The following is a 70,576-nucleotide window of genomic DNA, read 5'->3' on the forward strand; positions in this document are numbered from 1 at the left end:
TGACTTTCACACAGCATAGTTTTAGCTGTTTATTTAAGAGTCTTTTTTTTCTTTCTACCATCCCATTTTGTTGAGGTATTCTAGGTACAGAAAAATTATACTCAATGCCATTTTCATTATAAAATTTTTCAAAATTTTGATTTACAAATTCGGTTCTATGGTCACTTCTGATTTTAAGAACTTGCAAATCTTTTTCATTTGAAATTTTTTGTATAGTTTTGAAAATGCAGGAAATGCTTCATCTTTATGTGCTAGAAATAAAACCTATATAATTCTAGAAAATCATCAATGACAATAAATCCAAAAAGTTTGCTACCTAGACTTGTGGTTCTAGTTGGCCCAAACAAATCAATATGCAGAAGTTCTAATAGCCTGAAAGTTGAAATCATATTCTTTGCTTTGAAAGAAACTCTAGTCTATTTTTCTAATTGGCATACATCACAAACTTTATCTTTTTCAAAATTCAATTTAGGTAAACCTACAACTAGATCTTTTCTACCTAATTTTGAAATAAGATACATGCTTGCATAAGCTAACCTACGATGTCATAGACAACTAGTTTCACTAATTTTGGCATTCATTGCAACCAAGCATTGCATGTTTTTCATAGATAAATTTTATGCCTATGCCCTATAAATTTTATGCCATTCTAATTGGGACTTGAAACATTGCACATAGAGGATTCAAACACTACTTTAAAACCTTTAACACATAGTTGACTAAAGCTAAGTAAATTATGCTTAAGATCATTAACTAATAATACATTTTCAAGAAAGGTAGAAGGAGTGATACGAATGTTACCAATTCCAATGATCTTCTCTTTGTCATTGTCGCCAAAAGTGACCACCCTTCCATCCTTTCTCTTAAAGAAAATGAATTGTAATTCATCCCCTATCATGTATCTAGAACACTCGCTATCTAAGTGCCACCTTCTATTTGATCTATGGGCTGCTAGACACACCTGCATCACTGAAAATCAAATTTTTGACTTAAGTACCCAAGCTCTCTTAGATCCTTAATTTCTACTTTACTTATTTTGCTACCTACTCTATAACTGCAAGTAAAAAATTTGAGGCTAGTTTTTCCACATTTAAAACATGTTGTATTATGTAAGTGATAACTTGATGATTTAACAAATATATTTTTTAATGATTTCTATTTTCGTAAAGGATTATAGCCAAGTCATGTCTTGTCATAAACAACTCGTTGGCTATCTAAGATCATATTTGGCTTTTCAGAACTCAAAGTAAATTTATCTGTAATTGGTTGTAGTTTTTCTACTTCTTTTCTCATGTTCTAGTTTTCTTCAACTAAAGATAGTTTTTCTTTTGAGATTTCTTCTGTTTCATTTAAAAAAAATTAAGTTTTCAGTTTCAGGTCTTTATTTTTCAGACACAACTTTTTAAATTTATCTAGTAACTTAATAAAAGCTTTTTGAAGCTCATCAAAAATGAAATCACCAATGTGTTCAGAGTTTACCTCAGCCTCATGAGCCATGAGGCATAGATTTTCTGTTTCTCGGGTCTCCTCCCTTGAACTTGACTCGTCGCTATCACTCCAAGTCACGACCATGGCTTTCTTCCTTGGCTTCTTGAGGGCCTTCTTATGAAGTGGGAAGTCTGCTCCTAGCAGCTCTTCTAGAGAAAGGTTGTTGAGGTCTTTTGCTTCTTGAATAACAGTCACTTTGGGGGTGGTTCTATATACACCCCCCCTATTGCTCAGGACACCCCCCAAAAATTAAAAAAAAATTAAATACTCTCTACACCCCCCCATTTGCTAAGGACACCCCTAAAAAATTAAAAATTCCTAAATTACCCCCCACCCTCCCCACCCCCTCACCTAAATTGCTCTCTACACCCCCCAAACCCCCCCCCCACCCCGCTCTTCCCCTCCAAAACACCTCGCCAACGCCCAAAACCCCCCCGTTCCCCCTTCTCCCTCTCGTCGCCGGCATTCTCCCGATCTCCGACCACCTCGCCGGCTTCTCCCGGAACCACCTCGCCGGCTTCTCCCGAAATTTTTTTTTTTCACGGTTCGTGCTCCGTTCGGCACTGGATCGCCGAACAAAAGGCTTCTGTTCGGCTGAACAGTGCCGGACAGAAGCCTTCTATTCGGCACTGTGCAGCCGAACAGATCTGTTCGGTTGAGGGTTGCCGAACAGAAGGCTTCTGTTCGGCACTGTTCACCCGAACAGAAGGCTTCTGTTCGGCACTGTTCACCCGAACAGAAGCCTTTTGTTCGGCGATCCAGTGCCGAACAGAGCACGAACCGTGAAAAAAAAAAAATTTCGAAACAAGGTGGAACACGTACCTTTGCGGCCGATTCTTCATCCCAAATCACTAGTTGCTTGTCCATGCTTCGAATGGGGCTTAAATCTCCTTCAAAGATCGCCTAAACGATGTAAATGGATCGAGGGGTTTAAGGGGGGTTTGAGGGGTGTTTTTTTTTTTCTTTTCAAAACGAAACGGAGGAGGAGGAAGGGGGGGTGTATGAGAAAATTTCAAGGGCAATATGGTAATTACACTAAAGGTTAGTTTGGGTATTTTCTTTTTGGTTTTTGGGGGGTGTCCTTAGCAATAGGGGGGGTGTATATAGAACCACCCTCACTTTGGCCTCCCAAGCTCTTGGTAGTGACTTAAGAATCTTTCTCACCAAATCATTGTTAGTATAAGATTCCTAAGACTTTTAAGACCAATTATAATATCAATAAAATGAGTAAACATTTCAGCAATAGACTCATTTGATTTCATTTTAAATAGTTCATATTTATGTACAAGCATATTAATTTTAGATTTTTTGACTTGATTAGTGCCTTCATGAGTTTCTTCCAGTCTATCCCAAATCTCTTTAATTGAATTATAAGTTGAAATATGATTAAATTCAGTAGCATCTAGAGAATAATATAAAACATTCATAGCCTTAGTGTTTAGCTATGCCTTTTTCTTATCATCCTCATTCCATTCTTCTTCGATACACCATAATGACTTTAGTGGGTATGTGAGGACCATTAATTATGACACTCTACATGTCATAATCTAGTGCTTAAACAAAGATGCATATGCATGCTTTCCAATTTGTGTAATTTGTGCCATTGAAAAGAGATGGTATATTTGTGGACTATCCCTTGGCAAGAGAGGTTCTAGTTGGGGTTGTCATAGATCTTTAACTCTTGACTGTTAGGTCAACGGGAGACTAGAGTACCAATGCTTTGATACCACTTGTTGCCCAACTCTACAGCCTAAGAGGGGGGTGAATTGAGCTTTTGAAATACTTTAATTTAAAATATAGTGGAATAAAACTTGATGAGTCTGTGTGATTTGCAATTAATAATGAACAGTAAGTAAATATGCAGGGGTTCCAAGCACATAGATCCAACACCACAAATACAATAAATTTATGGTAATTCGATGCCAACTCTATACATATGTCTACTCTTCAAAACATCCTTCTTGCGAATTCTCACTATAATCTCTCCAAGATTATAGTCCGATTATTTTAACTAGGCTCACAATCAATCCAGTTGATTTTCATTAGAAATCAACCAAAACTGCCATCGAGTCTATCTCCAGGCTCAATACAATCCAATTCAAAGTTTGGATAGACCTTTTTCCATATTTCATTCCTTGAAACTTATCAAAACAGTGTATAGAGAATAATATGTAACACAATAAAATGCAACTCCTTAAAGACGAATACAAAAAATAAATGGGGCTTTGAATCAGTTGGTTGGCCTTGAATGATCTTGAATGCTCTTCACCAACTCTCTCAATAGTAAAGGATGTGATCTTTTAGCTCTCAATGAATGTACTTAAATGTTCTTCTTTTTGAACCCCTTTTCTTCTTTCTCTTGGATCTTCAATTACTTTTCTTATCCTCAATCACTTCTTGTTGCCCAAGGTGACAAGCCAAGAGGGAGGGGGGGGTGAATTGATTTCTTTAAATTTTTACTATCTTAATTTAGTCAATTGATGAGTGAGTGAAGTTTAAAAATAATACACAATGCAAACACACAAGAAGTATCATGGTTCGGTGCTCTCCTAAGCACCTACATCCACTCCCCAATAGGGGTGCAAATGGGTCGGATCGGGTCGGGTCCTAGGTGACTCCGATCCGACCCGGTTTTTTGTTCGGATCCCAATTTTGGACCCGGACCCGACCCGGTTGAAGATCGGGTTGGGTCGGGTCGGGTCCGAGTCGGGTTCGGGTCGGGTCCGAGTCGGGTTCGGGTCGGGTCCGGGTCCGATCGGGTCCAATTTTTTTGTGCTTTTGGGAAAAAAATTGGACAAATCTAATTTGGTCATACCATAATTATGAGGTGCTGGGTGACCCATGACTTGAAAGACTTTGCAATTGAGCTCCAGTCAGAACAGATGACCCATGACTCACTAACTAAGTCGGTCTACAAGCCAAATTTCATATCACACTATTTTTTATCTATATGACTGATTGGACGGAACTCGGTGTCTCCCAGCTCCCCTCTCACGAGGACAAAAAAAAATCCCAAACCTTCTTCCAAAATCCAATTCCATTACAGAAAACTGGCACATGACCCATATTCAGTTGCAGTGTTCCCTCACTTTCTCCCTTCAAAAGTTAAAAGAAACAAAAACCAAAAAACAGAAGGAAAAAAAAAAAGGCAGCTACACACCAGAGGTCTCAACAGTGTAATAGATCGAGAGAGAATCCTGACGGGCCGACGTTCCTTTGGATTCTGTGAACCTACGCTTGTTGCTAACTTGCTATCCTCCCACACTGACCAACAGTACCACAACCCACGCCAAAAAAAAAAAGAAAAAGAAAAAGAAAAAGAAAAGACTTTCTTTTGCTTTTCCTCTCTCTCTTTTCGGGTCCATTCGGGTCGGGTCGGGTCCGTTTGGTAAACCCAGACCCGATCCAGAAAATGATTCGGGTCCAATTTTAGGATCCGACCCGGACCCGCGGGTCCTAAAATTCGGGTCGGGTCGGGTCTACGCGGGTCGGGTCGGGTCGGGTCACGGGTCGACCCGACCCATTTGCAGCCTTACTCCCCAAGCGACCCCTTGGAAATTCACTATAATCCCGCGGATTACAGTTGGATTATTTTTCGGGCTCACAATCCAAAAATCTTTACACTTTGGTTTTCCGGGATCACCAAGAACCTATGTTGGTTTTACGGGCTCACCAACGAACCTTCACAATTGGTTTTACGGGCTCACCAACAAACCTACACCGTTGGTTTTACGGGCTCACCAACAAACCTTTACAAGGTGATTAAAGAGAAGAAGAAAGTTGAAACTCCTAGATGAGCAAGTATAACAATTATAAGCTACAAAGAAGAGTTTAGAATATAGTTATCGCTTGATGAGACTTCTCTCTTCTTTGTCAAGAATGCTTCACTCTTCAGGGGTGGTGGAGCTCTTAATGTCTCTTGGAATCTGCTCAACCACTTCCTTTTGACTCTTTGAATGAAGCACTTGGATGAAGAAAGTTAGGGCTCTTGTCTTTCTTGTGTAAGCTTTGATATTTTTCAAAAGTTTCTTTCCTCTGATGAATAGTGTTCCTTTAAATAGTTTTCCTCATCCATTGGACACCCTCCATTGGTTAGATTTCAAAAACTAGCCGTTACTTGCTATTGGGAGGACAAAAAGTACATCTGCAGAACTAGCCGTTATGCTTCTGTTCATGCTTGGGTCGACCCAAACTTTCCTGGGGTCGACTCAAACCACTGTTCATCAAACTTGGGGTCGACTCAACTTTCACTGGGGTCGACTCATGCTACATTGGGGTCGGCCCTCTCAAGAAACACAGAACCTTACATTTCAGCCGTCTATCACTTGGGTCGACTCAACTCTTTTTGGGTCGACTCAAGGTTTAGGTGGGTCGACTCAATTTCCATTGGGGTCGACCCTCTCAGAGATTCCAGAGAATCAGTTTTTTATGAGGCTTGAAGATGGGGTCGACTCAACTTCCACTTGGGTCGATCCACGTACTGTTCATCCGTGCCATTTTTGCAGAAGTGTGCCGAATGGTTCCTTGATGTGCCGGGGTCGACTCCACCAATCTTGGGGTCGACTCATTCCACATTTTGCTGCAACTTAAGGTTAGATTCATCCATATAGTCAATGAAATATACTTCAAGCAATTTTGAATATATGTCATGGTGGTGCTACATACTCTAAATAATGAAAATTACTACCGTCCACTTAAGAGTACATTTTACTTAAAACTTTGCCGAATTAGAATTTAGAATTCACTATCCCTTTTCTATCGCAAATTTTATCTCATTGGTAATCATTGAAGTACATCTTGGTCTCATTCTTCTAATGTACCGTGGGTGACGAACTTAGTCATGATGTATCATATTACCTTATAATATCTAATTAGATATTCCCTTAATGGTTGTGTTAATCATCAAAATACCACTATCATTCTCAATCTCCCCCTTTTTGATGATTACAAAATATTAAGTATGAGCAGATTGTTACTTAACTTAAAATCAGTTTTAGAAAAACTCAAGTTGCTGAATTTCAGCTTTTTAAATTTGAGAGTGAATTCTCCCCCTTTTTTATCCAAATATTGCCAAATTGAACTTTTTGATTTACTCCCCCTTTCTTTTATATTTGGTTAAAGATGAAACTTCAAAAATTTGAGATAAAGCAAGAGTTTCAGATTATGTATCGAGGTGTAAAAGGTATGTGCCAAATTCTGAAATGTGATTAAAAGTTTAGACTTTAACATTTTCATTGTTACATATCGCTCCCCCTTAAGTGTATATCATCCCCTTTTATTAATTTTCAACCTTGTTTGATAACCTATTGCAACTTCTTTCTTTCCTTACTTCTCCCTCTTTTTATTATCATCAAATAGGTGCATGGCAATAGATAAGTAGATGCAGTAAATAATAAACATTCAGATTTTACTGATCAAACATGGAACATTATAGTACATTAACACCAAAAATACAATGTTCTTCAATCAAAGTGCAAAGTACATGATCAACACAAAATACATATGAGAACTAGATAAATCCTAGGCACTAATCATAGTGCTAACATCAGCCTAGGGGGTATCTAATGGCTGTGATCTAGTCCTCATCCTCCTAGCATAAGTGGCGAGGGGAGGTCGAGCCGATAGGACTGAGTCTGGCGTGGACCTCGCTGAGCTGGATGACTCTGTGCCGATACCTCTGACTCAGCTGCTCGGGGCACAGATGGACCATGAGCCTCTCTCTCTCTCCGTAAGGCTCCTACCTGCTCTCTGAGATCGCTAATCTCAGCAGTCATGCTATCCATCCTGCTCCACATCCCATCAGAGAGAGTCCTCACCTGAGCTGATACAAGCTCAATCATCCTACTCCAAAACTCCTCTGTACATCCCGTAGGTGTGGATGACGAAGGTCCAGCCTCTGAAGGTGCTGTAGGATGATCCGTAGGTACCTCATCCTTTGGTGCATCACCCTTTGGTGCATCACCCTCTGGTGCATGTATCCCTGCTCCTGCACGCACCCACTGCTCGTTCACCTTTTCATAACCCATGCGAATTAGGGATCGTGCAGTGTAAGTGTCAGTAAATAATAAATGCCTGGAGATCTCTCCCTCTACTAATATGTCATGCTGTCGGAAGATCAGGGTGAGTATCATACCATAGGGCAAGAAGACTCTCGAATTGCATATGGCCTTTCTCATCTGTCTGATCATCATAGCTGGGAGGTTCAGGGGAATGCCCTGAATAACGTGCTCCATAACAACCAGATCTTGCTCAGATATGAGATCAAATCTTCCACTCTTCGGAAACAGTATCCGACCTATGAAGTTATGCAATAGCCTCATCTCAACTGATAGAGAGCTAGCTACTAAATTTTCTGAATAATCAAAATCCTCTCTCTCAAAAATCAGCTGTAGAGCTCTCAACTTACTTTCTGGTTTTTCCGGTGTAGCTCCTTCACAGGGAAGATGAAGCAACTCACTCAAACTTTCTTCTGAAACCCTAACCCTTACTCCTCGGATTTCAGATATAAGCCCTCCCATTCCAACTTCAGAAAGGCATAGAACTCACGAACCAACCCTGGATAGATTACCACATCTAGGGAGCAAAGATACTCTCATCCTTGCCTTCGGATCCAATCACCTAACCGGAACCCTTCTTGATCCAAGAATTCGGAGTGGATCCTTCTCCCTGTGGTCACCGGTCTCCCCGCATATTTTGCAAGTTGTACGGAGGGGGAGGGAGGAGGAGGAGGCTCTACACGTGTCTCACCTTGTGGAGGCACTGTAAAAGACTCTCCAGCATGTCTATCAACACGGGTTGTCTGCGAAACTCTCCCAGATCTCTTAGCAACGGCTCGCTTGGGTCCCATTCCTTCCAAGATCTTGATCTAACGGCTTAGGGAAGCTTCCATCTACTATTTGGAGATGATTGGAAGAGATTGGAGAGTTGGAAATAGGTTTTTAGGAAGAGGAAAAGATGAAATAGTGCCCTAATGTCGCTCACGGGTCCCTCTTTAAAAAGCAGGGTCCCGCCGTTGGGTCGACCCCAGATTTTTCTTGGGTCGACTCAACGTTGGGTCGACCCCAATCTAACTTGGGTCGACCCTAGTTCAGAAAATTTTCTTTCTCTTCCTTTTCAAAAAAAAATTCCTTTCCTCCAATCCTTACAAATTCTTTATGGAACAATGATACATGAGCAAGGAATCTATAGATAACTAGTTTGACTAATGTTTCATGGGTTTTTCGAAATGGGAGGAGAGTATCATGAGACAACTTGTTCCTTCTTATATCTCCTCAATCAAAAGGATCACATATACCTAATTCCCTCCTAAGCATGCAAAATCTGTCTTCACTTAAAGATTTTGTGAATATGTCAGCTAATTGTTTCTCGGTACACACATGCTCAATATATATATTTCCATTTTGAACATGATCTCTAATAAAATGATACCTTATTTCAATATGTTTGGCTTTAGAGTGCTGAACTGGATTCTTGGTAAGGTTAATGGCACTAGTGTTATCACACTTTATAGGAATGTTATCTAGTTTAATTCCATAGTCCTCTAGTTGTTGCTTGAGCAAAGTACTTGAGCACAGCAACTGCCGGCAGCTATATATTCGGCTTCAGCCGTTGATAATGCTACTGAATTCTACTTTTTGCTAAACCAACATATTAAGTTATTTCCTAAAAATTGATATATTCCACTAGTGTTCTTCCTATCTAATTTGCAACCAGCAAAATCTGCATCAGAGTATGCAAGCAAATCTAGACAGGAGTCTCTCGAGTACCATAATCCTATGTTTGTAGTTCCTCTCAAATATCTAAGAATTCTTTTAACGGCACTTAGATGTGACTCCTTAGGATCTGATTGGTATCTAGCACATATTTCTACACTGAATACTATGTCTGGCCTACTAACAGTAAGGTAAAGCAAGGATCCAATTAAGCCTCTATAAAGCTTCATATCTATACTTTTTCCTTTTTCATCTTTGTCTAGCTTATTAGTGGGATTCATTGGGGTGCATGTTCCCTTATGATTTTCATTCCCAAACTTCTTTAATATTTCCTTTGTGTATTTAGTTTGATGAATGAAGATACCTTCCTTAGTTTGCTTGATTTGTAATCCGAGAAAGAAGTTTAGTTCTCCCATCATACTCATCTCGAATTCTCCTTGCATTAATTTAGCAAACTCTTTGCAAAGATCATCATTAGTGGCACCAAAAATTATGTCATCTACATATATTTGAACCACTAGCAGATTTTTGTCTTTTCTTTTGAGAAAAAGTGTTTTATCTACATTTCTCCTACTGAATTCATTATTCAGTAGAAATTTGCTTAGTCGATCATACCAAGCCCTAGGTGCTTGTTTCAATCCATATAATGCCTTATGTAATCTAAACACATGATTTGGCAATTCATGATTCTCAAAACCAGAAGGTTGCTCTACATATACTTCTTCCTCTATAAAACCGTTTAAGAAGGCACTTTTTACATCCATTTGATACAATTTGAAATCCATGAAACATGCAAAAGCTAGAAGTAATCTAATAGCTTCTAATCTAGCCACGGGAGCAAATGTTTTCTCAAAATCTATTCCTTCTTCTTGATTGTATTCCTTAGCTACAAGTCTAGCTTTATTTCTTATGACTACCCCATTTTCATCTAGTTTATTTCTAAAGATCCATTTTGTTCCTATTACAGAGTATGCTTTGGTCTCTCAGTTAATGTCCATACATTACTTCTTTTAAATTGATTTAATTCTTCTTGCATAGCATTTATCCAATTTGTGTCTTTTTCAGCTTCTTCATAAGTCTTAGGTTCTAATTGTGAAACAAAAGCAAGATAATCATTTAAATTTCTAAGAGAGGATCGAGTTTTTACCCCTTGAGATGGATCACCAATGATTAAGTCTTTAGGGTGTCCATGTGCATACCTCCATTCCTTTGGCAAGTGTTGAGATTGTGGTGGCACGAGATCATTTTTCATTTCTTGATTTGGCACGTCATCAAGATTCAATTTTTCAAAGTCAATAATTACTGCATCATCATCAAGAATATTTTCTCTCCTAGGAAACTCACTATCAGACTCATCAAAAATGACATTAACTGACTTTTCAACTACAAGAGTTCTTTTGTTGAATACTCTGTATGCCCTGCTGGATGTAGAGTATCCTAAGAAGATACCTTCATCTGACTTGGCATCAAATTTACTTAGATCCTCCATGCCATTGTTTAAAATGAAACATCTACATCCAAATACTTTAAGATATTTAGCAGTTGGTTTCTTATTCTTCCAAAGTTCATAAGGAGTTTTCTTGGTTATAGGTCGTATTAGAACACGATTTAGAATATGGCAAGCAGTACTTATAGCTTCAGCTCAAAAATACTTTGGAAGATTTGACTCGCACAACATTGTGCGTGCCATTTCTGCCAAGGTCCTATTTTTTCTTTCAACAACCCCATTTTGTTGAGGCGTTCTAGGTGCTGAAAATTGATGTGAGATACCATTTTCATTACAAAATTCTTCAAAGTGTTGATTTTCAAATTCAGTTCCATGATCACTTCGAATTGCTATTAAGGTAAACTTCTTTTCAGTTATTATATTTTTATAATATTTCACGAATGCTGAAAATGCTTCATTCTTTTGTGCAAGAAATGAAACCCATGTATATCTTGAGAAATCATCTACTATAACTAATCCATACTTCTTCCCTCCTAGACTTGCGGTTCTAGTGGGTCCAAATAGATCCATGTGTATGAGTTCAAATGGCCTAGTGGTTGATACTATATTCTTTGATTTGAAGGATGATTTTGTTTGCTTTCCTAATGAGCATGGACCACTGATTTTGTCCTTTTTAAAGATCAATTTTGGCACATCTTTTATCAAATCCTTCTTGACTAGTTTTGATATTAAGTCCATACTAGCATGTCCTAGTCTACGATGCCAAAGCCAACTTGTTTCACTTTTTCTTTCTTCATTAGTAATTAAACATAATCCATTTTTCTTGCCTAATTCATGAAGATCTACCATGTAAATATTTCTTTGCCTTTGTCCTACAAGTACAATGCTATTATCTTTAGGATTTGTGATTATGCACACTGAGGCTTCAAATGTGACTTTAAAACCTTTATCACAAAATTGACTTATGCTAAGTAGGTTATGTTTCAGACCATTAACTAATAAGACATTTTCTATAAAGGTAGATGGAGTAATAAAAATTTTATCCTTTCCAATGATAAATCCTTTTCCATTGTCTCTATAGGTTACTACTCCACCCTTCTTAGATTCCAAGGTGACGAATTGTTCTACGTCACCTGTCATGTGTCTTGAACAGCCGCTATCTAGATACCATCGTTTATCCACCTTATTAGCTGCAAGACACTCCTACAATCAAGATCAAGAATAAGCTTTAGGTACCCAAACTATGTTGGGTCCTTTAGGGTTAGTGATTGATGTTCCTTTTGGAACCCAAACTTTCTTGGATTTTAGATTATGATTATTACTCAATTTGTTGTAGCTAGACTTTCTATAGTTACACACATATGCTTTATGTCCTAATTCATTGCAGCTATGACAAGTTATATTTTCATTTTTGGCTTTCACAAATATGTTCTTTAAATATTTTTATTTTCTATTTGTTTTATATCCTAATCCAGCTTTATCATATATAGCTTTTTGACTATCAAGAATCATATTTAATTTAGTTGAGCTAAGTGTAAACTTGTCTACTAAGGATTTGTATTTTTCAGCATCTTTCTTTAACTTGACATTTTCAGCAATTTGAATTTTGGTTTGATTGGTAAATCTCCTACTTAATGTTTCATAGTCATTAGATAGTTTTTGCTTTTCTTTGATAAGAGATTGATTTTCATCTATTAGAACTTTATTTTTATTGATTAATTTCTTGTGTTCTTCCATGAGTTCTAAAAATGCATCATGTAACTCTTCTACTGTAAAATCACATTCAAGTTCAAAATCTACCTCATCGTCATTGGCCATATGACAGATTTGGGCCGTCTCTTGTTGATCTTCCTCTTCCGAACTTGACTCCTCACTTTCACTCCATTCAGCCATGAAGTTCTTCTTCTTAAGTTTTCTTGCCATCCACTTCAATTCCGGACAATCTATCTTGAAATGCCCGGGCTTGTTACACTCATAGCAAATTGGCGTTTCCTTTTTCTTTTCTTTGTCCTTACCCTTTTCTTTGCTTGAGCTACCTTTGAAGAAGAGCTTCCTTTTATGAAATTTCTTCTTTCCTCTCATAAATTTTCTGAATTTTTTTCCAAGCATAGCCATTCCTTCTTCATCATATTCCTCCTCATCATCAGATTCTTCTGATTTAGTTTCCTGTTTTGGAGTAGTAGACTTCAAGGCAATGGTCTTTCTTTTCTTGACCTCATCTTCTGAATTTTGCCTCATGGTCAACTCATGGGTCATGAGTGATCCTAGAAGTTCTTCCAATTGCAATATATTGAGATCCTTTGCTTCTTGAATTGCTGTTACTTTGGCCTCCCAAACTCTTGGTAGAGACCTAAGAATTTTTCATACTAAATCAGAGTTAGTATAAGACTTTCCTAAACTTTTTAGCTCATTTATGATTTCTGTGAATCGAGTAACATTTCAGTTATGGATTCAGTGGACTCCATTTTAAACAGCTCATACTTATGAACTAATATATTTATTTTTGACTCCTTGACCTGATTAGTTCCTTCACGTGTGACCTCTAGTTTATCCCAAATTTCTTTCGCGAAGATGCATGTAAATATTCTATTGAATTTACTTACATCTAGTGAACAGTAAAGTACATTTATTGCTTTTGCATTTAGTTGTGCTAGTCTTCTATTACTCTCATTTCAATCCATTTCTGGTTTGAGAATGATTGTTCCCTCTATACTAATTGTGGGTGTGTGTGGTCCTCTAGTTACGATATTCCATAATTCATAGTCTAGAGCTTGAATGAATATCCTTATCCTAGCTTTTCAGTATGTGTAATTTGAGCCATTAAATAGAGGAGGTCTATTCGTGGATTGCCCCTTACTTATAGAACATCCTACTTGGGTTGTCATGATCTTTGTCTCTTGATTGTGAAATCAACAAATACTATGTGATCTGATACCACTTGTTGCCCAAGGTGACAAGCCAAGAGGGGGGGGTGAATTGGTTTCTTTAAATTTTTACTATCTTAATTTAGTCAATCGATGAGTGAGTGAAGTTTAAAAACAATACACAATACAAACACACAAGAAGTATAGTGGTTCGGTGCTCTCCTAAGCACCTACGTCCACTCCCCAAGCGACCCCTTGGAAATTTACTATAATCCCGCGGATTACAGTTGGATTGTTTTTCGGGCTCACAATCCAAAAATCTTTACACTTTGGTTTTCCGGGATCACCAAGAACCTATGTTGGTTTTACGGGCTCACCAACGAACCTTCACAATTGGTTTTACGGGCTCACCAACAACCTACACCGTTGGTTTTAGGGGCTCACCAACAAACCTTTACAAGGTGATTAAAGAGAAGAAGAAAGTTGAAACTCCTAGATGAGCAAGTATAACAATTACAAGCTTCAAAGAAGAGTTTAGAATATAGTTATCGCTTGATGAGACTTCTCTCTTCTTTGTCAAGAATGCTTCACTCTTCAGGGGTGGATGAAGCTCTTAATGTCTCTTGGAATCTGCTCAACCACTTCCTTTTGACTCTTTGAATGAAGCACTTGGATGAAGAAAGTTAGGGCTCTTGTCTTTCTTGTGTAAGCTTTCATATTTTTCAAAAGTTTCTTTCCTCTAATGAATAGTGTCCCTTTAAATAGTTTTTCTCATCCATTGGACACCCCCCATTGGTTAGATTTCAAAAACTAGCCGTTACTTGCTGTTGGGAGAACAAAAAGTACTTCTGCAGAACTAACCGTTATGCTTCTGCCCGTGCTTGGGTCGACCCAAACTTTTCTGGGGTCAACTTAAACCACTGTTCATCAAACTTAGGGTCAACTCAACTTTCACTGGGGTCGACTCATGCTACATTGGGGTCGGCCCTCTCAGAAAACATAGAACCTTACATTTCAGCCGTCTATCACTTGGGTCGACTCAACTCTTTTTGGGTCGACTCAAGGTTCAGGTGGGTCGACTCAATTTCCATTGAGGTCGACCCTCTCAGGGATTCCAGAGAACCAATTTTCATGAGGCTTGAAGATGGGATCGACTCAACTTCCACTTGGGTCGACCCACGTACTGTTCATCCGTGCCATTTTTGCAAAAGTGTGCCGGATGGTTTCTTGATATGCCGGGGTCGACTCCACCAATCTTGGGGTCGACTCATTCCACATTTTGCTGCAACTTAAGGTTAGATTCATCCATATAGTCAATGAAATATACTTCAAGCAATTTTGAATATATGTCATGGTGGTGCTACATACTCTAAATAATGAAAATTACTACCGTCCACTTAAGAGTACGTTTTACTTAAAACTTTGCCGAATTGGAATTTAGAATTCACTATCCCTTTTCTATCGCAAATTTTATCTCATTGGTAATCATTGAAGTACATCTTGATCTCATTCTTCTAATGTACCGTGGGTGACGAACTTAATAATGATGTATCATATTACCTTATAATATCTAATTAGATATTCCCTTAATGGTTGTGTTAATCATCAAAATACCACTATCATTCTCACTTCTCTTCTTTTTCCTTTAGGCATTCCCACGCATTTATACCACAAAGTGGTTGGAAAACACTTGTAGCCATTAGATAGACAGAAAGAGCTGTTGTGAAACAAAAACAGTCGCTCTAATTTATAGAAATAATAGTCGACTCATTAATAAGCTATTTTGACTGCTCTCTGTCTTTTGTCTATGACTATTTATGGGTCGACTCGTTTGCTTCCGAGGTCGACTATTGTTCAACTGGAGTCGGCTCGTGAACTTCATGGGTCGACTCACAAACTTATTGAATTTTGCTTTTCCTTATCAACTATCTGTGACCATTCATGGGTTGACTTCTTTCCTTCTAGGGCCGACTCTTGTGTAGTAGGGGTCGACTCGTGATCTTCATGGGTCGGCTCGCCAATATGCTGAGTTTTTTTGGCTCTCTGTCTTTCTTCTAAGACTGTTCTAGGGTCGACTCCTTTACTTCCAAGTTCGACTTGTGAAGACATATCAACTACATCAATGTGCCAAGGTCGACTTGTTATATTCTAGAGGTCGACTCTTGAGATAACCTAAGTTGAGTTTACTGTCATTGCATGTGAACCTTCAAGGGTCACTTCAAGGTGTTCTTGAAGTCAAATATTTTTGTACAGAGCTTTGAATAGCGAAGTTTCATTTCTCCATATTTGAGAGTTACAGAAAGATACCTTCTTAGCTTCCTGCAAGCATTCTAGTATACTCCAAAGAATTGATTAATGAATATATTACTCAATTGTTTTGTATCATCAAAATCAAATCTTTTGGATCAACAAATATTAGACTATTTGAGCTTCACCCTACAATCTTAAATTTTGTAGCCAAATATTCAAAGATTATAAGGCTACCTTATTGGAGAGCACTAGTCTCGTTCTCCAAAAATTGAAGCTGAGCCTCGTTAGTCTTTGAGTGAAGAGCAACAAAAATATCCAAACCTTCTTTGCTTCTCTATATCTTTAATATTCTAATGGTTATCTTCATCTACATTCGTTATGAGAATATGAATAGCCTTCCCAGCTTTGGTCTTCAACACATTCCTCACTTCTACATTATCAAGAGTTTTCAATGGCATCATCATATATGTTCCATTCACGATCTCCCATAAATCTTTCACAATCATAGAAGACTTGAAGCAAGCCTTCTAATATGTATAATTGGTGTTGTTCATTTTTTGATCTCAATGTTAGAAATGATAGTAGCTTCAATCGTGATGATTTACCTCTTGGATTACTAAATAAAAGTCCACACACTTGCACTGCTGCACACCGAATTACTGGAAGCTCTAATATCACGCCAAACTATGAATACACGAACAACTAACTCTAAGCCTATGACTCTGATACTATGTAGAATAGCATGCTATGCAGAATAGATGGACCATGCCAGCCCAAAATCCAGAGCAAACACCAAAAAAAGTACTAGGGAAGAGAAGCTAGAAGAAAAAATTTAGGAGAGTGGAAAAAAAATTTTTGAGAGAGACAAAAATTTTAATAAAACAATGGTAGCCCCAAGCTTATATAAGGACTGAGGACATCATGTACTATGATGTTGCCTCCCAAACTCTCTCTCTCTCTCTTCCCATGCCACAAAAAGTGTTAGATGTATGCCCTAGAAGCCAATTTGGCTGACACATTGTTGATTCTAGGGACATAATTTTATACTTGACTGTTTATTATTGAATAAATAAAAGGCATCTTTTCATTCATATTATTTATGTGTCTATGAATCGTCCAAGGAATTAATAAGATGATGATACATATTCTCAAGAGTTGAGAATTTGAGCCATGTATCATTGGTGATTAATTTCTAAATGCTCCTGATCAATGGATCATCACGAGGACGGTGATCGATCCGATCAGTGCACAGATCACTTTCCTTCTGGATGGACGAGACTTGAGTCCACAGTGTAGGGACACTGAAGTGATAGTGCAGGTGCTTGTTAGAGAACAAGGGTACTGAGCGTGACTAAGACAAGAAGTCACTTGGATGTCTATCCACTCGTCAGTGACTTGCTTGATGTTGCAGTAGTGTGACTGGTCCTTTGACCTGCGGTGCTTCGGCTACTCACAGTGAGGTTATTGTAGTTTGACTGCACACATACATGGTCTCTAGCCATATGGGTCCATGCAGTGTAGATTGGCTGCAGTAAGTTCACTGTAGGAGTAGGGTATGCACCTATAAGGAATCTATCGACCTTGATAGAAGAGGAGTGATCCTATGTGATTTGTTAGACTGAGTTCTAAGACCTTGGCCAGGGCAGTAATATAAAGTGGAGAAAGAGTTTTCCACTATCGAACTCGAGTCGAATAAATCTTGACATATGACAGACGATGGGGTTTGACGAGTTGTCCATGACCTCCGTCCTGTAGGGATCCACGATAGTAGGACTGTATCACACGTTAACTGCACCTAGAGGTTCATCATTCCATTCTGCTGGGTAGCCACTACATGCTGCTAGGTGTCACTGGTGGATGGTGGGACTCATAGGGATTATCTTGATGATCGATAAACCCTAATGAGTTGAGTTGGAATCGTTCCAACCCATTGAAAGGAGTTTTCAATGATATAGTGATAGAGATCACAATATATCTCACTACCAGTCAGAATAGAACCTATGGGGTCACACACACTAGAAGTATTGACCGATCCGATGGTTGAAATCGTGATTAGGAATCACAAGAAATCAATTTGATTGATAAGAAGTTGAAGAGGAACAAAGGGAATTAATTAATTGGACTTAAACACAAATCCTACTTCGGATAGGATTCCTAGAGTCTTAATTGGATTAGGACTGGGAATCCTAGTTGGAGTAGGACTGGGATTCCTATTTGGAATAGGATTCCTACAATCCTAATGAGATTAGGAATTTTGAATTGGATTCCTACTTGGAGTAGGATTCCTAGAAATCCTAATTGGATTAGGACTTCGGATTCAAATGGAGTCCTAATTGGATTAGGACTAAAATTAAACAAATCCTAATTGGATTAGGATTTCTTAAGTCTAAATTAATTAATAATCTAATGAATCAACATGACTCCTAATTGGATTAGGATTGAAGAGTTCAATTGAGTCATGGTTCATTCAAGTCCTAATTGGATTAGGACTAGCGTAGATTGAACCCAATATGGTCAATCCTAATTAGATTAGGACTTAACCATAAGAGAGGCACCCAATCCTCTTTGGAAGAGGATTAGGGCAACACAAGAAGGAGGGATCACGCCCCTCCTCCTCTCCTTGTGTGCGGCATGAAGAGAGGGGCCGGCGCCCCCCTTCCCTTTTTGGAAAATCATCTAGGGCTCCTACTTTGGAGGAGCCCTTGATGGCTATAAGAGAGGCACTAGGGCCGGCGCCCTAAAGGACCTCTCTCTCCTCCTCCTCCAAGCCGTGGCCATCCTCATCCTCCCTTGTTTCAGCCGCAAGCAAGAGAGAAGCCAAAGAAAGGGTGGCGGCCTCCTTCCCTTCTCTTCCTCCATCCAACGCAGGGAGATAGAAAGAAGGCTGCAGGGGCTTGGATCTTCTTTCTCTTCTTCATCCTTCTTCTTCCTCCTTCTAAGCACAATCAAGAGTTGATTGAGAGGGAGGACATCAGCCATCAAAGCTATCTCTGCAAGGGAGCTAGCACCCCGGTGAGATAGAGAGCTTGGATCGGATCCTACTTCGTGTGGATACCCGTAGAGGCCGGACGTTTGAACGGCTTCAAGCGAACCCTCTTCCTAAAACCACGAATTCAGATTCGCGGTGATCATCTACCCGCGCAAGGTGAAGATTTGATCTTCCTATTAGTTTTTAAAAGTTTTAATTCTTACCTAATTACGAAAGGTCTCGAAACAACGTTCATGTGATGAACGTCGAACTCGCGCATGCCGATTCCGCTGCCATCTGAAAAATTTTTGAAATATCAGCGGCATGGGCGGGTTCCCAACAGTGGTATCAGAGCCTAGGCTTCGTAGATTAAGGTAAGAATTAAATATCTAAAGGCATATTAGATCTGAAAATTAAATGATCATGCATGCTGAAAAATTCTGCATGCAGATTTTTCAGGGGTGCTGATTTTTACATGCTGTTTTTATGTGATAAAAAGATGATTCTAATTGCATTGTTAATGGGATTACAAAGTTTAGAATCATGATTAGCATGATCAGCGACCTATGTCATGATATAATCAGTTAAGTTTCAGATCTGAAAATTATAATTGTTGCATACGGTGATGATCATAGGATTCAACCCCTTTTGGTATCAAATGTAATGACCTGCGATGTGATCTGCGATGTCATGTAATTTTTCAGATGCTTGCATGCATCTTATTTGATGTTTTGAGAGGCCTGCGTGCCTCCTAAAAGGAGATGTAAATTATTTTTATTTTTATTTTACATCTGGTTGTATTTCTGTGATGTGATGTACATCAACGATCAAGTTGAAGCAAAGGCATGAGATGAAAGGTGATCCAAGCGGTTGATGGCGATGGGATCAAGGGTTGATCAAGGATCGAATCAAGGAGGCTTGGAACCAATTCAAGAGTTGAAGACCACTTGATCAATTGATGTGCATGTGCTTGTAATACGACCTAATTAGAATCCATGATCATCACCTAGTTAAAGTTTAGCTTTAATTATTGCCGCGATTATAACTGCCTGCAATGCGCCGTTTGCATGTGATGTGAATGAGAGTCGGGTAGATAGGTCTACATGTGATGTAGCAAACCCAATTGAGACCTAAATCAAAACCTCCTCAATCAAGTCGAGAGTGAACCGACATGAGCAAGTCATATTAGATTAATTGATCTAATTGGTGTCTAGGAAAGCATGAAAGGTGGTTACTTAATTAGGACCTTACTCTCTGAGTAAGGGGAGCCTCCCACCTGCTTACCTGGCCAATTGTTCGATTACCTCTTATGAAGGGCTCAAGTTGCAAACACTAAGACCTGATTAACCAATATTAAGTCAATAGGTCTTCCACTGTAGTAGAGCTGCTAAGGCCTTTCTGATGTTGATTTGTCTCGGCTGGACACAGTGGTCAAGTTGCATCGGGGGGCTGGACCTCTCTATAGACATGAGATGTTGTAGGGTAAAGGTGGGGTTGGGCACCAATAACTGTTAGGTGAGGACCCAATGACGACTTTATTCCTACGGTTATACAGTGGGTCTGACTTAACTAAGAAATGAGACCAATAACTGTTAGGTGAGGTCTTCATGGCTTAGAGACCAAGTTGCACTGCAACATGCTTGAGAAGCATTGTACAAGAGTTGTACACTCATCCATCTATGTGTCACCAATAACTGTTAGGTGAGGTGGCATGTAAATTGGTGGGACCGCAGTACCCACTAGAAACCCTAGTCGTGTGGGATTTCCGTTTTCCTACCAGGGGAGTGTGAGGAATTCGAGAAAATAGTGGGAGTCACAATTTGTTCTAAAAGACCTTAGGACAGATTAGGATCAAGTACAAAAGTCTAACTAGAATCTTTACTCTCTGCAGATACAATGTCAGCTTCAAACCCTTTGACCCGTATTCTTGAGACCAACCGACTGACCGGAACCAATTACAAGGACTGGCTTAGAAATCTCAAAATAGTTTTGGACTGTGAGAAGATAGGCTACATACTCGATTCAGATATCCCCACATTACCAGCACGTCCCACTGATGTTCAGCGTGAGATGCATAAAAAGTGGTTGGACGATGACATTAGAGTAAAATGCTATATGATGGCATCTATGTCTAATGAACTCCAATGCCAGCATGAAAATATAAAGACTGCTAGGGTTATACTGGCACACCTGCAAGAGTTGTATGGTGAGCAAAGTCGCACAGCTCGTTTTGAAGTGTCCAAGAGGCTTTTCAAAGCGAAGATGCGCGAAGGGCAGTCTGTCCATGATCACGGTTTGACCATGATCAAGGACCTAGAGGAGCTTGAGAAGCTCGGTATGGACATGCACAAGGAATTGCAAGTGGATTTGATCCTACAGTCACTTCCTGATTCATTTGGTCAGTTTATAGTAAACTACCACATGAATAAGATTGAATGCACTAAGACTGAACTAATCAACATGTTGGTAACTGCTGAGGGAGCCTTGAAAGGTTCAAGGGGCAATGTCTTCGCTGCTGAGTTGACTTCTGGTTCCAAGAGAAAGTCTACTTGGAAGAAAAAGAAGCCTGCTAAGAAGCAGAAGAAAGACAAGAAGCCAAAGAAGGAAGTTCAAAAGAAAAGTGCTAACGACAAAGGAAAATGTTTCCACTGCAATGTCGAAGGCCACTGGAAGAGAAACTGTCCTTCATACCTCGAGAGCCTGAAGAACAAGAAAGGTGACACACCTTCAGAAGGTATAGACTTGCTCATAATTGAAACTAATCTAACGGTTTCTTCTACTTCTAGTTGGGTTATAGATTCTGGTTCTAGTGCTCATCTGTGCACTACCATGCAGGGTCTAAAGGAAAGTAGAAGGCTGGCGGAAGGTGCGGTAACCCTTAGGGTTGGCAACGGGGCAAAAGTTGCTGCTGTGGCTGTGGGCACCTACCATCTGCGACTACCGTCTGGATTTAGTTTAATACTTAGAGACTGCTATTATGTACCTGTTGCTAACAGAAATTTGATTTCTGTTTCATGTCTAGCACAGGAAGGTCATGTTTTTACATTTGACAAAGACTGCTGTTCTATTTATTTGAGAAATAAAATAGTCGCACGTGGTTTCATGATTGACAGTCTCTATCATTTACATATGGATGTATCTGTGAATGTTACCGAGCAAGATGTGAGTGCCAAAGGATCCAAAAGATCCAGAGATGAGATAAACCAAAGATATTTGTGGCACCTCAAACTTGGCCATATTGGAGAAGATAGGATGAACAAAATGGATAAAGATGGGCTCTTAGGCTCATTGACTTCCGAGTCATATCCAGTTTGCGAGTCCTGTCTTCAAGGAAAGATGGCTAGACTGCCCTTTGTAGGACATGGGGAGAGGACCACCGAAATACTTACCCTAGTACATACAGATGTATGTGGCCCATTCGATGTGCTAGCCAGGGGACGTTATTCATACTTCATTACCTTTACCGATGATTATTTACGGTATGGGTATGTGTATCTTATGAGACACAAGTCTGAATCCTTTGAAAAGTTCAAAGAGTTCAAGAATGAAGTAGAAAAACAAACTGGAAAATCTCTTAAGGCTCTTCGATCAGATCGAGGAGGAGAATACCTTAGTGGGGAATTCCGGGACTATCTCAAAGAAAACGGCATAGTCTCACAATGGACACCTCCGGGTACACCTCAACTCAACGGGGTGTCAGAGAGGAGGAATCGGACCCTATTGGATATGGTCAGGTCCATGATGAGCTTCACTGATTTACCTATGTTCCTTTGGGGAGATGCCTTACTCACAGCGATTTATTTATTGAATAGAGTTCCCTCTAAATCCGTTCCTACCACACCGTATGAGATATGGCATGGTAAGAAACCAAGTCTGGGTCATCTCAAGATTTGGGGGTGTCCGGCCCACGTCAAGCGACTACAGGCGGACAAGTTAGAGGCTAGGACCATAAGTGCTCGTTTTATAGGATATCCTAAAGAGTCATTAGGATACAATTTTTACGTCTCAGAGGATCACAATGTGTTTGTGAGCCGTCATGCCATCTTCTTGGAAAATCAGTTTATCCTTGATAGAGGCAGTGGGAGGAAAATTGAGCTTGAAGAGAAAGTCTCTGAAAAGCAACGAGTCATGGATCCTATTGAACCCATTCATACAGAGCCAGTACACAATGTCCCTCGACCACCTCGTAGATCTAGTAGGGTCTCCCATCCTCCCGATAGATACTTAGGTATACTAGAAGAGGATACCAAGGAAATGTTCCTAGTGGGAGATAGGGATCACATACAGGATCCCAAAACCTACAACGAGGCGATATCTGATATCGATTCCGAGAAATGGCTGAAAGCTATGAAGTCAGAGATAGACTCCATGCATTCCAACCAAGTCTGGACCTTAGTAGATCCACCAGAAGGTATTGTACCTATTGGATGCAAATGGATCTACAAAAGGAAGATAGGTTCGGATGGAGAGGTAGAGACCTATAAGGCAAGGCTTGTGGCAAAAGGGTATAGTCAGCGCGAAGGCATTGACTATCAGGAGACCTTTTCACCTGTAGCCATGCTAAAATCCATCCGAACATTGCTTGCCATTGCAGCATTTCATGATTATGAAATCTGGCAGATGGATGTGAAAACTGCTTTCCTGAATGGATATCTTGATGAAGATATCTATATGGAACAGCCTTTGGGTTTCACTTCCAGTGATGGAGATCACAAGGTCTGCAAGCTGCAAAGGTCCATCTATGGACTAAAGCAAGCCTCTCGGAGTTGGAACACTCGTTTCGATGATGCAATCAAAACGTTTGATTTCATCAAAAACGAAGAGGAACCATGTGTTTACAAAAAGGTTAGTGGGAGTGCTGTCGTTTTTCTCGTACTGTACGTAGATGACATTCTCCTGATTGGGAATGATATTCCCATGCTAACCTCGGTCAAGGTCTGGTTGTCAAAAGAATTCTCCATGAAAGACCTTGGGGAAGCATCCTATATTTTGGGAATAAAGGTCTATAGAGATAGATCTAAAAGGATGCTTGGCCTTTCACAGAAGATGTACATAAAGGAGGTGCTGAAAAGGTTCAGCATGGAAAACTCCAAGAGGGGTCTCTTACCCCTAAGACATGGAATTCATCTCTCCAAGAAGATGTGCCCCAACACATCTGAAGAGATTCAACACATGAGCAAGATTTCCTATGCATCGGCAATAGGAAGCCTCATGTATGCCATGCTGTGTGCACAACCTGATATAGCTCTTGCTGTGAGTGTCACAAGCAGATATCAGTCGGATCCAGGCAAGAAGCACTGGATAGCTGTGAAGAACAGTCTTAAGTACTTGAGAAGAACTAAGGACATGTTCTTGGTCTTTGGGAGAAGATCAGAGTTGAAGGTAGAAGGATGCACACATATTGATGATAGAAAGTCTACATCAGAATATGTGCAATTGTGGTTCAGTAAATTGGAAGAGTTCCAAACAACCGATCATTATAGATTCTACCTTAGAAGCTGAATGTTAAGCCGTATCTAAGGGTGCAGTGGAAACCTTCTGATTAAAAGTTAATTGCAGAGTTAGGTGTAATGTCATTAGATGCCATAACACTTTACTGCGATAACATTGGCACCATAGCACTAGCTATGGAGCCATGGTCTCATCAGAAGTCCAAGCACATAGAGCGGCGCTTCCATTTCATACGCGACTATGATGTAGAGGTGCAGAGAGTAGACTCCGCGGATAACGTGGCAGACCCGTTCACTAAGCAGCTGAGTCAGCAAAAGACTGAAGCCCACCTTGAGAAGATGGGCCTAAGATATATGACCAATTGGCTTTAGTGCAAGTGGGAGATTGTTAGATGTATGCCCTAGAAGCCAATTTGGCTGACACATTGTTGATTCTAGGGACATAATTTTATACTTGACTGTTTATTATTGAATAAATAAAAGGCATCTTTTCATTCATATTATTTATGTGTCTATGAATCGTCCAAGGAATTAATAAGATGATGATACATATTCTCAAGAGTTGAGAATTTGAGCCATGTATCATTGGTGATTAATTTCTAAATGCTCCTGATCAATGGATCATCACGAGGACGGTGATCGATCCGATCAGTGCACAGATCACTTTCCTTCTGGATGGACGAGACTTGAGTCCACAGTGTAGGGACACTGAAGTGATAGTGCAGGTGCTTGTTAGAGAACAAGGGTACTGAGCGTGACTAAGACAAGAAGTCACTTGGATGTCTATCCACTCGTCAGTGACTTGCTTGATGTTGCAGTAGTGTGACTGGTCCTTTGACCTGCGGTGCTTCGGCTACTCACAGTGAGGTTATTGTAGTTTGACTGCACACATACATGGTCTCTAGCCATATGGGTCCATGCAGTGTAGATTGGCTGCAGTAAGTTCACTGTAGGAGTAGGGTATGCACCTATAAGGAATCTATCGACCTTGATAGAAGAGGAGTGATCCTATGTGATTTGTTAGACTGAGTTCTAAGACCTTGGCCAGGGCAGTAATATAAAGTGGAGAAAGAGTTTTCCACTATCGAACTCGAGTCGAATAAATCTTGACATATGACAGACGATGGGGTTTGACGAGTTGTCCATGACCTCCGTCCTGTAGGGATCCACGATAGTAGGACTGTATCACACGTTAACTGCACCTAGAGGTTCATCATTCCATTCTGCTGGGTAGCCACTACATGCTGCTAGGTGTCACTGGTGGATGGTGGGACTCATAGGGATTATCTTGATGATCGATAAACCCTAATGAGTTGAGTTGGAATCGTTCCAACCCATTGAAAGGAGTTTTCAATGATATAGTGATAGAGATCACAATATATCTCACTACCAGTCAGAATAGAACCTATGGGGTCACACACACTAGAAGTATTGACCGATCCGATGGTTGAAATCGTGATTAGGAATCACAAGAAATCAATTTGATTGATAAGAAGTTGAAGAGGAACAAAGGGAATTAATTAATTGGACTTAAACACAAATCCTACTTCGGATAGGATTCCTAGAGTCTTAATTGGATTAGGACTGGGAATCCTAGTTGGAGTAGGACTGGGATTCCTATTTGGAATAGGATTCCTACAATCCTAATGAGATTAGGAATTTTGAATTGGATTCCTACTTGGAGTAGGATTCCTAGAAATCCTAATTGGATTAGGACTTCGGATTCAAATGGAGTCCTAATTGGATTAGGACTAAAATTAAACAAATCCTAATTGGATTAGGATTTCTTAAGTCTAAATTAATTAATAATCTAATGAATCAACATGACTCCTAATTGGATTAGGATTGAAGAGTTCAATTGAGTCATGGTTCATTCAAGTCCTAATTGGATTAGGACTAGCGTAGATTGAACCCAATATGGTCAATCCTAATTAGATTAGGACTTAACCATAAGAGAGGCACCCAATCCTCTTTGGAAGAGGATTAGGGCAACACAAGAAGGAGGGATCACGCCCCTCCTCCTCTCCTTGTGTGCGGCATGAAGAGAGGGGCCGGCGCCCCCCTTCCCTTTTTGGAAAATCATCTAGGGCTCCTACTTTGGAGGAGCCCTTGATGGCTATAAGAGAGGCACTAGGGCCGGCGCCCTAAAGGACCTCTCTCTCCTCCTCCTCCAAGCCGTGGCCATCCTCATCCTCCCTTGTTTCAGCCGCAAGCAAGAGAGAAGCCAAAGAAAGGGTGGCGGCCTCCTTCCCTTCTCTTCCTCCATCCAACGCAGGGAGATAGAAAGAAGGCTGCAGGGGCTTGGATCTTCTTTCTCTTCTTCATCCTTCTTCTTCCTCCTTCTAAGCACAATCAAGAGTTGATTGAGAGGGAGGACATCAGCCATCAAAGCTATCTCTGCAAGGGAGCTAGCACCCCGGTGAGATAGAGAGCTTGGATCGGATCCTACTTCGTGTGGATACCCGTAGAGGCCGGACGTTTGAACGGCTTCAAGCGAACCCTCTTCCTAAAACCACGAATTCAGATTCGCGGTGATCATCTACCCGCGCAAGGTGAAGATTTGATCTTCCTATTAGTTTTTAAAAGTTTTAATTCTTACCTAATTACGAAAGGTCTCGAAACAACGTTCATGTGATGAACGTCGAACTCGCGCATGCCGATTCCGCTGCCATCTGAAAAATTTTTGAAATATCAGCGGCATGGGCGGGTTCCCAACAAAAAGGTGCCTCAAACTCTCTTAAAAAGAATATCACGTGGGTGGTGCCTAAATTCATAAATTAACCCTCACTAAAAGATAAAACCTCACTACAAAACAAAATAAAACCTACTACAAGACAAAATTCTACTAGGACTAGCTTAGGTTTGTTGTGCCTAAAGCTCAACCTAAGCAAAATTGGACCGGCACATAAAAAACAAAAACAACTGTTCTCCGGAATTTATGATGACTCCAACACCATCCTCTTAGCCAATCGTCATTGATGCTGAGGTTGATGAATAGGGGACGTTAATCTCTATGAAGGCTTGACTCAGGATGAGGTCGACCATTTGTGCTCATAATTTGATGTAATTATTTAAAAAAAGAGACAGAGATCAAAATTCTAATTCTATTTTTTATTTTTAATAAAATATAAATATATTTGGTATAGTCGATTATTATTTAAAAACAAACATAAGCAATGGTAGTGAAGATGATGATATTTGGAGCGGAGGTAGTGGAGGCGACTGTAGTGTTGGTGGAGGCAACGACAATAACGGCGCTGGAGGCGACAATAGCGGTGGCAAGGGCATCCATAGTATAATGAAGACAATAATGATGGTGGCAACAATGTGGTGAAGGCTGCCTCAATAATAAGGGTGGCGGCAACTATGGTGGTAGTAGAAACACCGGCAAAGTAGTGGAGGTAGTGATGATTGCAGCAGTAGCGGCAATGACGGTAGCTATGGCAGGGACGACGGTAGCAGCGAAGGCAGCATGATGAAGGTGGTGTTGACGATGGTGGTAAAAAAAATGAGTTTTTTTTTATTTTTAAAAATATTGAAAGCAAGAAGTTCTTATTTTTATTTTTCAGAAATAATAAAGATGGCTTTTAAATAATATAAAATAAAAATAATAGCACTAAATTTTTTTTTCGGTTTCTATAATTTTATATTTTAAAAAATAGAAAATAAAAAATACATGCTATGACAATCATACCCTTTGTTTGGAGTTAACTTGTAGTTAATTTTTTCGTCAAATGCTGAAATAACATTTTTAATATTTTTCATGGTTAATATTTTTCATAGCAATTTTGAGTACGGTTTCTTCGTGAAATAAAAACTAACATCTTAATGTGCTAATTTTGAACTAGGATTGCCAGTGGGCTGGATCGAAATCTCAGGCTCAAAGACGGGTTATCTAGTCAGCCCTAAGTCAAACTAGCATGCGATCTCATAATCAGCTTGTTTTGACTGTAATTAATTTGGAACTAAATTTTTCCTTTTTTTCTCTCTTTATTTAGCTAGACAACAAATGCCAAAATGTGCCATGTTTAATACTTTTCGAGGTTAATATTGTCCTCGGATTTTTTTCTGCAGCATCATCATAATCTCCAAGGTTTTGATAATTTTAGTCCACACATCCGGACCGACCCCAGTAAAGCCTGTAAGGTCCTACCCTCGGTGAGGCATATATTCAAAGACCCTCAGCCTTGATACTCTGCCAAACCGCAGTGGATTTAAATGACAAATCTTAATTTCATGGCTTCCTTTTGACTGATGTTATCATGAGCTAACATATATCAACGATTCAATGGTGAGATATCACATTGCGTACGACTCCAAACACGAATGGGCACAGGGATGCTGATTTTTCCCCTTACCATCTATGAAGTTATTCACCTGAATCAGCGTGACCCAAAATAAAGCAAAATAAAGAAACAGTACTAAAAAATCTTAACTATTTTAGAAAAAAGCCATCAAGACACCCAAGACCAGAATTATTCCAGGTACAAAAATACGGCCAAAAAATAAATATATTTGATAAATATAATGAATGTAACGAGAGTTTGACACAAAAATCATCTGACATTTTCAGCATCAGCACCAATGCCAACACCAAGTAGCCAAGTTCATGATCGCTATACTTCTCACAAATCATGGGCGGATATTAAGGCACAAAACCGGATGAGAAAGTCACATAGCCGAAAGGAGGTCGACAATCTTCGAGCATCATATCAAATTTCAAACAAAAATCATCAGAAGTATCTGTACAGAAGACCAGGTTGCAGTTGCTACCATCGGATAAAAGCTAATATCTGAACCAACGCTTCATTCCCAGTGAGAGGCGAGAGTGACGGACGCCACCGTACTGTCTCATAACGGGAAAAGTTGTTCTGGCCACTTAGGATATGCACGTTTATACAAGCTCATGCATACAGTGTCATGCTGTTGAATCACACCATTAAAGACGCATTTCATAGCTCCTAGAAAAAAAAAAAAAAAAAAGAAACACTGCACATTATTCTTTTTTTTTGTTGGGGTAACAGTGCGCACTTAAAACTTGAGGTTTATCGTTGCAGCTAATTGAAAGCACCCTACCGTGAGTACCAACAGGTTCCTTTATCCGACCATGGCAACCACATTTGGTCCAGACATCTACAGGCTGTAGAAATTTGAAAAATATATTAAAATGGTCTCACTTTGAAACACCAGTCAAAACACCATGCTATTAAACTGAGAGCAATATTTCACTTGCCTTGAACCATCTGACATCATCAGGATTGTGAAACATAAAACGCACAGTGGCCTTCTTCTTTGACACTCTTTGGGGGTAACTGCAACAACAAAAAGAAGCAAAACACCTTAACTTGCAACAAAGCCATAACGAAAATGAGATCAATGGACAAAATGCAGAAGCATACAAAATGAAGATTTTAGGGGTTGCTAATTATACTTTACTATTTTGTGACCATTTGCTCATATTGCACACGCAAGAGAAAAAAATTGAAAATGCAAAGCAAGGACATCACTTTCAGTTTATACAAAAGTGAATTTTTGCTCTTCAAAGTACAATCTGAATCCTAAAAGACACGGAAATCATGCCTTCGAAAAATGAACAAACCCCTCCATATGAAGGAGGTTTGACGGTTCAAATCTTGGCTGCATAATTTCTCATGTATTTAGCCTGGATAATTCTAACAGGCGGTACTCCTGTCGTTATTCCCATAAAGGATCCAGCACCATTTCCAAGGTTTTATAATGTGGTGCATGCAGCTACATAAGCAAATGTGGCCCCCTGATTGCACAGAATCATCTATATATAGTTAGAGTTGTCATACTGCATATGGGCCAAAAAAGCAGTCCACTACGAACTGTCCAGCAGCATTGCAGGTTTAAGCTAATGGTTAGGTTGGACATGTCTTTCAGGTAGCTAGATACATGGATAAATAATGTTATCGTTATTAACATATTATAACTATTGATATTAGATATTAAGAACTAACAAGCACTGATTAATAGTTATCATTGTTAGTATTGCTACTATTTATGCAAAAGAAGAAAAAAAAAAGATTACTATTGTTGCCTTATTTGTATTATGTTTATCTTTTAACAGTAAAAAAATACTACCTGCATATGCACCTGCACTTTGACCTGATTACTGCATATGCCCTATTTGGTCACTAGACTGCATGCACATCACAGCCACTTTTTATAAGATTGACCATTCCGTTAGTTCAGTTTGGCTAAATACTTATGAATATATGGTAATAAGAAAACCTCACTCCATCAGTTTGACATTGTCTAGGTGCTCACGGAAACATGATTAAAAGCTGATTATTCACTGATAAAAAGAATTGGTGAACCATAACAGGGTACCATGAACAATAAACAGATTGGCAAGCTTTATGAGTTATGCGCTAGCAAGAAAGGAAGGGGGAAGGGGGAAAAACCTTTGAGCCCATTCATGTAAATATCAATTTATTTCTGGCTAAACTTGTTTCGAAGAATAATAATTTCAAAACCTAGTTGTTTTGATCCAGGATTAATTTGTCTAGGATATCTATAGGAGGATACCATTTTTCTTGGAATCAAATTGATGACTAATATATCAGAATGACTATATTTGTTTATCTTGACATCAATATAACATTCACATCATAAAAACATATATATAGTGATCTCAAGATCTAAGAGACCCTTATTCCTCAAATGTATCAGGACAGCAGTTTATCCTGCATGAATAAAAAGTACACATCATAGTTCATAAGTACATAAATACTAAAGGGAGAGTAAGAATTACCCGGTTAATATAATTTTTTTAAGAATTATCCTGTCTGGCTCCACACTTCTTAATGAACCAGTGGCGGCAATAGAAGGTGCCTCTCCATGCCTATTCTTCAGGACAATTAGAGGCAGCGGAGGAAAACATATAGGAGCATAAACCGAAGCTATGGAAAAGCGTCCTGGGTGTAGAAACCTTTCCATCTTATGCTTATCAGAGTTTATATTATCAGAAGAAAATAATGGCCTGTCGAAAAGAACATTTGGCAGATTTTTTTCAACTCAAGAACAGTTACCTTTAAATGCTAAAAGGATCTAACATCATAAATAATAAACCTGGATTATAAAAAAGCGATATCAGTAGAATACCTTGCAAAGAACTGGCGGAACCCAACATGGAAAATGAACATCTCTTTGGATTTTATAGGAGCATCATATGAGTCATGCTTCTTTATGCTGCATTATATACAAAAAAAATTGTTATAAAATAATGTGCAAACATGAAAATTTAGGCTGCAGTTTATCCATGCAAAAGTCTATGGAAGTACAGGGAGGAAAACAATTAGCCCGCAGATTGAGGAAAAAGATATTCTAGAAAATGATTCCACGAAATTGATGATGTCAAAAACCAGATATAAATACGAAAATTGAAGGCAGAGACTAATATAAGGAAGTTCAGGTTTCTAAATTGGAAGAATAGATCTCCCTATGGACAGGTTCCTGAAGTCAAATGCCCCAAAGCTTAGGTTAAATAAATATTAAATCATAAATATGTTCATGAAAAATGGCTTGTTATAAATGATAGGAATGTCTGTAAACTTCAAACAAGATACAACAAAAACATGTATCTGGAGGTTTTCATTGAATACAATCATGGCTTGAAACAAAAATTTTGCAAGACAACTACAAGACACTATTTTATGGACAAAAATGTTCAGCAACCAGCTGGCCAAGAAGCAACAATAAGTAACAACAAGAATGTCAGAGGTTGATTGTGAACCAACCTGGAAAAGTAACCTGAGTTGAACAGGCTCTGGGTCACAACATATTGTTTGATTTGGGTTCAGGTCATACTTCCCAGTGTGCAATATTGACAAGACATGATCCAAGCCATGACTACATTATCCGATTCAAGAAGCCAGCTAATGTATTGAAAGAAGAATACTAATTTGAAACAAACCCTACTCATAAAATTGGAAATTATAATATATTGATCTTTATTCTTGGAGTAACGCCAAATGCATATGTGCTTATAAGCAAGGAAAAGATAGAAACGTATTGGCAATTAAAAAGAATAGCTACCAAAAGCACGAGACACTCACCACTGCAGGGTATGGGGAATGTTAGATGAACAGAGTCTTACTGCCACATGCTGAGGGTTATTTCTATGTGTCGAACCCATGACACCTGGGCCACAATGGAGCAACTTTACCCATGCACCAAGACTCACCCTCAAACCTATTGGCAATAACATAGCCAAAAGTCTTTTTGCCACCTTCCCTTGACTCCCCATTCTCCTGAAGTATCAACCCTGGTCGTTTGAGTTCAACAAGGACCATCTCCAGCAAGAAAACAGCTCCCCTCCCTCTATCCTATTTCCCACAAGGCATAAGCCCAGTGCCTCATCTCCATCAACCCCTCTCCTGTCTATCTTTACCAAACGCCACTACCTTACAACTTTCAAGTCATGCATGTTGGAATGGGTCAAAGGGGTTAACTAGTTTGAGAGTTCACGGTTGGGCAAACTTTACATGTTGGCAAGTCAAGAATGAACAAGCATTTACCTTATCTAACTAGTAGCCTCCACCTACCAGATATCATTCCTAGGTGGACAGTGGTAAACAAATAATAGCAGATTGGAAGAAGCACCAACAGTGAATGGATGAAAACTGAGATAGTCTGGACACACAAAACATAGACATCTTAGTTAGGTTCACAGATTGAAAATTAGGGAAAGACAAAAGAACACTCAGATGAGGACAATGTAGTATGGAACTATGAATTAAACAGAGTTTTTCATTTTGGAAGAAATGACCCAGGATAGGATTTAGAGGAACATAGTGAAATTATGGTTCATGAACACACACAGAGAGACGGAGAGAGAGATGCATAGGTACATAATTACGTGAAGAGATTACAAAGTAAACCAAAAAAATGTTTTTACATATATTAGAAAACTTATTTTAGTGTAATGTGGCCTGTTAATAAATTACAGATTTTTCATACAAATCATACAATAGTCTAAGTTGACTATCCAGAAAATCCCAATAATTTAAGTAGTTAATGCAATAAAGATCTCTAAGAAATGAAGTATCACTGAAGTGTGAAATAAACGAGTCAAAGTGATGAAGTTAATAGGTGCAACTTACATGATTGAATGACAATCAAAAAGTGGTCGCCACCACAATCAACCCACTTAATCCACCTATACCAGATCTGTCCCAGGGTATACCCTAAACCAAACTTATCCCACAAGATATTGCAAAACTGATTCACCTATACCTGGTAGGCCACTCAGGCACCCTCAAGATGGCTAGCGCAGATTTAAGGACTACTAAGGCAGTTGGACCCTCAGCAATGTACTCAATGGTCTGCCTAAGCCTTTGGACCACTAAACCACCTTTAATATACTGTCCCAAAGCTGAGTTGTCAGGAATCAGGATAGACTCGTTTGTTGTGATAATGCTACAACATCGACAGGATTGGCTATGACTCACCTACCAACCAACATGAAACCAAACCTAGATAAGCGGGTTTAGGTTTGGCATAAAAGGGTTCAAGTTGGAAACAGGTCGACCCGACTTAACCCATTTAGGTTTAAAGTCCCGACCCAACTAACCTAATTCAACCAATTTAATAATTGGGTTGAGTTAACACAGTTATGACCCAACCCGTTTAAGCCTTATTTAACCCATTTGAGCAGTTTAAGACTCGTTCAACATGATCCAACTTGTTTATTAAACGAGTTATGCTGTGGGTCAAGTCACCTATTGAATGAAAAGTTGGGATTTGATTTTGGATTTTTGACCCATTTAATAAATAGGTAGGGTTTGGGTTGACAGGTATCCAACCTGACCCTTATCTCGACCAGGCCTCACCAATTGTCACCTCCCTAAGTATTCAGAAGTGACATTAGTAAATCATTATAAATGCCACTACCTCTGAGATTGAGCAACTAACCAAATATCCACTTGGCATGGCAAGGCACAAGGTTAGAAAACAAAATGGCAAGGCAGCCACTTGGCACTTTGATTAGATTTGGACTAAATAAAAATTATTGCATGATAAGTTGCCATATCTGTTACATTTAACTAAAACCTTAAAAGGGTTGACGCACTTTTTTTGCTACCTTCCGAGCATTACAAAGAACCAACATCTACACTCCAAAGAAAACTCTTAACCCCTTCCAATCAACATACATATTATAACTTAGATCCCATCTACAACTGAAGGGGACTGAAGTAATTGAAGAACTCTCCCCCTCAACCTTGCTCCAAGTGTGAAATCACTTTCTAGGTAGCATCTTTAGCATCAACTTAGAATGAGAACAAAATAATAGAGCAACAAGATAGGGAAAAATTAATATTTATTAAAGCATCAAGACAAACATATACAAGATGCCCATTGGCACCATACAATATACATATTAAACAGTCCTGTGTAATAACAAATTGTTCAGAGGATATGAATTTAAAAAGAACGCTGGACCAAGAATACCTGAAGTGAAGGACAGACATCTTCATCTCATGTTGCAGAAGCCCACTTGAAACCACAGGCAACTTTTTTGAAAGGAGGCATAACTTAGTGGCAACATCAATAGGCACATCTTTTACATGGAGTCTCACATATGTTCCTACTGGTGCACGGTCATTCATGCTCCCTGGATCAATATCAAGAACTTTTGCAAGGACATGTTTTTGTGTTCTTGTAAAATTATCAAAAGCAAAAATTCTAGCATATTCTGGTGGCAAAGATTCCTGCCATGGATAAGTTATAAAAAAATAAAAAACACCCAATGAAGTCATTGCATGTAAAAGGCACAAAAGTATTCTACTTGAGATATTAGTTAATTATGGTACCCACTTTAGGATCCCATGTAGAGGTCCTAAAAGACTTAAGTCCTCTGTATTTAGCAAATCGCCTTTTAGCTGGAACATCTATTGGTGTATCCACTTCGTCTGGAAAATCTGGAAATCACAGAAAGTAGTTATATAGCAGTTCAAGGCAAAACTTCAGAATTTTCAAAACGGAAGACTTCCAGAATTTGGCATCCATTAAAAAAAAAAAAAAGCATTACCAGCTTAATAAAAACATAAACCTATATAATAGTTATGAGATAAAACAATATTCTTACATCAACCATACAAAGTTTGTGCTAATTGCATAAAAGTTTTTGTAAAATCCATCCACAGAAAATAACTAAACATTCTAGAAATGAAATAGAAGTTATTCTCAGATTGATGATCATAAGATGGTCAACAATAGGGATTTATTAACCATGGAGAAGTCTACTACTTATGCCTAAGTATACATATGCTTAACTTTTCTTTTACCAGTAATATAAAGCTCAGCCTAGTCAACAATAGATATTACTATTACATAGAAATTGGAGACATAAAAAATGAGGACCCCAACCATGATTTTACATGCTGATTGATGAATTACGTAATAGCAAATTTCTCAAATTACGAAAAAAAAATAAAAGAAACCATTAAACATCAAGCAGATTATAGATTGATCGTTAATTAATTCTAACCTTAGCAGTCCAACTACTAAACACTTAAGCAAATAGCGCTGGAAGGACAATGTAAAACTAGAGTAGGCCCTGTAAAAAATTAAACTCGAATAGCAGCAAATTAAAGCCAAAATCAAGCCGAGTGGGGGTTTTCCTAAGCATCTGACGACAAGTTCTCAGGTCCAATGGGTTTTAAAAGGAAGAAAGAAGAGAAAGGAGTGACTGCACTACACTTAATTATTTATCCTAACCTCTTCTTCTTCCCTTCCCTCTCTCTTAAACTCTCTTGTTTCCCCTTCTCTTCACTTTAAGCTGCTTATATCTATACATGTTACCCTCTCCACTTCCCTTCTTTTTAATATAAGATACACTAACAGCTTTTTTCAGCAAGAAACTGAGAAACAAAACAGATTTGATCTTGTGACTTTGTCCCTTCAGGTACAACCTTCAAGCTGCCCTTACTTCACCCTGCGGCTACATAAGCAATTCTAATTTGTTTTCAGGCCCTATTTATTTTTTTTAAGATGAAGGTTTTCTCATTGTAATAGAAATCAAAACATAGGATTGTGATAGGGGGCAACCTGAAGAAGGAAAGAAAAGGATGAATACCAGTCTTAAGACAAGACAAAGAGGGGGAAATGCAATGAAGAGGGATGTCAGAGGATGAGAGAGCAAGCACAGACAGCTTGGGAAAAAGAAAGATGAAGGACCACCTCCAAAGTGTCACATAAACCACAAAATTAATGACGCCAAAGTATGATTCCAAGACGTCTCTAGATGCCTAAAGAGGACAGTGGGCTCCATACTATGATAATATTAATAAATGAAAACCAAAATGCATCATCATAACTCATTTTCTTGGAATAACTAATGTCACTATATTTTATGTCAGTCATGTCATCTTGAGCATAAATTCAGCAAGGATCATTATGTCTTCCATACTTGGACATCATCATTTTAGAAACTCCTAGCAATCACAACAACTTCGTAGGAAGTTTTCTAAACAATTATTAACACTTTCATCAGATGTGCCTTCCATTTCCATCTGAATTATTCGACCGCCAATTACATTTACATGGACACCTCCTATCTGCTATTTGTCCATCAGTTTAGATCACTAAATAACTTTAAGCCTCTGAAGCAATCGCAGCTATTAAGATGTGTCAATAAATTTTTCTATAAAATTATTGAAGGTCGATAGTCTTCTTGTCATACCAAAAGAAGGGGATTTATCTCATGGTATACAATACTAGACCAAACTGCTCGGTTCGGTCAGTATCGTACCATACTGACCATGAACCAGAACAATTTGTGATCCTGGCACAAAATGGGGCACGAATTTTCAGTTCCAATCCTTACCGAGCAAAACCGCTCAAAATCAAGCAGTTTCGGGCAGCTCAGCGCAGCAAGGGCATGGTTCAGACCTGATTGAGCCCTTCCCCTAAATAATTGACGGTTCAACTCCGTACAAATCAATACAATACGGTATGGTACCCGTACAGTACTATGTTGGTCAGCCACCAGCACATGGTCCTGTATCAGCACTACGAACCTTGATTTGCATCTCCTCAATGAAATTTTAGTAGTTAAATTTCTTGTTTCTATGAACATTACATTAGACAATACCTTGTTTCTATGATCCTTGTTTCTATGCAACTTTGTTTAAGAATGCAATTCTTTAATCAAAAACTACCACTACTTTTGCTTCATTTTGTGCTTCAAATTGCTATCATAAAAAACAAATCAGAATTAACGGCAAAATAACCTTCATCTTCAGCATTTGCATCTTTAATCTTCTTGATCTCTGCCTCTATCTGCTCCTTTGTCAGGTTCTCATCATCCTGCAATTGCATTTTTTATGTTATTTTGAGAATTGATTTTGTAAATGAATAAGGAGAACATCTAAAAGAAACATGCTATTGTGAACAGAACACCATATCTAAAAGAAACATGTTATTGTGAACTTATATATTATAAACTGAACATATATACCACAGAAGAGAATATGACCTGTATAATCTGCAGAAGCATTGTACTATTACATTGTTCAGGACAAAGTAAAGGGAAGCCACAATGCATGCACAACTGACAAGCCATGCTAAAGAAAATAGACATGAAAACTTAAAGGCAGATAACAATATTCTGAAGACCTGCGAGACCCCACAAGACTGGAAATGACATATGAAGACAGACTTGCTTATGCACATCCTACAATAACTGGTATCAAAATATCAGCCTAAAACCTGTAGTTATTCTGACTTAAGATACTTAAAAAATAAGACAAAAGAGACACAGAACATACAGCCAGCAAATCTCAGCATTTAAAAAATATTTACAAGAAACAGGAACAAATAGACAACAAAGAGCAACACTGGGTAATAATTAACATATTACACCAGCAAACAGTGATAATGTAAAAACTCACAGCCATCTCAGTATCAGCCTCTGTTGCTTCATCAAAATTTTCCATAAAATTTGAATTCTCATCTATATCTGAACGATCATATTTTTCCTCTACTAAGTTATCTTTCTGCCCATTCTGCCCATCCAGCACCATCCCATCACCTTCTTCTTCACTGCTTCCTGAATCCTCATTGTCTGTGTCTTCCACAATCCAAGCAGCCTGTAGATATAATGGAAGAAGAACTTACTTGTAGTTTATTACAGGCCCCGTTCTCTAAGGAATATTAGTGGAAAAAATTCAAAAATAATATGAGGGGAGAAAGACCTGGTAGTCTGAGGTACCCCGAGGGATTTTCTTTCTGATTAGTTTTCTCTCTTTATTGTTTGCATCAGCTTCGGCCATTTCTGCTTCTGTTGGCCACGTCTGAATCAAATATAAACTACATTGTTAATAGAAGTTATTAAATGAAGAAAAAAAACTACTCATCTGATAAGAAAGCATTACGAGTAACAAAATTTTGCTTGATACTTTTTAAGAGTGATTTGCCCTAGATCATCAGAGTGATGCATTACATAATATATCCACTTTTTGGCAAACCACAAAATGTGTCATGAACCACAAAATCCTTCAAAGTAACCCAGGAACAAATACAGATAAGATTACACAAACCAAGAGGGGTTTCTTGTGGGTTACAAGTAATGTGTAGGATGTTTCACCTACATGACTGTGTAGATTAAGAATGGGCCCACTGAAGCGCTTTAGATTAAATGCCAGAGTACATAATCCACATAGTTGAAAACCAATGCTCCAGTAAATTGTTAATTCTACAATGTTTGGAGAAGATCCAAACACTACCATCCTCTATGCATTTGTCTCAGTCATTGCACGAGTATAGGGCAACCTATAGAATTGACCAGAGTTCAATATATGGAGAATATTATAAGGCCAGAGAGTGTCCACCAGTAGTCCATTTAATGCAAGAACTGCTGTAGTTGTCGCAACTCACAAGTGGCTGCTTGGACACCCACAGGCCCAAACCACCTAGGGGAAGCCTGCCCTGGCAGCCCATTGGGTGAGTGAGAGCCAAGTTTCTAGATAATCACAAGGGCCAGTGGGCTCTGCTTGAGCGGCCTTTCTTCCCAAGGCACAAGCCCAGCCCAGAACACATCACTGGCCAGACTCAATGTAAGACTGAGACCTGAGTCAAATTCACATGCCTGTCTAGTCAAACTTTTCCAAGCCCACTTGGTCAAATAAAAATACAAATAAAAGAGGGCATCATAGGGCAAGTGATAGTCTAGGCTGGATGTCCAACCCCCTCATCAAGCTCGAACAGAAGGCAGCAATGTTTTGCCATCCCCCCACCCCCACCCTCAGTCGACGATGGTAATGAAGCTGGGACAGAAGACTTACCTGCAGCCAACAGGACATGAATGGAGCTAGGGCTGTGAGAAGCTTAGGAGTTATTACCAGAAAACAAGGTCAAGGTATGTTCCTTCCTCTCTTTATATAGATCTTCTCTCTCTTCCTCTCCATTTTCTTTTTTCTTTGTTGTTGACTTATTGTTAAACCCTAAGAAGTGTTAGTTCAAGCCTCTAAAAGAGGGCTATTTTCCTTTTTCCCCTTTTGTCAACCACGCTCTGTTAATGCTCACAGAGCCTCATTTTCTCACACTTTTCTTGAGCTTAATATAACTCAGGCTGTCTTATTCTTTAACTTCTTGCAGTTCAGAAAAAGCTTAAAAATTCTGCAGTCTTTAATATTTGAAGTCCTTTTTTCTTGTGCTTTGCTTTTTTGTTACAATGACCAAATTATAATTCTGTGACATTTTACACTTAAAATGTTTTTTTTTAGGGAAAAGAAGAATTAATTTGTTTCATTTTTCTATTTGTGCTCTAATTTGAAAAACCTAGAACTGTTTTCTAATATTTTTCTACTGTCTTTCCCTTTTTATCCTCTGTTTCCATTTTCTTCTCAGTACTCATAAGTAGTAATATCATACTTCTTCAATAATAATAATAACATACTAAATTACTAGCACAGTAACATTACATCGTTGCACTTATTAAGAATGATGTCTTCTGCTTGTATAATTGATATGACTCTTAATACTGCCAATATTTTTTTTTCTTTTATCCATTGCTAGTCTTTCTGGAACTAGACATCTTCTCCTCAAGAAGTGTGAAAAGGGTCACAGCCAAGTCGAGGGACCCAGCACAGAAGTTTGTAATCTTGCCACTCATGAGGGATAAGAATTGCATCAATGACTTATGTTGTAATTATTAGAATGAAGGATCAAGCAACATTCAGTTGGAGATTATGGTAATCCAAAGAATTGTACGAAGGTGAATCCAGAAATATCAAATGAAAATCATGGAGCACACTCGAGTCATCTGATATGCATAGCTTCTTGAAAGCAATGCAAGATTTAATTAATAATTGAAATACACTATGAATTTTGTACAAAACCTGTCACCTGGGCAGTTGAGCAAAATCCTATGCTTTTGTGCATAGGAGAATATTCTGTTGTATAATAAAATATTGATTCTGTAAATTGCATAATGTATGATTCTAGTACGATATAGCTAATGAAGTTCAATAAAACTCAAATTTAAGGCCAGAGGGATGTAAATGCAATGTTATTATCAATTATAAATATAACTACAGATAACTTTATACTTCAACTATTAAATGAGTATCCCAGTCTTGATTATACATCCTAGGATATTCTAGTTTATAAACATTGCATGTTTTTTGGGAAAACAACATGGAATTAGGTTTTCAGTCATTCTTTGGTAGTAATTATGTTCAAGACTCTCAGTCTGACTATGTTCTAGAACCTGTCAAGAGGTCTAATCATTCCAGACTTGTATCTCTCTGGACCTACTCCGCAGGGTCAAATGCATACCCCAGGCCTAGGACTATTGGCTAGGCTATAAGAGGGCTTGCAGTCATGTAGCTATTTGAAATTATGGGAACTGTCTGCCCACATCATCAGCATATTCTCAAATAGCAGTATGACAGCGTGCTAATAGGCACACTGAAAATTAAAAGATACCAAAATTTTCATTCATGTACTATGAATAAAAATATTTTGGCCAGAACTGCTTTAGTAGCATAAAAAATTTATAATTTACATAATTTCAGTCAAATTCAGGAAGCATATATGCCTATACAAACTAAGGGAACAAAAATTTAAGAATACTTTAACCAACCTGTTCCCCAGCCAAAGGATCTGGTACATTTTCAGCAAGCAAAGATTCCTGATTCAAGGGGTCTGGAAGCAACGTGTTGATAACCTGCAGATTTTTCCAAGAAACACATAAACTGAGTATTTTGTTATAAATAGAAAGATCCAATTGGCAAATATTTTGTTAATTCTTTTTGAAATTTATAAATCAGAAGAGGTGCCAGTGACCACAAATTTGAACAAGAAGCATACAAGATGAAATAAGATTTTTAAAAAGCAAATTATATTCAAGAGAAATAGGTTAATAAGGCTAATTATATTCAACAGAAATAAGTTAATAATGCTACTTGCCACAAAATCTGTTATCATTTTGCATAACTAATAATATTCTAAATTTTTAATTTCATGTAAAGAGTCATATTTACCTATTAACTGTTTCAGTGTTGACTAGGCATAAGTAGATAATTCAGATTGAACTTCGAAGCAAGGAGTTAATTGTGTTTTGTCACATAAGGATGGTAAATTTGATTGCATTGCTCTTTTGCAAAGATACTACCTATTTCTTCCTGTCTCTTGTATTGATAAGTTATGCTACCACTGTTAATATCATTTATATGTAACATTATATGATAGCTGCAAGAGAGTTAGGGTCATTGAGAAAAATATATAAAAGGAGCACACTTCTCCACAAGACTCTTCTTGCTTAATAATGGGATTAGTGGAGCAGATTATCTATACAAAAAATTATCAGCATGAATCTAGAAAGAAGAGATTTATGCTGGTGCAGTTGCAAGCAACAAGGTATCTCACAATCTACCATTGAAGAAAATTTTGCCTACTAAAAGCTGAAATCAAATTGAAAGTTGCATGAGCGAAATGCCAAATATGTTACAAGAATCTCAGTCTTCCATGATGGAATTCTGAGTGTCAATTTTTAAATTAACTTTTTACACACTTCCTAGGATTTCATAAGTGAAAGCTTTCTAAACATGCATGACTGCCCAACATGATAGCCAACTGTCTAAGGCTCGTAATTCACTTCCAGATTTAATTATCACTGTCCTAAACAAGGTTCACCGTACCGGTACCGAACTCCGTACCGGTGCCGCACTAACATAGACGTACCGAGTGTCGGTACGGTATGGTACGCGGTACTCTAGGCGTACCGACACTGGCATACCGATACCGGTATCCATCGGTACGGGTACGGTATGCCCGGTACCGACCGGTACAGCATACCATAGTCCTAAATGATAATATTTAAAAGATACAGCATTGTCTCTGATAGCAGCTTCATGCCTTCCTTGATTGATTCATTTTATCTGTCGAGCAACAGCAGCCAATACAGCATCACTTTCAGCTATAGATCTCATAAACACTTCAGTGGTTGGCATTTCCCCCCCTTCACATCTTAAGGCATATCATTCATGTTTCACTTATCTTGACTATAATATTATAATTTAACCAATTTTAGCCGGGCGTTCCTGCCTTTAAATTGTAATACGATCTTCTTAATCCTTCATGACAGCCTAATTAGTAGTTGCATCAAATCCATCTTGAACGCAAGATAATAAAGGATAGCATGGTGTGTGATCAAAGTACTATTTTAGCCCTCATGATTTCAAATGCAAAATAATAACTTTCCCATATAGCATTTTTGTAACTCATCTGACAGATTCCGCACTGAGCATTTTATTTTTCCAGTTAAATGTAACTGAAGAAAGTAATCGTGAAAATTTTGGAAATAGCATGTGCTTGATGGTGACAGCTTCCAGCATGTTGTTCTCAAAGCTCTTCCATTTTGAAAAAATAAATATTAGATCTACGTGTAGAAGGCAAACAAAGTATGTCACAAATGGTAGTTACTGCAACAAGTTAAGAGAACAACACTTGAGATATAGAAACATGCACTCCAATGAATTAAAGGGTTTATGAAGTTTAAGATTCAAACCTCCCATACATATTATGTGAAGAAGATACAGACCTACTCTTGGATCTTAGTGCTCAATGGAGCAAAAAGACACTTAGAAGGGAGACACTCAATTAATATGATGCCCATCAAGAAGTCAATAAATCCATCCCCAATGATACCCCACCAAACACCCCCCCCCCCCCCTCTCTCTTTGCATGCACATGTGCGCAGAGGGGAATAATGGAAAAGAAAACTCAAAACAGAATGGCACTTCTATTGAGAATCAATCAAGGACAGTTGTCCACAACCAAACTCTGCCACCACAAGAAAGCACCTTTGAAACTGATCCATTCTTTGAACTAGGATACAATTACACTAATGCACAAATTAATCCATTCTGAAAGCTAACCAAGTTGATTTTTTGAAACTTGAAGCTTATTGAAATAAAAGGGGACAAAGTTAACCTAAACAATTGACAACTAGCATTAAAGCATTTTGCAAAGAAAATGATCCAGGAGTTTATTCGTTACAATCAGTAAACAGAAGATTGGTCCTAATAAATGTGCAATGTCCTCGAGATAATGTAATCGTATCAGCATAGATCAGATATGTTTCAGTGTAGGGAAGAATGGCCCTAATAAATCTGTAACCTCGAACTGGTTGACAAAGTGAAACCATATGTTCAACAAGAACAGTAAAAACAGATTAGAAATCTTCAATTGTTACTTCCAATATTCAAAAACAAAAACAACTGCTAATCAAGCCCAGCTCGGTTGGTGAAGAGCCTACCAAATTTAGAATTCTAAACTAGAAAAATCAATCTGACAGGGTCCAGATAGAAATGATAATATGAAACATATGATTATAATTGTGACTGGCATGACTGAAAAGATATATATATATCATGTAAGAAGAATAAGGTCATCAAGGAACCAACAAAACCAGGATGAGAAGATAGGCTAACCAAGATATAAAGACAGAAAGTAATCATCTATGTTTATGAAATTTTAGCACCATAACAACAAAGCCTTGCAGAACATCAGCCTTGCATAAGACAACTTAAAATCTGGTACCTGTATACCATGTCCGTCTTCTGAATCCATTGAATTACAACCTTTCCGTTCATTAAGAGGATATGGATCTTTAAGAACATCTATCTTGCTTAACTGAAAGTCCCCTGCCCCTGCAACATGAATCTAATTTCGAGAAAGGATGTAAACACATAGGTGCTAAGACAGTAAAGAAAGAGATGTTGAACAATAACAAACTTACCACTTGATTCGCAGAAAGACTGTGAGCACGTACATAGCCAGAAAGAAGCAAAGTGCATTTTCCAGGGTTGCCATAATCAGGCTCCAATTGAACCTGATAAGCATGGGTCACATGACTAATAGACATATATAGCATATCAATGATGCAGAAAGTATATTCTTTGAATTCATTCTCTTAAAATTACGTGTCAACAAGCTAGCAACATCAAACATACTTGTGTTCTATTCAAAGTGTAAGTTACTGGAAGCAATATTTGCAGTACCGTCACAAAATGCCCCATACAGGACATTACCGTACCATACCGGCCAAGTGTCATATGTCAAAACAACCTCCATACCGGGCATACCAACAATGTACCAACATGGTACTAGTACAGGTCCAGAATTGAGATTGTGAACCTTGACCGAAAGTTATACTGTAGAATATAAGAAGCTGCATACTGATTATGAATATGTTTTGAGTCTTTTCATGAAATTTAGACATTTTGTACTATTGCCTTTTTCTACTACTAAAATAATTCATGCAGATGTAATAGCATCAAAATAGCTAGCTATTAACAGATTAGACATATGATATACTTCATGCAATTTGATGCTTTCACCCTCGACAAAATGGTCGCAGAGTCAAACATGCATTCTGCAGGATATTCCTACAGCACTACTTCCACCTTTCACATCTCATCTTATGATTCAGTCAAGTCCACAACCATAACTGTGAATATCTAGCTTCATTCCAAATAATTTACCCTTCCCTATGTCTTTCTGATAATGGGTTATATCCTCGAACAGTACGAGCTACTATTCAGTTTATGTAATATAAATTACACAAGTCAATCTAACAATAAAAAAAAATCCCTGCTGGTCATTTAGATGCACTAGCACCTACCTCTTGAGACATAAGGTAAGATCGCTGGTTTCTCCAATGAGGAGATGAAAGGTGTTGCTCCTTGAAAAGCCACATGAACTGCATAAGGAGAGAGTACAAAAAACTTACATGTTCGAGTCCAGACTGAGTGAAAAATAAAGAGAACAACAGATACATGTGTAAAGTTTTCCATATCCATCAAATCAAAGTAGCAGTTAATAAATCTGTAGACATTACCTTATGCAAATCCTCCTTGGTATCTGCAGGATAAAACCTACAATCCTCAGGCAACTCAGAAGAAAGACAAGAAACGGCCATCTTCTTCAATTCTTGTTTCCTTTTCATGTCCAAGGGAAGATCCTATGCACATCAAAAATGCATGAGGTTTACCATTTGAGTGTCGAATAAAAACAAGGAAAAATCTTCCTGCAGATGAACAGCCCATATAACTAAATACTGACCTGAATTAGGACAGCAGTACTAGGTAAACCAATGGCTCTGAGGACAGAAAGGCATTGAATTCCAAATGCATCAATTAAGCCACTGGATTCGCATCCATCGGTAAAGGAGTTTGCCGATACTACAAAAGCTATCAGATCAGCAACCTATGCAGAGAGAATTTCAAATAAATCACCTTATATCCAGACCTTCAAAATGAACCAAGAAAGCATCCCATATTTACAATCATAGAGATGTCAGATACCTTTGCCATTTCCATGCATGTTAATAGATCTCCATGTGGTGCTTCGAATACCTTCACAAATTTTAAAAATATAATAAATATATATATATATATATATCAGAAATATTTTATCACATCTTGGGTACTAATGGCATGGCAGTCCATAATAGTAACTAGTTATCAACACAACATGTAAAGAAACATGGAATTTTAATGAAGGGGGGAATAGGAATATACATCACTATAGAAGAATAGACTCCCGTACGTCTCATAGCGTCCATTGTTTCTCTTTTAGATTGTTCACTGAATTAAAATTCGTATATATAACAAGGATTTTAATGGTCAAACTACTAGGATAATTCTTGAAATGATTCTAGTTACCAAACAAAGAAAGGATTCAGCAAATTACAATAACTAGTAGAACATAACTAAAGCATCATGACAAGTTCCAGTTCACACCAGAGTTGGAAAGTTGGTAGAGCATCCACTTAAGTGAAAAAATTGGAGAAAGAAATGGTATCACAGACAAAAAGATAATGAAGAACTCCTTTTATACTAATTGACTTATTGGTGCCCTTGCAAAGAAAGTATATGCTGGAAAGTGTCATTCCTATTCTTTGTAAGAAATGCACTTTTACTTGAATTAGTGACCCCAACAATTGCATTCTTGTTTGATCAAATCAAATACACTTTTAGAACCATACAACTCTGAATTTTGCAAACAAAGACAGAAAATTAATAAATGTGTCGTTATGCACCCATCTCCATTTACATCCTATCAGTTGAAATTGTATGGGTGTCAAACAACAGGGACAGGCTCATGGACAAGAAAACAGCAGATTCATGGACAGCTAGTGTCCCAATTAATGAGCAACCAGAAAGACAAGGTTCTTCAATTGGTAAACTCAGCTTAGATACATAATTGAAATTCAAGGTTATCTTTAAATTGCTCGCAGATGATAGTACCAAATTAACTGCCACCAAAGCCATCCTAAAATATACTTAAGCAAGCCCCACATCTTCATTTAACTTTTCAAAATCTTAAACTACTACCTTGCCTAGTACTGAATCTGATCTTCAGTTTAGAAAGCAAGAGAAAAGGAAGTTTGTTAGAGGAAAATTTTCTTTTCCATTGTTTAGAAATGAAGATATATTCATGATAAAAATTTTGAAGACAAAGGACTATAAAGTTTCTCTAACCACCTTAAAGTTATTCAGTGCCAAAAGGTAGTGATTTTAGGTAAGAAAACCAAAAGTTCATTCTTCTCTGGAGATACCAGATAGCAACAAAAGTTTTAACCATCTCCAGCACAACCAAACAATAAAATTTTCTCCGCAACAGTTTATTTATTTTGTCAGTGCAATCAAACAACAAACAAATACCACTTTTATTTTCCTTTATTATCTCCTTTTCATTTTTTTTTTCTTTCGCTTACTAAGCAACCAAACAAAGCTTAAGATAAATGACAAGATACTCCAGCAGAACTCCAAGACTCCACAAGTTGTTAGTAATATAAACAGCGAAAATCATAGAATGTGCGAAATACATAATTTGCATATGTGGAACTCACCGTTGTTCTAAGTTTGTAAACAGGAGAAGCAACAGTGATTGAAATAGGTTTTGTATCCTCTCCCGAGGACAATGACCAAAGATCTCTGGCAAGTGAATTTAAGTTCGCCGATGAAGAAAGTCCAAAAAGAACCTGTGAGGAGCATTAAGTAAAATTACTTGCAATACAGAAAGGAAATGTCCAAAAATATAGAAAATCCAATCAGGGGTTCCCTGAATCATATAAAAATGCATAGAGGAGACACGAGATGGACTACAGTAACTACTAAACAAAGGTTTGTAAATCAGTTGTCAATAGTGCTAAAGGAACATTCTAAACAAGACCACAGTCCATATAACTTAAAGTTGCAGGAGAATAAATGATGAACATAACAACAAAAGACTACATAATTAGAAATGAGCACATATAACCAACACAGACTAACCCTAGATTAATTTTCTCGATTGGAAAGTTTGCCCATCAAGCACTTTTATATAAAAGCATATCAGGAAAATTTTCATGTGTATCTTTAAATATATCAACTAATTATGGTGTGCCATGCTACATTTTCACAACATAATGCTGATTCATTATATAATCGTAACTCACTACAAGCATGTCTGATTATAATGTAAGAAGCACAAATTAATAGATCTTTTTTAACAGACAACCCAGTTAGAAATATTTACATATAGGATATAGGCAATTCAGAGTTTTTTAAGAAAGGTTTGCCTTTATCAAAGAGAAGAGAACAGGAAAATTTGAGTTTTCAATTATCATTGTGCAGTTATACAATCTCTTCAAAAGGCCATCCAATAATGATATTTGCATCATGTGGTCTTTCATATGCATAATGGAAAAGAAACGGAAAATTTGCACATGCAGATATCCAGACACACATTAGGCATGCATATTTTCATATAAAGCATAAACATAATCAAATGAAAAACATGAGGCAAATGACATAAGTTTCACAGAAAAGTCTTAATTGTGTCCTTTTAATTCCAATGCCCTAGAAATATTAAAAGGAACTAATCACAGTCCTTTGGTGCTTTTTTGGGCTTACATGTAGTCATATTCCACAAGGCACAGACTTTAAAAGCCATGAGAAATTAGTTTTGACACATATGTGTTAAATTTAATAAAGTAATAACACCCTAGACAGAGCTCTCATTTTCACATAATTCAGAAAGTTACTGTTAATTGCAGAAAAATTAATAAAATAAAATATTACATTTGGGCCTAGACAAGTGCTAACTGTGAACCAATCAGTATATCCCTAATCTGTAATGCAACCAATATAAAGTAAAATTGACTTTCGTTCTAATATTTATCAGATCATGATGCAATCATAGTGACCACAATGATACCATATTCCCAGGCGATCCTGATATCATTGCTAAAAGCATTATCCCATATCAATTGCACTCACCAGAAGATCAAAAACGTGAAAATTCAAGAAATCGACAAAAAGAATTCATCTAAATGATGTGAAAATATTTTGGCAATTCGCTTGCAAGCATCCGGTTGTTTGGTCTATAAGATTCCTATTGATGCACTACTTTAAAGTTTGGTTCCTGTCACACTAATAGAGGTTTAACTAGGACTTTCAGAAGGTTCAGGATGTATCCATAGACCAATCAGTTGAGGCATCTAGGGTTAGATTTTATCCGTCTAGACCTCTTCAACTTAGGTGTTATACTGTATATTTGGGGGCATAAGAAACCATCTTCTCCTAGGGGATAAGCCACTATGCCCTCACTACGTATTCTCTAAAGGGTTGTATAGCAAAATATTGGCATCTTCTTTCCTATGACAAAATTTCTTCTCAACTGTTCAATGCCCTATTCTCATGGAGGACTTGTGGCAATATATTTTCCTCGGGTTGTACCTTATGCATAGTAAGTTTGACTTCAGGGAATAATTATTGACTTTGACTAAAATGACCTATATTTCAGGTGTTACTATTTTAGGATAATCATAGGATGCAGAGAGGACCAGCTAGAACTCTAGCAAAAAGAGGGGCAAAACTCAAGGCTATATAAAGTGGTTGCGGCATGCAAATGATCAAGGTACTGCATGACACAGCGGTATGCAAGTGCATATGTAGGATCTTATTTGGGTGGCATTTTAAAATATTAATAATTTAATAAAGCTCATAAGCTAGACTAAAAATAGATAGAAATCCGAAAAATATGTATAGATTCGAAAAAGGAAAATTTAACCACACACTTATCTAAGAGCCTACGTTAGTATAGTATGACATGTTAACCTTAAACAAAGCTACATTCCCTATGAAGTATGAACAATGTGCAAGTTCTAGGTAAGCTAATGCAATGAACAAATCTACGAATTATCAAATGAACTTTCAAGAAGCAAGCAACAAGGATGCATGACTTATAATTAAGTTTGAAGTTCTTATCTAATAAACAATTTATTTATAGTATTTACACCATTAATCTTAAAAACATGCTAAAAAAAATCAATCTTTTTCTTCAAGAAGTGGTTCATCATATAAATTGTTGTCATCACAATCTATATGCACTTAAGCTGCATGCGCAAGTCGCCTAGGCCTGCATAGGCTCCTGGTGGTTCATTATATGGCCTAGCCAATACATTGCTGTACCCAGGCCACATCTGCATATGCAGGTGCTTATGCAGCCTACCTAAACTACATTTTAACACACTGGAAATATAGTTGATAGTTAATTGATAGTTCATTGAATTTGATTCACAAAATGAGTTTTACTAAAGGACCCTATGTTAATTTTGTGGACGGAGGAAATGATGTTGATATTTGTCCATAAAAGTTAAAAGTGGCCATTAAAACTAGAATATGTGCACTACAAGCAAGCAAGGTTTGATCCTGAAACTTGAGGTCTATTCTACTACTGCAAACCACTTTATCACTCAATGTTCTGAATTCTGAGAAGAATTTAAAAGGACTACTACTCATGAGAGAATCTAAACTCACACTATCTATCACTATGAATAGTTCAACAATACAAGTTATCTCGATTTTCCAAGAAGATGGATCCATACCATGACAGAAGTGAATCCACACATGGTACGACTGCATGCCTAGCCCTCCCACAAGATAGGTGGAACCGGTACCCATGCACAGAAGTGCATGCCAAGCACCAGCATAGCATAAAACCTACCATGAGAGTATCAGGCTAACACAACACCTGCACATGGCACTTAAAACCTTGGTATACATGGAATTTTTATAAACCGACCATTTGTCATATTTTTTGAAGGCAAATGTGCCAACATTTCATTAAGGTGGATTTAGCCAATAAAACCGTCACATATGAATTATAAGCTAGCAAGTTGCTAGGTCACTTTATTTATTGCACCGCACTTTCTAAGTCTCTGTACAAGAATAACAGTTAACAAAAGCCACTACATATGAGAGAATCTAAAGGGAAAAGCATCATAATGACCTATATTATAGCTGCGTTATCACTCAACCTCACAGCAAGATTGTAATTTAAGAAGCGATTCAGCCTTAAAAGTTACATGTAAAAATGTCTAAATGTATCCATTTTTTAAGTATAAAAAATGAGAGTGCATAAAACTTCGAGTTCTAGAAAGATGCTGCTTTTCTTTGCCCATTATATTCGTTTCTAAACTGTAATCAGCAACCCACAAAAGTCATACTCCTTATAATTAGCAATATTTTACAGAGCGCTTCAGATACATATGGCCACCATCTAAAACCTTGCTATCTCAAAGTATAATGATGATAGCAACCTATTAGCTCAAGAAGTACTGATCCTAACATATTCTTCTCCTAATGATTCCTCAACAATGCTTATATAAATCAAGGGCCTTCAATTTGATTGCTTGATGTCAAATCTTTCAGAATGACTCCAAAGTTGAGCTTTCAATTTAGCTTCTTTCCTGAATAACTATAGTTTTCATTTATTCCATTACATGCTTATCTATTATATCATCCTATCATGCTATTTGAAATTCTATCTATTGCATCTTGTTTCTTTTCTAAATAAGGATATTTTGTTAAAATCATCCTCTATAAGGCTTGCCAATTACTTTGCTAGATTTCTCAATAACAAAATCATAGCCTATATTCCACAAATACCCCTTTATTTGCCTATAGAATGATTTTACAAAAAATCCAACAAAAATATTGATAATAATTGGTTCTAGGTCCAAAGCAACTACAACACTAAAGGAGAATCTACTCAATCAAGTTGTCCCATCTTACACTTAATCTTACAACTAGCTTCATAACCAAAAGGTCCAACAAAATTGCATATCTCGACTTTCCCTCCACATAGGGTGATTGGGAAGGGTAATAGACCATCCACAGGAAAACAGCTTGCGAGCCTCTTTCAACATCAACAGTATTCCTTTTTAAGGCTCCCTATAACATTGAAAATATTCTTCAAAGTTATGAGTAGAATAATATATTGGATGTTACTTAAGCAACTTACTTCCTAGCATAGAGATAGATTCAATCCAAGGAAGCCACATTGTCCAACAAGGGCTAATGTATATAGATTAATACTCGAGCATTACCTAAGCCAATAACTTGGTTAAATTATGTTGATATGAGGCATAAATAATAAGTATAGACAATAAGATATAATTAAGTTGTAAGATATAATATCTCCTGCCTCCACCCACGCCATTCGAGTCCTCATGTCCCCTCCTTATGGAGGAGGGAGTGATAGTCTGTCATATGCCAATCATTCTACATCAGTAGCCATAGCTGTTAACTATCAAGAGAAGCCATTTGCAAAAGCACCAATGCAAAAACTTTTTCTCTTTCCTTCTTATTTCCTCTATCCACCATGAGCCTTAATTGCTTACAAACCATAATGGAATTATCATTGTTTTTTGTAGAAGAATGGCAAGCAAGATGTGCCCTATTAAATACACTTGGGTCACAGGCAGCCCACCAAACAACTACACCGATCCCTTAGGGATCTTCATTGCTTCACTTGGCTCCCTAGTAAAATACCCTCTGGGAATGTAGCCTCACCTTTTAGTGCTTCTTACCATGTGCCTAGATTAAGGAATAGCTTCATTTGAACCCTAAAGTAGGTGGCCCTATGTTTGGTCTACCTTGCTATAAAACTTCCTTACCTACACTTGAAAGTTTGCAATCTCTCTTTAAATTATGTATTCTCCTAATTATGAGACCAAACATTTGGTCCACTCCAATTTTGAAGGAGGCAAGGAGAAAACATTCATGTTGGTTATTGCCAATAATTGATATCTTGTATGGGATAAACCTGAAGCAGCAACCTCATTTCCTTGACTCAAATACCTTCTCAAGAAGAAACTAGCGAGCAAAAAGTGTCTCTATTAGCTACCTCAAATCTCAATATAAAATAACATAAGAGGTCAGCTAGCCTCGGTTCTTTAAAGCCTTAATACTCCTCCATAGAAGCAAAATCTAAAGCTATATGTAGAGAAGTAATCTCCTACGGCATTTTGAATCCACCACCAGAACTTGTTATCCAAGCTTTCCATTTTAAGTCCTTCAACATCCATATTATTCTTCAGGCATTATGATGGCACAAAAGAGAGTATTTCCATCTTTAACTAGAATTCTTTCAAAGAAAGGGATTTCAGAAATAATTACAGCTAATCGCAGTTATGTCAATGAAGGTTATATGAGTTGAGCAGTTCCTTCGTGGACATCAAAAACTATTCAGTGAAAATCTCAACAATGCAGAATGCAGCAGCAAATGGCTTGACAACTAGAATGATTAATCCACAGACAGAAGAAAACAATTAACCTTTTTCGCATTTAAAAAAAAAGAAAAAAATTGAAGAAACAAAACAAAAAATGTCCTATATTCCTGCTTCCTTTCATTATTATTTTCTCTTATATTTTCTTTTTTCATTTCCTTTTATTTAAGAATTATAAAGGACACTAGTCAATATTGCTGTTTCGGAGTAGTTTTTGCAGTGCAGCAAAAGATCTGATTTTGCTAGTGTAAAGCTCTAGGGCAACCAGAGATAGCAGCAAAAGGGAAATAAAACATAGAAAATAATGATAGCTACAAAGTGTGTGGGATTCAAAGAGGGATGGAAAGGGAAGATTGTAGCATTGTCAATAATGGTGGTGGCAGAGTTGAGGTGGAAAGAAACATCTACATTATTGACCTTATACATTAGAATTTAAAAATGAAAATTTTGACAATAACAGATCAGCACGAACTAAGGAAATTAAATGATATTTCAATTCAGTCTGCAAGGTTTCTCAAGTTTCTCCCACTTATAATTCCTTTCTAAATAAATGTTCAAACAATGAAACCTACTGATGTCGATATATGAACATGCAGGAAAAATACACATGATGCTTAGCTAGGGTTGCTTTCGACAAGGTTGCTCAAGTTTCTCTTGCTTACAGTGTCCTTCTAATAAACAAATGTTTAAGAATGACACCCATTGATGTCAATACATAAAGATACAAATAATCCTACCCAGTGATGCTTTCTGTGTCATGATATGAAGCAACTGTTTTTGATGTCTCAGCATGATAATATCTATTAAAAAATTACATCTGCAATGATATCAATAAAAATAAACAAAGAATACTCAAAACTATTATTACTCACAATAACACGAGGAGGACTTGCTGGTCCACTTGAGGTTCTTTTCTCCTTTAGTAGAGAAGCTCGTTTTTTATCACGGATCTACAAAAAAATTTGTCTGATGAGAAAGAAAGAAATTTTGTGAACCTGTAAAAATGTTGACAGTTCCAATATAGTAGATGCTTCAATAATCACCTTGAAACTTAAAAGCAAAACCCCCATATGTAAAAAAATTAAAGTTCAAACTAAATTCTTGGTTTTCTTCCAGCAACTGATATGTCAGACTTGACAAACATGAGATAACTCTAGGTACAAGAACAGTCGCAATAAATCACAATTAAACTGCAAGGCACATTTGTCAACAATTACATGATATTATATACTGCCAAAGCATACAATGTAACTATGTAAGCCATTCACAAACTGATAATTAAGACATGGCCAACCTCCTAAAGTCTATCAGTACTCCACTAGATGTATATTTCTAGCGAACCCGGACATGGAAAAAGTGGAATTGCAGCCCATATCTGCTAAACGAACTTCCTCCAGCTAATCATTTTTAATAATTGGAGAAATCTATTTCAAAGCATTTCAGTTTTGTTGCATAAGGGCAACATTTAAACATTCTTAAATACCCTAAAAATAAGCATAGACATGGGTCAACATACATGCACAAACAAAGAGGTACACACCCAAATAAAAACATACAAACATAAATACAATCAACCATACAAACAACATATATACAGGGGGGTGAGGGATTGCTTCAAATTATCCACCATATGCATTAAATGGCAACTCAGCCTTGGATCAGTCCTGGTATCTATCAAGTGACAGTAGGCTCGCAAAATGAATGGCAAGCAATAAAAGGACATAGCTTATGAACAACCTCCCCAAGAACGTTCAAATCAGATCTAAGATGTACTATAATACCAAAACCCCAACATTATGAATAATTATGTCAGAATGTGACTATTATGGCATACAGGTGTCACATTAGATCGTGAACAACAAAATTGCACTGGACAAAAGAAACTCTGCTGATGAAATAAAAAAATCCAAAATAATTGAACAATGAAAATAAGGTTTCAAAAAGATCCTAAAGGTAAGCATGCACAAAATGCAAAACTATCCAAGAGATTAAATAACTTCTTCAAAGTTTCAGACAGTCTTCACAACCAAACTAATCTGGTTTTGGGTATTGCATTCCCCATGCTCTGCTCTTGACAGTATTTCAGCAGAAGATATGGTGGGCCATCAAGAACTTCTAATTCATATAATTGTGAACAAATTTCACTTGAAAGAAATCCTCACCAAAATAATGATTTCACTTGAAAGAAATCCTCACCAAAATAATGCCTTGGGAAGATTGAAAATAAGGTAATCAATTTCAGGTCAAAGCTGCAGAAGTATTTTATGATCCACCACCATTGGCAAGGCAGCTTGGAAAGAGAGACCTCAATAAATTTCAGGTTTCAGCAAAAGTTTCATGGACATAGCATGGTTGAATCAATGATCCTATGGTAGGCATTGTATTAAAAAAAAAAATACTCAGAGAATATTATCATGCAATCTCTTACGACTTTTAAGATTTAGTAGTTGGATCAAAGATCAAGTGCTCCAACTAGCATCAGCAAATATTGAAGAAAACAACTGGAACTGAAGACAACAGCTACCATGATACTTTTTGTCTTTTCTTTGAGAAAAAAGCTATAGGAATACTTAAAAGAGACCATTCAAGTAGGAAACCAAAAATTTATAGCTAAGTCCAATTGGTGTAACAGCCTATAACATTTGTATAGAGGCAGCAAAACACCTAGGGAATAAACAATGAAACCAACCAACGATTTGAAAATTGAGGTACAAACCTGTGCCAGCCACCAGGTGGTACAGTATGTACCATGTTATGGGAACACAAGGCCTTGGTATAATGAGTCTAAAAGAAAAAGGCATTGAGTATTCAGGGTAAGCATGCCTCAATATGGCACAATATCAGGTGATTCAGAATGCTTCACCAACACCAGGTGTACAAAGCCTTGTTGTACCTGACTCCAGCTGGTACATGATCAATATGCACGATTTTTCAATCCTTGCACCAATCTATGTGAATTACAATGGAAACGTATTTGTCTCTAACATCATATATACTCATTAAGTAATTACATCACTAAGAAGGAGACCACAAGATGTGTCTCCGCAAAACCAACTAATAAAATGTATCCAACTAGCTAGTATTTGCTACCATTAACAAAATCACTATCAGAATTTTGGAACCCTTCAGAAAATGCATTAACCTAGATCCTATCTAGATGTAAGTGTACCCTAAAACTGTACCTCATATGGTAATAAAATCAGAAAACCATCATCATGATTCATGTTATTAGATATAAGACATGAATTAGTTTAATAAGATACAGATATTTGACAACTTTAGTATCCGATATGATATCCAACCCGTTACACACTACACCAATTTCAGAAAGTTGGAATACTTGAGCCTCATTTGCCAATGCACATGTAAACAAAGAAAAGAATGATTCCTGAATTATCAATATTAAAATACTAAAATATACAAAAGAATATAATAAGATATTCAATTTAAAATCTCAGCATTAAAATCAAAATATCAACTAAAAATATTTATGATTATTTCCAAAAAAAATACAAGAAACTCTCTCCATCTTGAGAATAGTTCCAAGTGATAGAGGCAAGATGAAGACTAGCCTTTTATGAAACAAACTCTATGGACATGATTTCAAAGTAATGCAATCTCTTGTGACAAGTGTAAAATCTCGACCATATATGAGTGGACAGAAAAAAATGCATCGACTCAATGTGAAGTAAAGAGAACTGTGAAAAGAAGAGAAACATAGAAGAACAGAGTTTGAGAGAGATGGCAGATTGTGATATCCTGATCATAAAATCTTGAATTTGTTGTAGTCTATTATGATTATAGCTGTGTACACAGACTATTTTGATAACAGTGGGCAAAATTGGGAGTCAATGATGTGTATCAGAAGATAATCTTGAATCTAGTCTATTCATAATATGCAGTCTAAAGAAGATCTTGAATCTGGTGGTTTATTTTTATTCCACCAGGGAGTAAGACCGTTCCCTGTCTAAAGTTGCTGTAACTCAAATCTAGTTCAATATCCCATTCGCTTAAGGTAGGTTTAGATTTTCTTTTTCTTGGGAAAGTTACTATTCTAGAATAAGTGGAATTAGATTGCAGAATCTTTCACATGAATTCAAATCAAGCATAAAATCACAATTAAGGATGGCCGACAATGAACCAAGAGAAATCATAAATGTTTTTGTTAGGCAAAAAGCTTGTGATTCACATCAAAATAATCTTATGAACATAAATAGTGAAATAAATAGGGATAAAATTTTGGAATCGTAAAATTGGGAAATATTGGCACTTTCATATTGTGTTAGGATGTTACAATTAGGATGTAATACACCAGACAAAATTTATGCCCCTTGTGATTAATTAAAAAAAAGTGATCCCATACAATCATTGTCAAAGTGCATACCATATGATCGCAGCATGACTTTAAAAATACAATGTCCCCAAGTTCTTTATATAATGAATCAAAGTACCATCCCATGCCAATACCTACCAATAGAATGCAAAAGATGCGTAGTGGTGCATACCCCTAATATTGTGAGCACTGGCACGAATGGGCATAGGCTCAGATTTATTGTTATGAATCCTTGTGCTCAATAGGCACGGCATGGCATGACACTGCACCATACTGTAACAGCCCATGACTAGATAGATGCAACACGCGGTACTTTATTCCTAATTTTATTAAGCCATAAATAGCCAATGTTTATTAGTTTTTCTCTCTCTATTTTCCTCTACATTAAAGATAATATTGAAAGAAGCAAGTTAATCAAAATTATATTTAACATCCAAACAGAATAGTCATTAACTTTAGTTAATGCAATCACAACATTCAGATTAACTGATCACAATATGCTTCTTTCAGATGGCTAAATCTACATTATACATATTGACCAGATTGTGACAATTAATTTTCCAAAAACCAAGTGACTAGGAAAATCAAAACTTAAAGAACTGTAGTGTCAAATGGGTGATCATAATTTATTAAAAAATGTTTTTATTGAACTTGTTGAAAGACATCATGTCCGTAAGGCAGTAAGTGATCTCATGGTCCATGAGTTTTAAAAGTCATCAATTGTTTGAAACATGTCAAATCTCAACTAAGACTTGGCAACAAATTATCCCATATTAAAAAGGAGATGATAAACAATAGGTTTCATTTATATCAAAATAGAAACATAAGCAAGTTAGTTGTAAACCTGGACTCCTAATTCATTAAAGCTGTATTAGAGTAAAATTCAAAATGTATTAAAAGTTATCATCCTGATTACTTGAGATGAACATATTAACAAACAACCAACATAAAGGTATTTCTGACTTACTTTTTAAACCTTAGTCAATAACAATATAAAAGATAGATCACAAGTTTTAAGATTATATTGATGAAAGCTTGATATCATAAAATCCAACGCAAGACTTTCGGACATACCAGTAACACAAATTAATTAAACAAAATAATAACATAACACATATTAACACCCTACTAAATCATACCAATGTTGGTCTATACCCATATGTGTCAGCCAATCTAATTTTCATTAGCCAAATAAACTATATAACAGCAAACAAACCAATTAATTTGAGCCTTTTAAAAAGAAAAAAGTTATTTTGTACTTGAATATTATTTTTCTATGACATTTTTTATGTGTGCAAGTCTATATGTATTGAACAATATATTCGACAGCCAGCTCAACTGAATAAAGAATCCTTTTTCTGAACTATAATCCTTTCGTGGACCGGATTACTAACAAAAACCAAACTTTTTTAATGATCTTTTGTTCATTATCATCTAATATCTTTCTAACATAAATTTGACGAATTACATCTTTGCCGTACCATTTTGCTCCGCTGGATCCGAGCAGCGCGAGCGCCCTTCACGGCGTTCCGGTGGTGGTCCGGCTTTGCAATCCGATTCTTATCTGAGACATCATCAAATAATAAAGTTCAAAGGAATCTAGCCTTTATGCGACAAAAAATAAAAATTAAAAAAAAATGCCTTCGTGGCTGGAGGACTCACCGGCGCGCGAGGTCTTGTGGACCTGGCGAGAAGCTTTGGAGGCGAAGCGGCTCTTGTGAGCCTTGTTGACCTGAGTACGAGAGCCCCCCATGGAGGACCAGGGGAACGGAGAGACGATCGGGAAAACCCTTCCTTGCTGTCGGCTTTAGAGGGAATAGGAGGGAACAAAACGCTAGCAACCCAAAAACCCTAGGATTACATCAAATGTGCAAGAAGAATTCAGGGCCGGCCCAACCCTTAGGCGACTGAGGCGGTCGCCTAAGGGCCCGGCCCAAGGAAAGGCCCCCGCCCCAAATCCCCTTCGCCTCCTCGCTCTCTCTCCCTGCCGCCCCGACCGGAATGGAGGGAGGAGGCAGGAGGCAAAAAAGCAAAGGACACGGTACTCTTCCTTCCGAAGAAACAGAAAAAACATGGTAAAAGAGGAAAAAGGAAACCCTACCCCTTTCCGCCAAAACCCACCGAAACCCAGCCCCTAATCCCATTAAAAAAACCCATCAAAATCCGATCTTTTAAACTCAGCAAGCTAGCTCACATCCCAAAATCCGATTTGAAGCAAATAACAGCGGAAAAAAAAAAACAAACCAATCGTTCATAAAAAAACATCAAAGAAGCCAACTCTGAACGACCAAAAAGCTCTGAAAAATAAAGAGAAAACCTCTAACCACTGAAGAAAAAAATAGAAGCGGCGAGTTACCTTAAGGAAAGCGGCTCCTTTCCCTTAGAGTTTGACGACGGAGAGGCGAAAAAGGAATTTTTCCACTCGTCGGGAAGAGAGACACAGCGTAGCTTTGTTCCAATAGACAGCGCGTGAGAGAGAGAGGGGTAGGGTTTAGCGATCTATAAATAAGTATTCGATAGTAGGGGGAAGAGCACTCTTTTAAGTTGGGAAGAGCTACAAAATAATAAAATGACTTCTCGGGTGCTTCGGAGGGTCATGAATGTTTCCCTGACAAGTCAGGCTGCAAATGAGTTGGATCGGCCTGTAATTTGATCCGAGCCAACCCGTTTTAAAAAGACCCATGGGTTCGGATCGAATTTTAAAATTGAACCCATTCTGTTTTTCAAGTTGAGTCTGAATCAACCCAATCTCGAACCAACTCAAGCTCGACTCAATTCATTTTTTGGATCAATTTTGGATCGTTTAACCAACAATTTGATACGATCCAACCTGATCCAATTTAAATTCGAATTACCCATCTAGACTCGCAAGCCTACATGCCCCAGCCCCAGCCCCAGCTTGCAGAAAAATCGGTCCATTCTTCCGTGCAGACCCACAGCCGTAGCCCATATTCCATAACACTTTTAAGGGCTTTCGAAGGGGGAGTCCCGAGCCACTAAGGTGGTAACATGATGGGAACGGAGCTTTGATTCCATCGGAGTAGCTCAGTTTCGAAACGCACAGGCGTTGATTAAATGTGGGAACCGGATGCTCCCCGCTTGGCTCACCCGATGGAGTTACTATCTGGTCAGTTGGGAGGAGCTTATGGGTCGGAGAGGGTACGCGAAAACTTGCAGCCTGCATAAGGAGGGCCCTGCTACGCGGGTGAGGTTCATCTCTCCCCCTCCCCTCCTATCTTTTCACCCACAAAAAAAAAAAAAAAAAAAAGGTTGGGGGGGGGGGGGGGGGGGGGCGGCGAGTCCCGAATCGCCTTCCCTGTCCGCTGCAGTGGAGGCTCTAGGATGGAGGTTTGGGCCATTGGTCTTGTTTTCCTTCTTTTTTTTTCTGGGTGGTTGATGAGTTTGGATTCCAGGAATGGTGTTGGGTGACCCAACTTTGGAGTTTCTCGTTGGGTTTTGCTATTCGGTGAATGGAAGATGGTATATTAAAGATCTCTGCTTTGGTTTGGAACAACCTTTGGTTTGGCTTCAACTACCATTTCTATCAACAGAACAAAACGACACCTGTTTTTTTGTTCCCCTTTGTTTCTTAACAGACTTACTGCATCTCTTCAAATTTTTACCGTACTGATTTTATTTTTCTGCTTTTTTTTTTTCAGAGTACTAATACAAAGCACAAAGGAGAAGCTCATCGCCATTAACTTCTTCCATTCTCTTAGGGCTCGTTTGGTTTGCGGGAAAAGAAGAGGGGAAAGTGCAGTCAACGGGAAAATAATGAGATGCCTTTTGTTTGGTTGGAGTTTTCTAAGGAGAGAGATGGAAAAGTTATATTCCAATGGAAATATGATTCCCAGATTTCATGGGAAAGTCTTTCCCATGAGAAATATGGGAAAGTTACTTTCCCATGAGGCGGGACCTATTTCTCACTTGCTTTTTGCTGATGATTGTCTTCTCCTGACCAGGACGCGGGTTTTTGATACACGGGTCCTTCGCAGGGTGCTGGCGGGTTACTGCGTGGCGTCCACAGAGAGTGAACTTCCTGAAGTCAGCCATTCAGTTCAGCCCTAGCACGGAGAGCAGAGTCAGACAGGAGATCCGGAGGATTCTGCAGATACTAGAGCAGGAGGGAACACTGATCTACCTGAGAGTCCCTATCACAGGCCGGAGACTACGGGTGGCAGAGTGCTCGGGGTTGGTACAGCGGGTCCAGAGCAGGTTGGAGGGATGGAGGTTGTCATCTCTATCCATGATGGAGAGACTGACATTGGTCAGATTGGTGTTAGGGTCCATGCTAGTATATCTCATGGCCAACACTGTGATACCAAAGACAACTCTATTGAGGATTGAGTGTCTTCTCCGGAGCTTCTTGTGGGGGTCTCACGGTGAAGGCCATGGGATACATCTGATGGCCTGGAAGCAAGTATGCCTTCCCATCAACGAGGGTGGTCTGGGAGTGCAGCCCTCTTGCAGAAGTGTGAGGCTTTTATTGCTCGGCATGCAGCTCGGTTCTTGTTGGAGCCACACGGGCTATGGAGTCGGGTGATGGCTGCCAGATATGGTCAAGGGGGCTCAGAGATGGCATGGAGTAGCCGTCGAATATCCTTCATGTGGCACGAGATTGGGAGATACTTGCCGACTGTATTGGCAAACACCAGGTGGCTGAAAGGCGATGGACGGAGCATCGATGTGACTGGTGATCCGTGGGTGGATACCTTTTCTTTGAGGTGCTGGCCGACCATGGTGGATACTAAGGCAGCAGAGGGGCTCCAGGTGTGCGACCTCCTAGCACCAGGGAGGGCAGAGTGGGATGAGGCCAGACTATGATAGTTGTTCGGGGTACACCTTGCTGAGAGGATCCGGTCCCTTCTAGTACTAGGATGTGAGGGGCCAGACGTCAGGGTTTACGGCATCTCATGCAGGACCAGGGTCAGACTGGGAGACCTATCCCGAGTTATCCAATGGGAGCATGAGCGGGGGTCGGACTGCACCTGGATCTGGAGGTCCGGACTCCACCCGAGGGCAGCACTCTTTTTTATGGAAGGTGACGTGGGACTGCCTACCGACGAGAGCAGTGCTGAGCAGGCGTGGTTTGGGGATCCCTATGGAGTGCGGGGCTTGCGATGCAGAGGAGCCAGTGGACCATGTGCTATTCCAGTGCACATGGGCGAGGTCGACATGGCAGTGGACAGGGATCCCGGAGGAGGCTTGGCGTGAGAGGCGACTTTTCCTATAGATGATACAACAGTGGTTGGCCAGTCCTTAGATATGTCAGGAGGCCATCAGAGCGACTTGCATAGCCCATCAGATCTGGCTGGCAAGGAACGCTCGCACCTTCGGCGAGCGCAGGATGTCACCGAGGTTTGTTACGGAGTCTGCTCGAGTACTGGCGATGGAGGTACACCTGGGGTTCCCTCTCTGCTTAGATATACCCTTGATATCCCTTCAGATATACCCTTGATAGCTCGGGACACCTGGGATTCCCTCTCTGCTCAGGCAGCTTCTCGGACAGTATTTTTCACCTGGAAGCCCCCACCCCCAAGCTTCCTCAAGGTCAACTTTGACAAGTCAGTGCTAGATGGAGGTACGCGAGGCGGTGCAGGCTTTGTTATACAGGACCCTCACTCCAGAGAAGTGGTAGCGGACGGTTGCCAGTTGTTCGACACATCAGTTCCAGGGGTGGAGTTGCGAGCTGCCTGGGCAGGTATTCACCATGTGCGACAGGTGCTGCGGGCCGGTTCGATAATTCTGGAGGGCGATTCGGCTACGGTCATTGGGTGGATTCGAAGGGGTCCGAGTGGTGAGAGCATGGACCACCCCCTGATCCGGGACATTGGGATGATGGTGAGGGATTGGATGGCCTTCGAGGCCAAGCATGTATTTAGAGAGGCCAACAGGGCGGCTGACTGGGTGGCTACCTAGCGGCCCACCACTCAGGATACGCCCTGTGGTCAGGAGAGGGGGAGCTGTCACTGGCACTCCACGAGCTTGTATTTTTTGATTTTCTTAGGTGTATTCATACGCGCATTATATGAAGAACCCGTCAAAGCAAAAAAAAAAAAAAGTAGAGTAATTTCTTAATCTCATCAAAAAAAGTCATCAAAAACTCTCTTTTTTTTATCATTTTAATTGCTTATATCTTCAGTAAAAATCCAAACTTCCTCTACCTTGAATTTGATCAACATTTCTTTAAAAAGTTATAGTGCTTGGGAAATCCTCTGCATCCAATTCCCATCTCCAAGTTTTTTCTTTGTTTTTTGAGAATACCGTGAATCAAATCTAATTTTTTCCCCCCCTTTTGACTATTAAACTCTCCCTCAGATCGTCGACAAGTACATCCGAGATGCCCGATCCCTCATCGCGACGCAAGAGCCGTCCGATGTCTCCACCGCCGTGGAGTTCCTTGACGCTGCCCTTGCCGTCTCCCCGCACTCGAGGCGGCACTCGAGCTCAAGGCTCGCTCTCTCCTCTTCCTCCGCTGCTACCGGGAGGTGGTGGACATGCTTCAACAGTACATCCCTAGCTACAAGGTGGGCCCCGACTCCTCCTCCTCCCTCGGCTCCTCAGCCGCCGACCATTGTGCCTCGAATCCTGGACCCAGACCCGACCTAGACTAGACCCGATCCAGACCCGAAAATTTTGGGTTGGATCCGGATTATACATTGATTTTATTCGATCCGAATAATCCGTTGGGTCAAAAATTGTAGCCATAGACTCGATTCGATTTGATCTTCAATTGGGCTAGGTTTGAATCCAAAATTAAAATTTGAACAAAAAATGAGTCAAATCAGGCCACTCAAGACCCAACCTGCTCCGACCCATTTGCACTCCGCAAATCGAGTCACGCCATTGGAACAGTGTCAACGGTCAGGGTGTCATACTTGATGATGCCTGGGGGAGGGGTAGGGTTCAAGCACATGATGCGGGGGATCTCCGTCCCGAGTGCCTGATCGATGGTTCTGGATGTGTTCCTTTTCAAAAAAAAAATGTGTCATGAGTTTCTCAACCTTTTAATTTTGATAAATTCACTCTCCTTTTGATGAGCCAATTTATCAGCTTGCCTTGCTATTTCCATTCTCTGTTATAAGCCATTAACGATGATGAGGTTGTGGTTTTGGAGAACAAGGGGATGGCATTAGCAATGCTCCTATTGTTCTCTCTCTACTCCTATAGTTCTCTTTCTATTTGGTTTTGTTGGGTTCCTATTTGATGTGTTTTATACCAGTTTTTCCGTGTGTCTTTTTAATTGAGTGGATGAAAAATTTGACGAGTGGATGAAAAATTAAGTGGATGAAAAAAGTTAGAAAGGGTTGCTTTGTTCTAGTTTCTTAATCTTTATATTTTAATAACTATATTGTTTTGATGAAAAAATTTTGATGTATTAGAATTTTCATTATTTGCGTTCTATTTTGCTGTGGATTTATGACTCTGGAGTCTGATATATGGAATTCGTCTCAAAATATGGGATCTTTTAGGTTTTGTTTCTTTTTTGAGTCATCTTTGGATTCAACTCGATAAAAGATCAGCGTTCCATTATTGTTGTGAATTTTTTGTTTGAAGTTTTTTTTTTAATCTAGTGGCCTTGTTTAATCTAAAAGAAGAATGGATGAAGGATAGTATAGTATGATGTTTATGTGTAATATGATTTTCACTGTCAATAGACTTTTATTTGGTAAGGCTTATCATTCTGAGGATTTTTATGGTAGTTTTGATTTATCTAAAAGGCCAAGATCCAAAATATAAGAAACAACAAGTTTTATATCAAGCGACAACCTCTGACCCCGGGCCCCTGGTGAGGCGGCGACAACCTCCGCAAGCGGCAGGCTCCGCTTCATCGACGAATCGATCGGGACCGGCACAGCCGCACAAGTTGAATGCCTGCACAATGCCGACGACGACGACACTATGGGCGACAGCGCGTACTCCTTCTGGCCGCCATGTTGAGGACCCACGCAAGCAACGCTGCTATAGTGCCAAGCCGAGAGAGATCCATGTGCCAATCGAAGGCCAAAGTAGCCAAAAGATGTGTCTTGTGGCTGGCCGACTCTTAGTCGACTATGAGGTTCATCCATGACTTCGGCATCGCGTGGGATCAACCCGCGCGCCAGACCTCGCCCCATCAACCCAACGGGCAGTTTGCACATATGCTCCAATCCGACCTCAGGGAGGGTCGGTCACCTGAGCCCCGGGAGCCCAAGAATAAACTCACGCGGAAAGAAGAACTGGGCCTGTTGAAGGTCGAGCCGACCTCAGGAGGCCGACATGACCTCAGTAGGCCGACACGACCTTAGAAGGCCGATATGACCATGGAAGGCTGAGACGACCTCAAGCCGAGCCGACCTCCGAAGGCCAAACCAACCTCAGAAGGCCGAAACGACCTCAGGCCGCGCCGACCTCAGAAGGCCGAGACGACCTCAGGCCGAGCCTACCTCAGCTCGAGGCCGAGCAGACCTCAGCCCTGTCAATCGAAGATCCCACAGATCCTCAGAATCACGAGTCCCGGCCATCCGGGACGCGCATCCCGTACATCCAGGATGCGGATCCCATGAAAATCTGGGAGATCAAGTTGGAGTTGGAGATCTTCTAGGACTCCTCCAAGCCCTTGATCACATGCAAATCAAGGGTGGAAAAGCATTGCACGTTGCCACATCAGCAAGGATCCATGGGAAGACGGTTTTCCATGTTTATCTTAGGAAGAGTTACTTAAAATTGTCTAGGGTCTTGGGTCTATAAAAGGAGTTGTAAGGAGTCATTGTCAGGCATCCGAGAGTTATCCCAGGAGTTGAGTCTTGTTTCTCATTGTTGTGAGTTCTTCGGCCAAAAGGCTTGGGTGGCAGTGTGCCGATTTCGGTCTAGGGGTTAGGCCTTAGACTTGAGCTATTGAGAGATTAGGCCTTCAATAGATTCGGTCCTTAGATCTTGTGTTCTAGGACTTGGACTTGTAGTTGATTGTCGTTGTTTGTTCTTCAATTAGAGTGGAATTTAATTCAGTTTAGTTTCATTGTTGATCTTTGTGCAACGTTACCTCAAATCGGTCCAATTATCCAACGATTTTTGAATGCGCACGCAAGGAGCGCAAGAAAAGGGGCATGGTGAGGAGTTCTGGACCGTGAGCCCCCATCAATTGGTACTTTCGTTGAGAGAATCCATCAAGGAGGTAGCGTCTGAGATTTAATATTCAGATCTGAGTTTAGTTGTTGTTTTCATTGATTTGAAATCTGAGGGAGTTTCTCTAGTGATTAAGGTGTGGATTTTGGGTGAGAAAGAGCCTTACAAGTTGTCTTTTGTCTTTTGTAGAGGTTCATAAAAATTCTGCATCTTGTATTGGGCTAGAATTTGTATTCGATTGGGTGTTTATAATTTTCTGTTTTTATAATTGTAAAACCCCTGTGGAAGGCTGATTGAGTGGTATACAAATTAGGTGGGTTGGTTCATCCTTTGGGTGACAACCACAAGAGGTTTGAGGGGCTGTTGTCTCAGGATTTTAGAGTCCTATAACAGAGGGTTAAAAGGAGATGGAGTCCCCTCAAAACAACAACCAGGATCGGAGATTAGAAACCCTTGAAGTTAGTTCGGCCAACCTTAACTGGGCATTGGAAACTTTGTCCAATACTTTGGCTGCGAATATGGCTGAAATAAGGAGAGAGCATAATGTCACCATTGAGAGGTTGGAAAGAAGGATACTAGAGAGGAAAAATAAGAGGGTGCAAGAAGAAGTGCCTAGGGTGCATGCCACACGGCAGGGTCGGGCAAGGTATGAGAGCGATGCCATTAGTATTCAGGGTACACATCATGTAGATCATGGCATTAGGCACCATGATCGAATGGAAGGAAGAATTGAAGTCGAAGGCTTAGTGTTTGATAAGTGGCTTGATGATGAGCGGGTTAGTAATGGCTATAAAAGTCATGATGAGGCCGATAGTGAATTCGAAGAAAGATCCTTTCATGCTCAAAGGTCTTACAACCGGAGAGAACCCATGGCAAGGAGAGGAAGAAACATGCGGGGTGATAACTTTGGAGATCCACGGCCTAGAGAAGAAGGGCTTAGGAAACCCAAAATTGACTTTTCAAAGTTTGGAGGAGACCCGTATGAGTGGCTTGACAAGGCAGATCAACTTTGATGTTTATAATATTCCATGGGTTGATCGGGTTATCCTAGCAAGTTTCCACTTAGAAGGTAGGGCTAGCCGATAGTGGAGGTGGATCCGGGCCTTGTATGAAAAAGAGGGGAGAAGATTGGGTAGGACTGCCTTTGTTGACGAATTCATGAAGCAATGGGGACCTTCCCACGTTATCAATCACCATGGCCAACTTGCAAAACTCAAGCAAGAAGGCAAAGTTCAGACCTACATCGATGAGTTCCGGCAACTACAAACAATAGTTAGCGGATGGTCTGACGAAGCTTTACTTGGTACCTTCATCGACGACCTCAAACTGTGGCTAGCGAAAGAGATCAAACTCAAACAACCAATGCGGCTACAAGAGGCAATGCGCATGACGGAAATTCTAGACCAAAGCTACAACCTGGAGTGGCGGCTGTCCAAGGATGGTGCGGGCAGCAAGCACACTGAATCCCCACCATCCAAGGCGATGAATGAAGGCAAAGAAAAGGCCAGAACCAGCAACAAACATCGGTAGAAGGAGGTAAAAAAACTAACTCATGATGACATGAAGGATTACATAAAAAAAGGACTGTGTTTCAAGTGCAGTGAAAAGTGGAGCCAGAAGCATCGTTGCAAGACCGGAAAAGTCTACGTCCTTGATGCAAACAGCGAGGAAGAGGACGGGGTGTCTGAATTTTCTGATGAAAATGGTGAAAAATCTGAACAAAAGAAGGCCGAACATTATGAAGTGATCAAAGAAGCTGAACTTTCATTGCATACCATGTCGGGAGTTCAAAAGCCTTCTACTATGCAGCTTACGGCATGGATCGGTATGCATGAAGTTTCTTTATTGATTGATTCGGGCTCTTCATATAATTTTATTAATACAGAGACACTTCAAAAGGTGGGCTTGAAAGGTGTATCAGTGGAGCCCTTTGAGGTAAAAATTGCGAGTGGAGAGAGGATGAAGTGTGAGGAGATTGTCAGAGATGTAAAAATGAAGGTCCAAGGAGTTCAAATTAGTGTTGATTTGCATGTACTATAGTTGGTAGAACTAGATGTGGTACTTGGGATTTCATGGCTTCGAAGGTTGGGCAAGATAGAGACAGATTATGAGACGATGACCATGAAGTTCAGACTTGGCGGACGAATGAGGAAGTGGACCGCTTGGGGCAGCAATGACATAAGGCCTTGTGAGGCCAATATGTTGGAGGCACTGTACCGCCGAATGCCTAAAGAAGAAGCTACACAAGAGGCCAATGGAGGAGTTCGACGACATTCAGAGCATATCCTTGGGGGTAAGGATATTTTTCAAGGAAGGGAGTTTGTTGAGGACCCACGCAAGCAACGCCGCCATGGTGCCAAACTAAGAGAGAACCATGTGCCAACCGAAGGCCAAACTGGCCAAAAAGATGTGTCTTGTGGCCTGCCGACCCTTGGCCGACCACGAGGTTCATCCATGACTTTGACATCTTGTGGGATCAACCCATGCGCTAGACCTCGCCCCATCAACCCAACGAGCAGTCTCCACATATGCTCCAATCCGACCTCGGGGAGGGTTGGTCACCCGAGCCCCAGGACCCAGGAGCTCAAGAGTGAACTCGCGCGGAAAAAAGAACTGGGCCTGTTGAAGGCCGAGCAGACCTTAGAAGGCCGAGACGACCTCAGGCCAAGCCGACCTCAGAAGGCCGAGATGACCTCACAAGGCCAAGCTGACCTTAGAAGGCCGAGATGACCTTCGGCCGAGCCGACCTCAGAAGGCCGAGATGACCTTCGGCCGAGGCTAGGCCGACCTCCAGCCGAGCCGACCTCGACCTTGTCAATCGAATATCCCATAGATCCTCAGAATCACGAGTCCTGGCTATCCAAGATGGCATCCCGTGTATCCAGGACGTGGATCCCATGCAAATCTGGGAGATCAAGTTGGAGATCTTCTAGGACTCCTCCAAGCCCTTGATCACATGTAAATCAAGGGTGGAAAAGCATTGCATGTTGCCACATCAGCAAGGATTCGTGGAAAGACGGTTTTCCATGTTTATCTTAGGAAGAGTTACTTAAAATTGTTAAGGGCCTTGGGTCTATAAAAGAAGTTGTAAGGAGCCATTGTCGGGCATCCGAGAGTTATCCCAAGAGTTGAGTCTTATTTCTCATTGTTGAGAGTTCTTCGGCCGAAAGCTTGGGCGGCAGTGTGCCGATTTCGGTCTAGGGGTTAGGCCTTAGACTTGAGCTATTGAGGGGTTAGGCTTTCAATAGATTCGATCCTTAGATCTTGTGTTCTAGGACTTGGGCTCGTGGTTGATAAATCAATCTCCATTATATTGGGCTAGGAAGGGATCCTTTCGATCCTTTGCTAGATTTTTTTGTTTTTGATTGTCGTTGTTTATTCTTCAATTGGAGTGGAATTAAATTCAGTTTAGTTTCATTGTTGATCTTTGTGCTTAAGTGATTCCACCAACGTTACCTCAAATCGGTCCAATTATCTAGCGATTTTTGAAGGCGCAAACAAGGAGCGTGAGGAAAGGGGCATGGTGAGGGGTTCTGGACCGTGAGCCCTCATCACGCCGACCGTCCGATGACGGCACTTCCGCCTCGGCTCTCGTTTGCAATTTGCTCCTCATCCTCTCTCCCTTTTCTATACAAACAAATAAAGCACTACATCAAGTTCAACTTATAAATTAACAACAGAACAAGCACCCGAAATGGAGTTAAAAGATGACATTAAAAGAAGGATAAACAAAGAATGGATAAACAAGGATAAACTAGAGGTTAGTAAACTTACTGGAAGAAGTTTTTCAAAATTAAAGTTGATAAAATCTTATTTACGGTCAGCTATATCACAGAAAAGATTAAATGGATTAGTTATATTATC

General features: G+C 39.1%; 1 protein-coding gene across 4 annotated transcripts; it reads right to left on the bottom strand.

The window, feature by feature from the left end:
* Nucleotides 1-28,672: 28,672 nt before the first annotated feature.
* On the bottom strand, nucleotides 28,673-60,195 carry LOC103696717 (pre-rRNA-processing TSR1-like protein). 4 transcript variants are annotated; one of them, XM_039118819.3, is made up of 22 exons: nucleotides 59,964-60,195; nucleotides 59,270-59,441; nucleotides 59,089-59,171; nucleotides 54,147-54,224; nucleotides 47,569-47,700; nucleotides 46,019-46,069; nucleotides 45,777-45,920; nucleotides 45,553-45,675; nucleotides 45,337-45,414; nucleotides 44,452-44,544; nucleotides 44,253-44,375; nucleotides 41,293-41,376; nucleotides 38,402-38,500; nucleotides 38,099-38,296; nucleotides 37,439-37,514; nucleotides 35,022-35,125; nucleotides 34,656-34,915; nucleotides 31,308-31,394; nucleotides 30,958-31,185; nucleotides 29,413-29,491; nucleotides 29,256-29,319; nucleotides 28,673-29,140 (listed from the first exon to the last, which is right to left on the bottom strand). In XM_039118819.3, exons 2-22 carry the CDS (start codon nucleotides 59,358-59,360, stop codon nucleotides 29,031-29,033), a joined length of 2,385 nt encoding a protein of 794 aa, XP_038974747.1. In that variant the 5' UTR covers nucleotides 59,361-59,441; nucleotides 59,964-60,195; the 3' UTR covers nucleotides 28,673-29,030. The 4 variants fall into 4 exon arrangements, with proteins under 4 accessions (XP_038974747.1, XP_088568862.1, XP_088568863.1 ...); XM_088712736.1 differs by having other exon boundaries at nucleotides 59,270-59,458; nucleotides 59,964-60,095; XM_088712737.2 differs by lacking the exon at nucleotides 30,958-31,185.
* Nucleotides 60,196-70,576: the final 10,381 nt, after the last annotated feature.

The sequence above is a fragment of the Phoenix dactylifera genome, chromosome 16, assembly GCF_051530095.1.
Source record: "Phoenix dactylifera cultivar Ajwa chromosome 16, Ajwa_hap1_PhDact_Kaust_v1.1, whole genome shotgun sequence".
In the NCBI taxonomy this organism is placed as follows: Eukaryota; Viridiplantae; Streptophyta; class Magnoliopsida; order Arecales; family Arecaceae; genus Phoenix; species Phoenix dactylifera.

Coding starts and splice junctions, on each gene's coding strand:
- LOC103696717 (XM_039118819.3), bottom strand. CDS start 59,360: ATGGGGGGCTCTCGTACTCAGGTCAACAAGGCTCACAAGAGCCGCTTC. Junction 46,070..47,568: donor TTTACAAACTTAGAACAACG/GTGAGTTCCACA, acceptor AAATTTGTGAAG/GTATTCGAAGCACCACATGG. Junction 45,676..45,776: donor GTACTGCTGTCCTAATTCAG/GTCAGTATTTAG, acceptor TGATGTGCATAG/GATCTTCCCTTGGACATGAA.